The 72,089-nt window shown below is 43.5% G+C and overlaps 1 long non-coding RNA gene across 1 annotated transcript; it reads right to left on the bottom strand.

The window, feature by feature from the left end:
- Nucleotides 1-21,087: 21,087 nt before the first annotated feature.
- Nucleotides 21,088-51,088, bottom strand: LOC119856394. Its single transcript, XR_005293272.2, has 3 exons — nucleotides 50,838-51,088; nucleotides 42,541-42,704; nucleotides 21,088-21,397 (listed from the first exon to the last, which is right to left on the bottom strand). It is a non-coding gene; the product is annotated as an uncharacterized LOC119856394 (long non-coding RNA).
- Between the last annotated feature and the right edge of the window lie 21,001 nt (nucleotides 51,089-72,089).

Here is a 72,089-nt window from a genome sequence, read left to right as displayed (position 1 = left end):
GTGAAGAGAAGAGAGGAGCTATGTCTAGGAGTCAGCAGGACATGTAGATACATGCCTATGGACTGGGGACTCAAAATACTTTTCCACGCCCATGTGCCATGAGCTTGTGTTTGTGACAAAAGATGTACAAGCCACATGGCAAAGGATATAAAAAGGCAGCTGTGTCACCTCCATTTTGTCTTCAGTCATGCTTCTCACCTCTGGAGTAACTTCTCTACAAACTGAATCTTTGAACAAAGGACTGTAAACCCATCCAAGCTTTGGATGTGTTCAAGAGGGACTTTACAAGCCAACAAACTCACCAATGCTACTAAGAACATGATACATAGACTCTGAAGTCATATCTATGTATCTGATTTCTTTGACCATTTAACAACTCTCTTTTTCTTTTCTTTTATGATAAATCTTTAGTTTTAGATACTAAAGGATTGGCAAGGTGGTATTTTGGGTAAGATCCAACTAGTATTGCTCTGGTAAGGTGGCTGGCCCTTTGGGGATCAGAAGAACATTTCATATAGTGAATAGAGTTTTAAGTAATTTCTCACTTTACTGGACCTAGTTGCTGACTGGGAGCCAGAGACTGGAATGCAATAAAGGGGGCTGTGTGATTTCTTTTTTTTTCCAGCTTCTTGATGTAGGGGAGCAGGAGCACAGTTTGTGACTGGTTAGTGAATCTTACTACCATGTTAACCACCAGTTTTGGAAGAATCTACTCTCCTTTTTGAAGCCTGCCCTGACCTTGGCATTTTCAGTATGGGCTACCCTTCAGGTACCTGATGTCACACCCCACACACAGCCTTCATCCCACACAACTACCTGTAATCCCCTCCCTCATCTCACACATGCATAGTTTGGAGGGGCGGGTAACAATCTCATACACAGATGACCTTTAAACATAAAATGTGGGTTTGTCAATTTAGGCAATTTTAAGCTTGCCCATGAACAAAAACATAGTTCTTATTGGAGTTTGTTGTCCACTCAGGACATAGAAAATGTATAGGGAATATTGGACCTAGGTATAGTTAGTCTTGCTTCAGTGTCAGAGAAAGCCTCTCCCTACCCTACATTTTTGTATGATTCTGTGATTTTATGAAACACACAAGAAAAGAGATAGCGGCTGCCACTACAAGCTTATATATTCAAGCTGCATGTGACCCAGTTTGAAACGAGGAGAGGTAGCTACATTTATTCCTCCTCCTCCTACTAGTGAAAAACACAAAATTTAATACACTGAAAAAATGTTCAAATTGTGGAAAGAAAGATAGCTGGGATCCCTGTCTGCATCCTTCTTACTACCTTCTATGTTTGGCCACAACTTACAAAGATATATCCTTAACTTTCCATGCATAAAGCTAAGCATGCACACAAGTCTATGTAGGACTGGGGCCTTAGACACCACAGTAACCAGCACCACAGAAATATCTAAAATAGGGACCAGGAAGAAATGATTTTTTTAGGGCTCTATAATGTATTCTGGGTGAGGATATGAATTTATGTGAACTTGGTGGTGCATAGTCACTTTTTAAGGATTAAAATAACCTAAAATCAACCAGTTACTCTACAGAAAAGCTGAGAAGACAAGTAATGAAAAAAGCCCTTTTTCCATTTTGAATTACAAATAATGGAGACAGATACATTTGGGGCTATATTCTGACTTCTCCTTATACAGGTGGTCCATAGGGGTAAGGAAAGAAAGGACTAAAGTGCCTCCTATGCTTGCATGGTTCACATACGGGCAAGCCAAAACGGCAGCTCCTATCCACAGAGAAGGGAAGGGCTGCTTCTGAGATGTTACCTGAACAGAGTGCAGTGCCTAAAATGATCTGTAGGTGGAACTGTGTAGGCAGAACTGTGGCTCTCCCCCCCTGCCCTGTGACCAGCAGAGTGCATGGCTATGCTGGGAGCAGAGAGGCGACTGCGCGTTCTCTCTCACCCACCCGCCCACCCACAACACTGGGAAACTTAAGGGAGGCATTCTGAGAGAGAGAATGCTTTTGCTGATCCTCTGGGGCAGCATGTCCCTACATGGCCCAGAGTTTAAATTGCACAATCTAGCCTCATGGGATTTGAAAAATTAGTAGGGAAGCAGCTCAAGCTCTCCTCAGGGTAAAATTATTGTAATACACAAAGAGTTTTCAGGCAAAAAGTTGGAATACCTGAACAAAGATTCACTACATTCAAGTAATATCTGTAATATAGCTGCCTTGAACAACTTGGAATTCTTCCATGTGTAGAAACAGGAAAACTAATGTGCTCCCATTAAAAAAAAAAATCCCACATGTGATGAGTGATCACAAAGTCAACAGAATTACTACAACTTGCCAGAGCCTTCATTTTACCTCTCATTTATTTGTATCAGTGAGGTGTGAAAATTGTTTTTGGTTGACTAAAGTACCGGTAAACAGCATTTCTATGCAATTCACTGCAAAAGGGTAAGATTTGATTTGCAATTAATTCCTGGCTTTAAATGAAAGAAGTAATATACAAAATGAGATCGATGACTATTCAAGTATGATTTCCACTGAATGATTCATTAGAGACTTAAAGTGCTGTTAACAATGTTTCCCCTGCCACAAGATCCCTGTGAGAAGGTGGAAAGGAATTCTAAGCCCCAAAATGTAAGAGGCCAAATCAGACTTCTGTATATCACATAGGTGTTCAGTAGTGGGGTGATCAGAGAGGGGAAATAGCTCTGGTGAATGGTGGCTACTTTGGAGGTGGGGAGGAAAAAGAATGTGTTCTATCCCCTCCCAGCTGGCTAAAAAGCTGGAAAAGTTGGTGGCATTTGAAACCCAGTGTTCACAGTGGCTTATATTTTGTTTGTTTCTGACTCAATGAAGGAAAGCCTTCTGGCAAGGGATTTAGACTCTGCCACTGGAAACAGCTTTATGATTCTACGATTAATAGACTATCAGGGTTGGAAGAGTCCTTGGGAGGTCATCTAGTCCAATCCCCTGCTCAAACCAGGACCAATCCCCAACTAAATCATCCCAGCCAGGGCTTTGTCAAGCCTGACCTTAAAAATCTCTAAGGAAGGAGATTCCTTCACCTCCCTAGGTAACCCATTCCAGTACTTCACCACCCTCCAAGGGAAAACATTTTTTCCTAATATCCAACCTAAACCTCCCCCACTGCAACTTGAGATCATTACTCCTTGTTCTGTCATCTGCTACCACTGAAAACAGCCTAACTCTATCCTCTTTGGAATCCATTTTCAGGCAGTTGAAAACAACTATCAAATCCCCCCTCATTCTTCTGCAGACTAAATAATCCCAGTTCCCTCAGCATCTCCTCATAAATCATGTGCTCCAGCCTCCTAATAATTTTTGTTGCCTACCACTGGACTCTTTACAATTTTTCCACATCCTTCTTGTAGCGTGGGGCCCAAAACTGGACACAGTACTCCAGATGAGGCCTCACCAGTGCTGAATAGAGAGGAATGATCACATCCCTCGATCTGCTGGCAATGCTCCTACTTATACAGCCCAAAATGCTGTTAGCCTTCTTGGCAACAAGGGCATACCATTGACTCATATCCAGCTTGTTGTTCACTTTAACCCATAGGTCCTTTTCTGCAGAACTGCTGCCTAGCCACTCAGTCCTTAATCTGTAGCAGTGCATGGGATTCGTCCATCCTAAGTGCAGAACTCTGCATTTGTCCTTTTTGAACTTCATCAGATTTCTTTTGGCCCAATCCTCTAATTTGTTTAGGTCCTTCTGTATCCTATACTTACCCTCCAGTGTATCTACCATTCCTCCCAGTGTATTGTTATCTGCAAACTTGCTGAGGATGTAATCCAGGCCATCCTCCAGATCATTAATGAAGATATTGAACAAAATCAGCCCCAGGACCGACCCTTGGGGCACTCCACTTGATACTGGCTGCCAACTAGACATGGAGCCATTGATCACTATGCTTTGAGCCTGACGAAGTAGCCAGCTTTCTATCCACCTTATAGTCCATTCATCCAGCCCATACTTCTTTAACTTGCTGGCAAGAATACTGTAGGAGACCATATCAAAAGCTTTGCTAAAGTCAAGAAATAACACATCCACTGCTTTCCCCTCATCCACAGAGCCAGTTATCTTATAGAAGGCAATTAGGTTAGTCAGGCATGACTTGCCCTTGGTGACTCCATGGTGACTGTTCCTGATCACTTTCCTCTCCTCTAAGTGCTTCAGAATTGATTCCTTGAGGACTTGCTCCATGATTTTTCCAGGGACTGAGGTGAAGCTGACTGGCCTGTAGTTCCCTGGATCCTCCTTCTTCCCTTTTTTAAAGATGGGCACTACATTAGCCTTTTTCTAGTCATTTGGGACCTCTCCCAGTCGCCATGAGTTTTCAAAGATAATGGCCAATAGCTCTGCAATCACATCCACCAACTCCTTTAGCACCTTCGGATGCAGTGCATCCAGCCCATGGTGCTCGTCCCGTTTTTCTAAATAGTCCTGAACCACTTCTTTCTCCACAGAGGGCTGGTCACCTTCTCCCCATACCGTGCTGCCCAGTGCAGTAGTCTGGGAGCTAGTTTGTGAAGACAGGTCAAAAAAAAAAAAAAAAAAAAAAGCATTGAGTACAGTAGCTTTTTCCACATCCTCTGTCATTAGGACCCCATTCAGTAAGAGGCCCACACTTTCCTTGACTTTCTTCTTGTTGCTAACATACCTGTAGAAATCCTTCTTATTACTCTTAACATCCCTTGCTAGTTGCAACTCCAAGTGCGATTTGGCCTTCCCGATTTCACTCCTGCATGCCTGAGCAATATTTTTATACTCCTCCTTGGTCATTTGTCCAAGCTTCCACTTCTTGTAAGCTTCCTTTTTGTGTTTAAGATCAGCAAGGATTTCACTGTTAAGCCAAGCTGGTCGCCTGCCATATTTACTATTCTTTCCGCACATCAGGATGGTTTATCCCTGCAACCTCAATAAGGATTCTTTAAAATACAGCCAGATCTCCTGAACTCCTTTCCCACTCATGTTATTCTTCTGAGCTGGTGCTTCTGCCCACTGGCCTATCATCCCTTTTGTTTGGAGAGCTTTTTAACTAAGTTCTGGCTAATCTGATTTTGTCCCCACAAGATTTTTGTTTAATTTGTCTTCACTAAAGGCTATTCCCTGGAAGATCCACCCAACCATCTATGACTCTCTGTGCACAAGTGAAACAGCAGGCATCCATCTGAAACCTCATTACCCTGCAAGAAAGATCTCACTGTATGTCTTGCTGTTAAAGAAGTTTCCAGACCCATATTATTCAGACACATGGGTCCAGATTAGTCCTGGCCCCTGGCTGGGTGTGCAGAGAGGAATGGCATACAATTAATCAATGCATCCCCACTGCTCAGGGACCAGACTTAAGAGTCCTTGTGATCAGAGAGAACAAGGACTCTGCTGAGCTGTCAGTATTACCTTTTCCAAAAGGAGCAGAGAAGGATGCAGATAAGAGTAGATGATGCAACACTTCAAGGGTAGAGCCGTAATTCCATGCTCCTTCCCTACTCTGCCCTCCTTGATATTCTTCATTTGTTAGTTCCGCTGGGGAAAAGCGCTTCTGCACCGACTCCATGCAGAACAATGGCTGAATGCCATGAACTCAAGCCCATAATATTCAACCAATATAGAAGTGGATAAAATACAAGAACTCACGCAAAGTTTTAACCAAACAAAAGCTTTCTGGGTCTAAAAAGGGTAAAGATAACATATGTTATATATAAAACTTTGCTTTCATGTATTCTGCCTCTACTAAGTTTTGCCTATCTCCACCTCAATGCATTCGCTTGGAATCTAACTCAGGAGCTTAGTTTCCTATGCATCTCACTAACCACTAAAATTAGAGTAACTTCATAGTTGTTAGTTTGTTTTTAAACCCCTTCTCTCTTAGCCATTCACCTCCAATTCATTTGCTTTGACTCAGCTTTGGTACTGATGTTTGTTAGGATATAGATATTCAGGCCTGTCTGTAAAGGCCTGTACTCGAAGAATTTAGGTGTATTCTTATCACTTGGCTAGATATAGAGGTATAAAAGAAAATCAAAATCACTGTCTGCCGGTGTAAGGTCCTTCTCTTACTGTGACAATCTGAGGCCCTGTTCTTAGGCTAAGGCCTTTGACTAAGCAACAGAGGCAGCCATAAGCTGTGAAGCGACCGGTCACATCCTCACATTCCAAACTAGTCACATTGAAATAAGGGCTATTGGGCTGTTAGGAACACAATCCTGTCCCGATAATGCCTATCGCCTCCAGAGAAAGGGAAGTGCCTAGAAGATGTAAAAGGAAACTTAGTGTGATAGCATCCTGTCTGGCAAGGACTCACTGATCAACAGCTGGGATGTGAAATCCTCACTTCTGTATTGTTTTGTCATTATAGTTCCCACTTAGAGATTATACAGACAAACAATAGCAGTCTGGTTCTGTGATTGTTCCTTTCTGCTGTATAATTAATTTTGCTGGGTGAAAACTAATTAAGGTGGTGATATATAATTGGTTATATAATCATGTTACACTATGTTAGGATTGGTTAGTTAAATTTCAGGAAAATGATTGGTTAAGGTATAGCTAAGCAGAACTCAAGTTTTACTATATAGTCTGCAGTCAATCAGGAAGCGTGTGGGTGTGTCTGGGGGAAATGGGAACAGGGAATGGGGGTAGGGAAATTGGAATCATGTTTGGTTAAGGGCAGGAATGGGAACAGGGACACAGGTGTAAGGCTCTGTGGTGTCAGAGCTGGGAAGGGGGACACTAAGGAAGGAAACTGGAATCATGCTTGCTGGAAGTTCACCCCAATAAACATTGAATTGTTTGCACCTTTGGACTTTGGGTATTGTTGCTCTCTGTTCATGCGAGAAGGACCAGAGAAGTAATAAGGACCAGGTGAAGGAATAAGCCCCCTAACAATGTTTCATTCAGCAAATCTCTAACATCTACTCAGCCCAAGCTCCTTTTAAAATATGGACTCACTTTGTTTCTTTTTCACTTTGTTACTTGCCTCTCAATTTCTATATTTATGCTAAGGGAGGAACTATACACAAGGAGCTTGATTCTCCCCTCATTTACGGTGGCATAACTCCATTGGTTTCAAATGATTTATTATGGATTTATACAGAATAATCAGGCAGAATTTTAAAAGGGAAAAAGTTTACGAGGTTTACATATTGCAACCTGGGGCTATTTAGGATTTAAAATGATGAATAGAAGGAATCAGACAAAGCAAACTGATGAAACTAAATTCCCCAAATAGCTAAAGATCCATTCAGCCTCAGAAGAGACCTTACATATCAAGCTTTAGCTCAGACAGAAAAAAATGTTATGACCAAGTTATAAACCCTTTAACATTAAAGTTTATAATAGAAGTGCTGACATAACCTTTACTAGAACAGTGGGAAAGCATTACTATAATCAAGATAAAGAATGACAAGGAATCAAAGGTGAAAGAACTGGGGCTATTTCAACAGAGAGGTTAAGACAAGTCTAATAAGTTACAGGTTTCAGAGTAGCAGCCGTGTTAGTCTGTATTCACAAAAAGAAAAGGAGTACCGGTGGCACCTTAGAGACTAACAAATTTATTTGAGCATAAGCTTTCGTGAGCTACAGCTCACTTCATCAGATGCATTCAGTGGAAAATACAGTGGGGAGATTTATATACACAGAGAACATGAAACAATGGTAGATATATGCCATCATGTGCCAGCAATGCCCCTCTGCCATGTACATTGGTCAAACTGGACAGTCTTTACATAAAAGAATAAATGGACACAAATCAAACATCAAGAATTACAATATTCAAAAACCAGTTGGAGAACACTTCAATCTCTCTGGTCACTCGATTACAGACCTAAGAGTGGCTATTCTTCAACAAAAAAAAAAAACTTCAAAAACAGACTCCAACAAGAGACTGCTGAATTGGAATTAATTTGCAAACTGGATACACTTAATTAGGCTTGAATAGAGACTGGGAGTGGATGGATCATTAAACAAAGTAAAACTATTTCCCCATGTTATTCCCCCCCTCCACCCACTGTTCCTCAGATGTTCTTGTCAACTGCTGGAAATGGCCCACCTTGATTATCCATACTAAAGGTTATCATCCTCCCCCCTCCCCCGCTGGTAATAGCTCATCTTAACTGATCACTCTCCTTACAGCGTGTATGATAACACCCATTGTTTCATGTTCTCTGTGTATATAAATCACCCCACTGTATTTTCCACTGAATGCATCCAATGAAGTGACCTGTAGCTCACAAAGGCTTATGCTCAAATAAATTTGTTAGTCTCTAAGGTGCCACAAGTACTCCTTTTCTTTTTGAGAAATTATATGGTAGTGGAGAAACCCAGAGGGTACATCCTATAAAAATAAACAGGGCAAACTGAATAGATGAGAAAGGTACTTCAGATTTCATGTCATTGATGTCATTCCTGTAAAACAAAAAGCCTTGTTGTAGCATTAGTGAAATTTCACTAATGTATATAAAAATGCAGAGTCTGAAGTAATTGATATGTATTTCAATCTTTTATGCCAAAGTATACTGCACCAAGAGGGATGTTTAAGCAAAATGGAACATTCTTAGATTGTGGCAGGGGACAGAGTAGCTATTACTTCTATCCGTTTTTTTCAGAATCCATTTGAGCTTAAATTATTGAAACATTTACTGTGTATGTAATTTAAATAACTATCTGCTATAGTAACAAGAAATACAAGAGAGAAATCACAAAAAAGGGAGAGAGAAAAAATGCTCTTAAAAATAAAGAGAAATGCCTGTAAGTCTGTGCTATAGCTTCAAATGATATTTTGATTGCTCAAGGTTATGATGTCTAATATGAATCTGGTAGATAAACTCAGTGACCTAAAAATCACAAAACATTTCAATTCCTGCCAAATGCTTATTATTTCATTTAAGTTTACAACATTTCATAAAGCATTTTAAATACTATTTTGAGCTATTTAATGGCACAAGAAGCCATTTATATAATTGGTCCCTATGGTGCATAGCTGTGCTATTGTGATAAGAGATAAAGCATGTCATCTATTTTTTTAAACATTTTTATTTCAGAGCTGTTTAGTGTGGACTTTTTAATCTGTGAATCCATTTAAATATCTTCAAAAATTGCTACATTGTTTTTCTCATAACATTTAATCCAATTATCCTCTCTTACTCTCGTTAAGTTGTACTTTACTACATAAATAGTGCCACTGAAATCAACTCAGCCCACCCAAATGAAATTACTAGGAAGTAACTCTAGTCAAACTTTGACTATGGAGGGAGTGACCATCCCACTGCCATGACTTCTTTATTAATTGTTCTTGGTAACACCAGTGCAACCTCATGGTTGGTATTATTTTTGTACATTCTTTGGTGACTGATTAAAACAGTTTATATAGTTGAACAAACAATCCATAATGAATTGTTTATTCTAGGAATTTTTTCCCATTTTTTGTCTACAAAATATCAAAGATCATGACATTCTTAGAATTATTCATTCACCGAAATATTTTGCAAATTTCGTTTACTTTCTGACCTGCTACTGAAGAATCAAAGGTGGGATTTGTTGCTTTGGTCACAAGGTACATGGAATTACTTCTCTTTTCTGACTGGATGAGCATAAATCTCCTAGTAAGTTTTGTGTTGTGAATGTTTATGGAAAATTAACTTTTCAATGAGCATTCAAGCATGAAAGCTTAAAGTTTTGCTTTTTGTAGTTATTTTACACTAGTAAAATGTGATCATATGAATGTCCGTGGAAAGTGAATACAATCAGGGCACAAGCCTGGTCAAAACAAATTAGTTTGAAAATACAAATTAGTATTTTAGGGGTTTGTTTTAGTATTGAGATCATAGTATTATTTTAGCATCTTTCAAATAACTCAGCAATAAATAAAGCTCAATAATCAAAAGCATTAGCAGATACTACAGGTCTGAGATATCAACAAAAAAAAGGAGTCAATTTCCACTTTTTAATCTGAAATGCTCTGTGGTCTATGTATAGCAGTGTCTGACTGCCGAGCTTGAGTGTCCAGTATGATTAAACCTTATGGTTAATGGTCATCAAGAATACTAATCAATGTATCACCAGAAGTTTGAGTGAGGCTGTACTTAGAAAACTGCAATGAAACAAATCTCTTCATCTTGTGTTTTAGTCTGCAGAGTTGTGAACAAAGTGGGGAGGGAAAAGTTGGAAACAAAGAAGCAATACTGTTTCAAAAGAATAAGCCTCTATGCCAATAGGTTCTCATACTATTTTATACTTTTACTCCACAGTAAGTGACTAACAACTGCTTCTTTCCATACCCACCACAAAATTTTTGCACTGGGGGTGGTTCCCATGGTGCTTCAAAAGAGGTGCTTCAGCAGTTCAAAGGAGATTTGACAGAAATCAGTACTGTTTTGTAAGACATAGCCAGCATCTACAGAGCATGAGGTGCGAAGGATGGAGATAATTTCCTTCAGTGGAAGACCACAGATCAGACCTCCCAGTGGTCCTGAGTTTTGCATGACTGAACCACTTTGACCTCCAAAACTTCCTATCCCAGTTGAAGGGCAGTTTGCTCTGGGTCCCCTGTTTGATATGCCCCCTCAAACCAAGTGGCATTCTGATTCTGTGCACTAGGTCGCAAAACCAATCAAATTTGGCCCATTTGCCTCTCCATCTCTATCAACAGAGGGGAGGATGGGCCAAACCTAAGTGGAGCTGTGTCTGGCTTTAGACTCTTGAAATGATGGGAGGTATGAGAGAATGGCATCAGGCTTATGACCTCTTAGACAACCATGCCTTTTCCCAGGCTACTTCCCAATCCCAGTACAGCAAGACAACTTCCGCTCCTCATTCAAATCACTCTCAAAATTCATTTCAGAAGAAAATGTCCACAAAGAAGTTGTAGCAGAGGCCTGACATGAGCAATTAACATGTGGAGGGATGCCTCATTTCTTGAAGGACAGAATTAGGGAGGTAAACAGGTCATTAGGTTGAAAACAGAATGTTTGTGCTAAATAAGATAAGCAAATAGCTCAGTAGGCTTAAAAAAAAAAAAGTCTGAGCCAGCTAAAATGAGAAAGGACAGCCATTTACTAACAATGGGCCAGATAAATTAGGATTATAGAGATGAAATAAAGAATAGGTTGAGTGTGAACAATGCATGGACAGATCATCCTGCACAGGGATTGCTTCCCGCAAAGTAACCAAGCTAAACCAAAAAACATGTGATGCAATGTATAGTAAATGCCAGTTAATGTTTAAATGTATATAAGAGGAGGGTTTTTGTGTAACTTTGGATGTGTGGTATGCCTTATACCCACCCCCTATTCTGCAAAGCTTTCCTGTATGTCAAAGGAACCTGAGTGATGAAATCAAGAATTGAACTGAATTTTCTGAATCCCAAAGAACAGGACAAAGTGTTCTTCTGGAAGAACTGGATGAGGTGTTCTGGATAACCCAAGTGAAAAAGACTTGGGGAGGGAGAGGGTGAGGGGGGAATTCCAATATTAGTGGTGCCATGATTTGACCTGGATCCATTCATCTGGAGCAACCAATGTATAGTGTATTATACGTGTAGCTTTACTGTCAAGGATTGCAACCCAGCAATTTAGCAATGGCATTAGAAGGGTATAAATTTGAGGAGGTTCCCAGGGTGCTGGAGGAGAGGAGTTAGATCTAAAGGAGGTCCCTATAGATTCCACAGGGAAATGATAGGGGGAGACTGGAACTGGGCAGAAAAGGAACTCCAGGAAATAGTATTAGATAAAAAATGCAAGAAAATGAAAGAGAAAACCCATGTTATTAAGTCTCTCCTAAAAAGAAATTCAGTAATGTAAGGGGAATAGAGGGAAGGACTTGGTTATTTATGTAAAAGAATGCTTGGCAAATCACAGCAAAGGCCTGTTAAATGCCACTGAAACTCTGGGTGACCATGAGAGAAGAATAATTATAGCTAAAGAATTAGTGCAAAAAAGTACAAAGATAAAGCTTAGAGCCACAGAGAGAAATTAGGGGAGAAATGTATCACTTTGGGAGATAAGTGATTTAAGAAAAGAGTGAGGAGTAAAAGGGAGTGTTCATGCAGATGTTAAAACTTTATAGTGCTAAAGGGATTAAGGAGCATGGTATAATAAAGGTATTGGATGCAACGTTCAGGGCTTATCTACACTGGCAATTTACAGTACTGCAACTTTCTCGCTCAGGGGTGTAGACAGTGCACCAGTGCTGGAAGCTCCCAGTGCTGGTAGCTACGCCTCTCATGGAGGTAGGTTTTTTGTTTTTTGGTTTTTTTTTTAAATATCTCTGAGAGAGCTCTCTCCCAGTGCTCTGCCGTGACTACACAAGCCATGTTAAAGCGCTGCCACTGCAGCATTTTAGCATTGCCAGTGTAGACTAGGCCTCAGTAAGAAAGGGAAAAGAATTTTTGTCTGATCATAAAACCTGGTTAGGACAGTCCAGTCCTGTGCAGTCTCACCCAGGTGGACCCTTGCAGTCATATAACTTACGCAAGGGGAGATCAGGTGGTGACAACTATCACCACTATCCTTTTGTTCTCAGGAATCTTCACAGCCAGCCATTCTGAAGGCAAATGGGCCCTTTCCTCAAAGGAATGGTCTGTAAATAATCAATTGTAAATTACTTGTGCAGCAGAGATAATAGGATTTGAATGACTTGACAATAGACAATTTAGTCAAAAATCACTAAAAGGAAATAAGGGGTTTAACATTTTAACTTGGCTCTCTCTGAATGTGAAAGTAGGGAATGTAATCTAGGTACAGTTGTGTAAAAAAATAATTAAAGTAGTGCAAGGGATGCTGAGCAAAATGTTTAATGTTTAAAATAAATGCAAATACATTTATGTAATTATGCATGGTTTTAAGAACCTAAACAAATATGCTTGGCTTGTAAACAACCTATTTTGTATGTCTAAAATAGACTTTGAAAGATTCCACTAAAAAAATTCTATTTGAATCTTGCATTCAAAGTTGCAAAAACTGACAGATACTTTTTGAGCAGCTGCCAATGTTTCCTGGCAGTCTTTGCTAAATTATTTCCCCACTCCTGACCCCAAGCCAAACCCAAGTAGCTGATGTTATCTGGCTTTGTTACAGCAGTGTTTTTATGACATTCAACATCTTTTTAAAGAAGGCCTTAAAAAGGCATGGTTGTGGCTATGGAAGGGATGGCCAGAACCAAGATAGTAGGAAGAAAGTCTGGATCCTTTTGTAGTAATGAAACAGCAGCTGAAAGAGCTGCAGGATGAGAATAAAAAATAAAAAAAAGACTGTGCACCTCCAGAATAACAGCAAAGGGAGTGGCAGTCACAAGACTAGCATTATTAGGAACACTAAGCCTTAATATGGCTCTGAGTGATCAAACCATCTCTTTGATAAGGGTACATGAAAACTCTTTAAGCACAAAAAACAGTTACACTTCATGTGAAAATTAGTATGACTAACAATTTTAATGGCAGGGGGTAAGGGTTATACAATGGAAGGAAGGTACATTCCTTGGAACACAGTGTACATTATAAAAGGGGTAAAATAAATGTAAAGATCTGCTATTTAATTAAAATCCTAGAGAGCAGTGGTGGGCAACCTGCAGTAATTCACTGGTGGGCTGTGAGAGAGTTTGTTTACATTGACTGTCCGCAGGCACGGCCGCCCGCAGCTCCCAGTGTTCACGGTTCGCTGTTCCCTGCAAATGGGAATTGTGGGAAGCAGCGTGGGAAGTGCCCACCACTGCTATAGAGGGTCCAAAGAGGCCCCACAATAAGCTGTGAATTCTTTTTCAGATGGCTGTATGCTTGGGAAGCAGAAACCAACCCAGTACCAAGAAAGGTCAGTGAATACAAGAAATGGAGCTTAACTATTAACATGTTATCCAAAAGCTCCGTTTAACTGTGCTGTAAAGTAAATTTTATTTAGGAAGCAAAAACCTATATAGTAGTGTTTTGTAAATGGAAAAAAATAAATTGTATTAAAACTAAGCAATTTTGTAAAAAAATTGAAATGCATTTGAAACAACTAGATTTGAAACAAATTCAACTAATGTCTTAAGGTTACATCTATTAAGGAAATATTGTTTGTTTCACAGTGTTTAGTTTATTAATTGTTGGATTTCACCAACCTGCAATCACTGGGGTTGGTCAAAAATGGTTACAAATATTGAAAGGACTTTATGGACAAAAAAGTTGGGGTTTTTTTAAATGCATAAGCCTGCCAAGGAGGGGCAGCAACCTGGTGTACTTGTTACCAGGTGATTTTGTGAAGGCCAAAACTATAACCTGGTTCAAAAAAGAATTAGATACGTTTATGGAGGATAGGTCTATCAATGGCTATTAGCCAAGGTGGGCAGGGATGCAATCCCATGCTGTGGGTGTCCCTAGCTTCTGATTGCCAGAAGCTAGGAGTGGATAATGGGGGATGGATCACTCGCTGATTGCCTGTTCTGTTCATTCCCCCTGAAGCACCTGGCATTGTCCACTGTCAGAAGACAGAATACTGGGCTAGATGGACCATTGGTCTGACCCAATATTACCATTTTTATGAGTCTGATCAACTCAGTGTAGTTTTGCTGTATGCCAAATAAAGAAAGAAACCTGAGTGATGAAATCTGGAATCGACCCGAGTTTTTTGGATCCTAGAGAACTGGATGAAGTGTACGCCCAGTAATGGACAAGGTGTTCTGATAAGATGAGTAGAAAAGCTCTCAGAGGGAATTTCAACAGAAGTGAGTTAATAAACATGTTAGCTGTGTATGTTTTCAAGTTATTCCCTCCCATGGGCTGCCTATTGCGTTCTGTCTTCTGTTCGCCTCTCAAACCCAAAGACTTCCATGAGCATTGGATCAGCCACGAGTCCATTTGCATTGAGTCACATTGACTTGAGAGGTAGTTCCATGTGGGTGGAGGGGTCCATCCACACACAACAAATTTCAGGTCTGTGGCTTTAGCCTGCAAGATTTTTGGGGGAAAGCACAGGCTTACTTTTGTGTTGTGTAATTTTCACCCCACTGTTCATATTTAAAAATAATTCATAAACAAAAACAACAACTGCTAGTGGCCTGCTGCAAGCTGCAAGTCATGACCCACAGGTTGAAAACATTGCTGTCTCCATTGGCTTCAGAGCAAAGCAAAGCTATTTTCTCTGACTCATATCAGAGTTCAGGAAGGCATATGTTGTGTTACAGAATAAAAAGAAATGTAAAAGGGAATGTGTATCATAATCTTATTTTAATTCCATAGAATGGATAGAGTGAGTGTGATAAGATCTCTTAGAATACATCCACTTTACTCTAAGAAGTCACCTCTATAAAACCTCTGCACTAGCAGGTGGATGGAGACATTGCTTCTTATGCAATGCCAGCACAAAAGGTACACAACTCCTCCCCTTCACATTTCATTACTGTTCTGAAACAAAAATCAAACAAGGCTTTCACCTTATGTTCCTATTGAGAAATAAGTGAATGGTTCTATTTAGTCTTTATACTCCTGCATTTTTATGTCAAGGCTAGACCACACTGAACATTTCATAAATAAGTTATCCTATCAACATGTATTTACTTTCTAGAATAGGAAGAGGGCATTCTTTATTAAAGTGTCAATTGTCTAGCTCTTTGCATCAAGAATGCCCAAAGTGAACGGATGATCACAATTAGTCACCTTCCTGATTTATTAACCAAATAAATTGTATAGAGTCTTCGGTTCCACTCATGGCTGAACAAACAGGATTGCATTCAATGTTTAAATGTGCTAAAATACTTAATGCAGGTTATATTTTTAAACTTGAATGCCAAGAATATGAAACATTTCAGTTATTATGGGAAATTTTTTTTCAAATAGAGTACAAACAAAGAATCACTCTATTCCCCGCCAGGGTTACCTCTGAGGTGTGTGTCTTTCAGCCACATTCCCTACTGGCTGGCAATATCCAATGCTCCTCCAGCTACTAGAGTTGCAGAACAGGAGCTTAGGAACTCACTAATTTCAGCTGACATTACTGTAAGCCTACATGGAACTATTTTAATTGAAATATGGTTTTATTTATTTGACTGGATCCAATACAGACCAGCAACTCTCTCTAGAATGGTGTTATTATTTAATTTATATTTTTCAGTGCCTAGAAGCCCCAATAATGAACCAGGATCCCATTGTATAAGGTACTCTGCAAACAGTGCAATCAAGCTTTGATGCACTTCACCCACCCTAATTTCCTCTGAGTTGTAAAATATGGCATTTGGTTAGCATTGTCTCTCTCACTCAAGTGAATGGAAATGGTTCTTGAACAAAATTCACGGAGATTCCAAAGATAAATCCATGAATATGTAAATATCTGCCACATCAACCTTCAATTTTATGTTATCTTTCTTGTCTATAGTAACATGATAGATGTAAGCATTATGGCCAAAAGTTCTAACAGAAGAAAGAGTAGATAAAACTCTGTTGTTTAATTAAAAGGGAAAATTAATGCCATAGACAGATTCATTTGCATAGGTGACCTATCCACCATTTCTCTAGAAACACTTGGGGAGTCATCATACTGTACATGAACTTGGATTCTGGGGGAAATTGGATTCCCAGAGAGGCAAGAACATCTACCAGTGGCAAAGAAGAGTTCATTCCTAAACAGCCAGGACTGTGCTCAAAGGTCCTAAGTGCTTGTGGCTCAACTCCCATAGGGATTCTGTGGTGAGATGCAATGGATACTGAAGACTTCGCTGCAACAGATGAGGCAGACTGAGGATTCTAACTTTTGAGTGTTTCACTCTGCAACATTAAGGTTCTTTGAATGTAGGTGTTTTGTTTTGGGTGATATCTATAATTAGAATTCCAAAGGACAAATTAAAGACATTGCAAATCAAAGGCATCTTTATCCACTAAAGTTATAAATACAAAGAATGTGGCAGAGTATGCATGTCTGCTGTAAAATGTTTTGAAAAAAACGGATGGTTTTCATAGAATATACTGTACCTACTTTTTCCAAATGGAGAAAGGTATGTGATAATGCACAATGGAAACTTGTTGTGATGGGGACTTTTACCCCTTGTTCTCTTTGCACAGATCATTTTGTAAGAATGTCTCATCTTTTAAGGTACTGGAATTTGAAAACAAAATATTATGCTATATTACTAAAATGTCAGAATAATATTAAAATATTATACTATCATTATATACACATAATTGTAGACTCTCACCTTTGCATAGCATTTTCGATCACTCCATCTCCAAAAAGATACAACAGAAAGAACATGTACAGAGTCATGGAAAGATTGCTATATGAGAAGATATTAAATTAGAGCTAACAAGTTTACAGTGAGTGACATGAAAGACTTCCATCGGAGGAAGAATTTTCAAAGATTAAGATTCCTTAGTGTAGAGAAAAGACAAATTAGAAGGGGCACAATATATTTTAAATTAACTGTATAGAAAAGCCAAATGGTTACTCCTATTAACCCCTCTTATACTACAAGAACAAGGGGACATACTATGAAATGGAAAAGCAACCTATTTAAACAGACTATGGGAAATACTTTTATACACGTGGAGTTCATTCACTTACACTAGATATTACTGAGGCAAAAAACTTGGTAGGATTCACAAGGGGAATAGGTATTTACATGCAGAGTGTCATTCACTAAGAAACATTTATAAAGTCAGGAAGTAAGTTGACCTCCAGCTGTTTGGGATTAGAAAGAAATTTCCCCATGGCCCCTCTCATGGTACCTCTTTTGGAGGTTTTCCACATGTAATGACCTCTGTTACTGTGGTTGCCCTTGTACCTTTTAAAATACATTTATCGTCCCATACCTTCTCTGTTATTCTACACATCTTCAGCATGCCCCCTGTACTTGGGACTATGAGGGGGCATGGCATAGTGCTGTGCATTCTCTTACATTACACTAACTGACCACTTCAAATCAGTTTTAAGGCTGTTTTGTGTGCCCAGAGCATGCAAAGAAGTTGTATTAGGGTCAAGAATCTGGCCCTAAATCTTTAATAATGATACAAGCTCAACAGAAGTTTCCCTTCGTACATCATTACCGTGCATCTATAGTAGCATCTAAAGTGCTTTCTTTCATATATAGCTCTACAATATTATACTGTGACTGAGAAATAAGGGCATATTTTTACTCATCCATAATTACATTCAATTACCATGATTTCCCATGGAATTATGGAATTTACAATTGAATATCATTTTGTATTTACAATTAATACAAATGCATCTGGACTATAAAATATAACATTAGAAGAAAAAGCAAACTGCCTCTGGTATATAAACTATAGGAATTGAACAAAGTAAAATAGGGTTGAACAGTATAGTCCCCTGGTCTTTCAGTCAGGCCTGTTTGAGTTTCCCTTGTAATGAATAATTTAATACAGGTATACAGTACATATTATCCTCCTCCCCAAAATCTCTCTCTGTTGTTTTGATGTTAGGAAAATGAAGAAATTCTACTGGGGATGTATGCAAGGACAGTTAACATAGAAAGGGAGATTGACAATTGAAGAGAAAAAAAAAGTATATTGACAAAATTAAACTAAACTGGATGTGCACCTAAAGGAGTGGAGAGAGGTTTTTGTTTTTTTAAGCTCTCCCAAATCCAAATTAAAATCTGCACAAGGATGCTTTGTGATGATAGCTTGTACTGTAGATTTAGTGCATTTTTTCCCCAGATAGTGGGTTGACTTTGTTCTTCAATCTTTTCTAACAAGCTGAGTGGCATAAATTAACCATTTAGGCCCAGGGGAAAGTGTATATTATGAAAGCAAGGAACAAAATGAGACAGTAAGTCAGACAGCATGGAGCAACCTATGGTCTGCAGACCCCTGGGGGTTCACAAACTATGTCTAAGATTTGCAAAGGAATCCTTACCTCCATTTGAAAATTTTAAGGGGTCCATATATGAAAAAAGGTTGAAAACCACTGACCTAGACAATGTAGTATGGGCTCATGCTTCCACAAATTCACAATGTTAGATTGTTCTTGAGATTTTATGGAGAATTTGCTTATTTTAGGTTAGACGTAGCTAAACAGTTTATAGGAGTCTCGTTCTGGCAACTTTAAATTATACTGTAATAGAGAGTTTTTGAACATAATCTATCCCCATATTTCATGGCCTCTAAGATACAAAACAACAGCTGCACTAAATTGAGAACTGATTTTATGTAAAAATTATTAATTATTGCTATGACATTATAAATGTGTGGTGTTCCAGAAGAGTGGTTCTCTACCTTTCTGGACTACTGTACCCCTTTTAGGAGTCAGATTGATCTTGCATATCCCCAAATTTCACCTCACTTAAAAACTATTTGTTTACAAAAATCAGACAAAAATACAGAAGTGTCACAGAACACTACTACTGAAAAATTGCTTACTTTCTCATTTTGTCTGTATCAAATTTTAGTTTGTACTGACTTCATTAGTGCTTTTTATGTAGCCTACTGTAAAACTAGGCAAATATCTAGATGAGTTTATGTACCCCCTGGAAGACCTCTGCATACCCCCAGGGGTACACATACCCCTGGTTGAGAACCACTGCTTTATAGTGCACAGTTACCCCCAAACAGAAAAAATATCCCCCATCCTGAAGAGTTTACAGACTTAACACATGGACCAAGACAGACATTAAAGACAAAACAAGAATGGGAGGTATGGTCATTAGCTTCTGAGTCTTTCATTGAAACAATAAAAGCATTTAGAGCTCAGTCATGCTCCCTCCAAAGTCAATAGTACTTTTGCTATGGAATGCTACTGTATGGGAGCAGGATTAGGATCACATTGAACCAAAAACATCAATGGACTTCCACCCGTGTTGACTTTCCTGCTTCCTTTCAAAGAGACAACATTTGAGAAATAAGAAAATGGTGAAAAACTGCATGGAAACCCCTAACTGTCCAAAGAATTTTAATTCATTTTGGCAGGATGTTTTATTGTTCAGGGTCATTACTGGAAAGCCAGACTGATTTTTTTCCTCTCCATTTTAAAAAGACATGTTTGCAATGGCAGAGATGTTTTGTGAGAAGGAGGACACACAATCACTGATGAATCTTTCTAAAAGAAAGGTTCACATTCAGAAATGCATTTAGGATTATACAGCAACCAGCTGAAGAAGCTTCTTCCAGCCTCCAAGAAAAGATTGTTCCTATGAGGCTGATTATTCCTGACTATCATTGCCTGAGCTGATTCAGCCTTTACCTAATTTTTCTCATTCTCCGAGCTAGCAAAGGTGTTAGGAGGCAGATTTTCAGCAGTTTATTATTAATTATTATTAAATTATATATATTGTGGTAGCAGTTGAAGGACAGTCACTGACCAGGACCCCATTTTGCTAGGTGCTGTACAAAACAGTCTTTTTACATTTGCAATCTGTCTTTGGAAATAACTGCCCATAGAAGTGTAGATGAAAATAAGGGGGAGGCTCGAAAGCCAGGCTGAAAATAAGGCTTTCTATATCAGAAGAAGCTGGCTCCTCCCTCCTAGAGGTAATAATCCTTTTCCTGGTAAGGACTGAGTAAATTAGCATAGGGCTATGAGGAAGCTTACACTGCCACTGCCACTGCCACTGCCTGTGCCTATACCTGTTCTGTGGACAATGCAGACAAAAAACATATTCCATAGCTATCAATCTGGCACCTTTGTTCGTAAGCACTAAATTCAGGTTTAAATAATGTGGAAACAAGGAAATTGGTAATAAATAAATTTCACACATGACAAACTACATATTAGAATTTAGAATTGAGGTTGCTTTCCTAACTTCTGACAAAAATTGGAAACACTGACCAAGTATTCTCATGCCTAGATGCACAAGAGTTTATGTTTACTAGTGATGAGTGCCCAACTGTTTGTTTGAAAAAAATCTTTTTTAGTTGTATTAGTAGGTTTTTCTGGTAATGCTACACATTTCTCTCTCACACTTACCCTCCCCCATGATGCAGCAGCCTTAACTATGTTAGTCTCTCTCTTAAAAGTGATGCAGGTTTCTTTAATGTTCTGTGAGCTACAGCATATTTTATAGAAGTGTCTGGTTAGTTAAAAATCAGTACAAAGAGAGAATGCACTACATTTAAATATACATTTCCATACTGTAGAACAGATATGCTTTGCATTTGGCTTTTATACCGAATTTATCATTCTTAATGTTTTATTATGTTTATCGTGTTGAAAAAAAAAAGACAAATTATATGATCAAATAATTTTAAAACAATATTCTAATGCATTTATGCTTTGTGATAATGTGTGAGAAGAACGTCAGAGTCACAGCCACTGAATGGCATTTACCTCCAGCTTTATTGCGTTGGTCACATTCCATTGCTTTCCAGGAAATGTAATAAATAAGGTGGCAGATTAGGAAATTTCTCTCTCAGTCTTCATGTTTTTCCCCCTTTCACAATTAGCCATCTTCTTGACTATTGTCTGCACCTATTGAACTAATAAATTAGGGTCACAATTAGCAAAGATGACAAAATTAGGACAAGGACACATAGCCAAAGAGAACACCCTCTGACTTGTCAGCGCCACTTGTTAGGATTTCCCCCCCCCCAGTATTAGGAATCAGAACATTTCCTGTAATTAACAACACCACTTGAGATAGGACATGGAAAAGGAATTAAGATTTGCCTAAGGGTAAAATAATCTTTGAGGGTTGTTTAACTTGACTCTTAAATATGGGTTCTAAATCAAGGGTGTTACCGCTTGGTGCTTCCCAGTCCTGCTTTTAGTGTGCACTTTTTCTCCCTAGTAAAGAAAACAGGATTAATGTGTTAGGGAGCTTATGAAAAACTCTTAATCAAGACAGAGTCTTGATTCCTAACACACACAGTCAAGTAATAAATTACAGTTCCAGAATGAGAAATGAGAGCAGAGATTGAAATGGGACAAGAAAAGAAATAAGGTAAAAAGATTAACTGTTGAAGGTGGGAGGGATAGCTCAGTGGTTTGAGCATTGGCCTGCTAAACCAAGGGTTGTGAGCTCAATCCTTGAGGTGGCCATTTGGGATCTGGGGCAAAAATTGGGGATTGGTCCTGCTTGGAGCAGGGGGTTGGATTAGGTGACCTCCTGAGGTCCATTCCAGTCCTGGTATTCTATCATTCTATGACTAATTGCCTACATTAGCAAAGATCAATATAGTATACCAGGAGTTCTCAAACTTCATTGCACTGTGACCCCCTTCTGACAACAAAGTTACTACATGACCCCAGGATGGGAGGGTAGCCTGAGCCCCACCAGCCTGGGTGGGGAAAAAGAGGGGGCCAGAGCCTGAGCCTTTCCATCCCAGCTGTAGCTAGGGCTTCAGCTTCAGCCCTGGGTCCCAACAAGTCTAATATTGGCCCTGGTGACCTCATTAAAAATTGGGTTGTGACCCACTTTGGGGTCCCAACCCACAGTTTGAGAACTGCTGTAGTATACTTATCGCTTTGCCTATTCTGGAGCATTACAGCAGTGTCTATTTTGTAACAAAGAGAGCTTATAGAAAAAAAAATTCAACAAAGTTTTGCTGTCAGAAATGCTGTTTCATCAAAATCGCAACATGTTCCCACAGAAAGTTTGACAATTTTATTTTTTAAAAAAATGAAAAAAGCATTTCAACAATAAGGTATAACATTCTGGAACATTTTTATTTTAAATGCAACTTTGTTTTGATATATATTGCATTTGCTATTATATCTAATATTAAAAAGTCAAAATGGAACATTGGATTTTATCAAAATGGAACATTTCAATTAACCCCAAAATGATTTTATTCAATAATGTTATTTCACTTGCAATTTTGATTTATTTCTTAATTCCGATTCAGACCAAAAACGATTTTGAAATGTCAGAATTTATTGCAGAACAGGATTTTTGAGTTTTGACCAGCTCTAAAGTTAAGGTAATAATTGGAATCCTAAAATAGCTAATAGCATGCTAATCTACAAGGTATGACTCCATGGTTGGAATGGGTTGTTTCAAAATATAGAATAAGGAATCCTGGACCTATGGTTGAGTCAGGCTAATTACATGTCTTCATAAAAAAAAAAAAGTTAGTTCTGGAAACAACTCAGATACAAGTGTATCTCAGTTAGCCAGCCTAAAGGAGGTCATGGATAATAAAATAATAAGGTAATAAGAAATAGTCAACATGGATTTGTCAGGAATTAATCATATCAAACCAATGCAATATCTTTCTTTGGTAGGTAACAAGTTTTGTGGATAGAGTGGAAGCTGTAGGTCTGATGTATCTTGACTTTAAAGTCAGGGATTTGATATTGTGTCACATGACCTTCTCATAAGCAAACTAGGGAAAGATAGCATAGATGAACTATTATAAAGTGGGTGTACTCAGAGTAGTTATCAGTGCTTTACAATCAAATTGGAAGAGCATGTGGAGTGGGGTCCTGCAGGAATATGTCCTGGGTCTGTTTCTATTCAATATCTTCATACATGATGTGGATAGAAAGTATTTCTATATAAAGTCTGTACACAACACCAAGCTGGGGAGGGTTGCAAACATGTTAGAGGACTGGATTAAAGTTCAAAATGTTCTTGATAAACTGGAGAAATGGTCTGAAATAAATAGGATGAAATTCAATAAGGATAAATGCAAAGTACTATCCTTAGGAAGGAATAATCAATTGCAAAAATACAAAAGTGAGAAATGACTGCCTAGGAAGGAATACTGAAGAAAAGGAGATGGAGATATAGTGCAGTACAAACTAAATGTGAGTCAACAATGTAATACTGTTGAAAAATAAGTGAACATCATTCTGGGATATATTAGGAGAAATGTTGTAAACAAGACATGAAAATTCTTTCACTCTGCTCAGCACTGATAGTACTCCAGTTGAGGCTGTATGTCCAGTTCTGGGCACCACACTTTGGGAAAGATGAAGAAAAATTGGAGAAAGTCCAGAGGAAAGCAATACTGGCCGTTATCTTTGAAAATTTTTTGCGATTGGGGAGGTCCCGGATTACTGGAAAAAGGCAAATATAGTGCCCATATTTTAAAAAGTGAAGAAAGAGAACCCAGGGAACTACAGACCAGTCAGCCTCACTTCAGTCTCCAGCAAAATCATGGAGCAGGTCCTCAAGGAATCAATTTTGAAGCACTTGGAGTAGAAGAAGGTGATTAGGAACAGTCAACATGGATTCACTAAGGGCAAGTCATGCCTAACCAACCTGATTGCCTTCTATGATGAGATAACTGGCTCTGTGGATATGGGGAAAGTGGTGGATGTGATACATCTTGAATTATTCTTGCCAGTAAGTTAAAGTATGGATTGGATGAATGGACTATAAAAGGTGGATAGAAAGCTAACTAGATTGTCGGGCTCAATGGGTAGTGATCAACAGCTTGATGTCTAGTTGGCAGCTGGTATCAAGCGAAGTGCCCCAGGAGTCAGTCCTGGGGCTGGTTTTGTTCAACATCTTTATCAATGATCTGGATGATGGGATTAATTGCACCCTCAACAAGTTTGCAGATGACACTAAGCTGCAGGGAGAGGTAGATATGCTGGAGGGTAGGGATAGGGTCCAGAGTGACCTAGACAAATTGGAGGATGGGCCAAAAGAAATCTGATGAGGTTCAACAAGGACAAGTGCAGAATCCTGCACTTAGGAAGGAAGAATCCCATGCACTGGGGGACTGAGTGGCTAGGCAGCAGTTCTGCAGAAAAGGACCTATGGGTTACAGTGAATGAGAGCTGGATATGAATCAACAGAAGGCCAAAAAGGCCAACATCATATTGGGCTGTGTTAGTAGCAGCATTGCCAGCAGATCGAGGGAAGTGATTATTCCCCTCTGTTCAGTACTGGTGAGGCCACATCTGGAGTATTGCGTCCAGTTTTGGGCCCCCCACCACAGAAGGGATGTGGACTAATTGGAGAGAGTCCAGTGGAGGGCAACAAAAATTATTAGGGAGTTGGGGCACATGACTTACAAAGAGAGGCTGAGGGAACTGGGCTTATTTAGTCTGCAGAAGAGTGAGGGGGGATTTGATAGCAGCCTTCAACTACCTGATGGGGGGGGGTGTTCCAAAGAGGATGGAGCTCGACTCTTCCCAGTGATGGCAGAACAAGATGCAATGGTCTCAAGTTGCAGTGCGGGAGGTCTAGGTTGGATATTAGGAAACACTATTTCACTAGGAGGGTGGTGAAGCACTGGAATGAGTTACCTAGGGAGGTGGTGGAATCTCCATCCTTAGAGGTTTTTAAGGCACAGCTTGACAAAGCCTTGGCTAGGATGATTTAGTTGGTGTTGGTCCTGCTTTGAACAGGGGATTGGACTAGATGACCTCTTGAGATCTCTTCCAACCCTGATATTCTATGAACAAAAATGATTAAAGGTCTAGAAAACATGACCTATGAGGAAACATTGAAAAAAATGTTTGTTTAGCCTGGAGAATAGAAGATTGGGGTGGCGGGGGGGGGGGGGGAAGATAACAATTTTCAACTATGTAAAAAGTTGTTACAAGAAGAAGGGTGAAAATTGTTTGTGTTAACCTCGGAGGATAGGACAAGAAGCAATGGGCTTAAATTGCAGCAAGGATGATTTAGGTTAAACATGAGGAAAAAAAAAAAAATCTTTCTGTCAGGCTAGTCAAGCACTGGAACAATTAACTAGGGAGGTTGTGAAATCTCCGACCCTGGGAGTTTTTTTTAAAACAGGCTAGACAAACACTTGTTGAGGATGATCTAGATAATACTTAGTCCTGCCTCAGTACAGGGGACTGGACTAGATGACCTCTTGAGATACCTGGTAGTCCTACATTTCCACGATTCTATGGCTTTTGGGAATCCATGAGTCAACAGGTTTTTAAGGCCCTGCTTGATAAAGCCCTGGCTGGGTTGATTTAATTGGGTTTGTTCCCGCTTTGAGCAGGGGGTTGGACTACATGACCTCCTGAGGACTCTTCCAACCCTAATCTTCTATGAAATTACTTTGAATGGAGGCATGAAGGTGCTGGACCAAACCCAGGATAGAGTTCGTCAGCTGAAACAAAAGATCCTAGCAGCTAAAACCAAAAACTAAAATTAGATCCTGGAATGTGAATACAATGTGGGACAACAGAAACCAGTCTAGTCAGAGAACTGACTTGAAGTGAGCAAAATGAGATGGATTGATGTGGAAGACTCATTGTAGTCTGTTCAGGAAAGCAAGATAATTCTCATGTAGGAGGAGTTGAAATACTACTTGACTAAAAGGCAGCAGAAGCTTTACAGGAATGGGAACCAGTTGATCCACAAATTACAAGAGCAGGTTTTGTTAACAAATTGTGTTAAAATAAATTCTCTTTCAGTGTTACACTCCTACAAGTAATCATGAGAAACAAGAAAAAGATGCATTCTACAATAAGTTAGAAGTAGTAGTAAACCAGGTTTATGCTAATATTCTGGTTATGGGTAACATGAATTCCCAAGTTGGTAACAGTTTTGGATAGGAGTATAGAGGTTCTGATGGACAATGATAAAAGATTCATTGAGCTGTGCAACATGTATAACCTGTGTGTTGGGGGTGGGAAAAGCTAATATGGAAGTCAAATGATTAATCCAATTGTTTCTCAGTAATTCACATTGCCATAAGCAGATGGTAGAGAAGATCATTGATGTAAAATATTGTGTATCCAAGTGCTGACGTAGGAAGTGACCACTATCTTGTCATCAGAACCGTTAGAATAAAGCTAAAAAGACAGGTTTCACAAGAAAAAAATATGGTATTTGAGGAAGCCCATATTTTTGCAAGATCTTCCATAGTTTGACCCAGGAATCAGGAGAGCCTTTAAAGGCAGCTCTCAGATGGATTTCAAAAGCAGTGGCTAATAATGTATGATGACAGAGAAATAATGGGTTTGCTTTAGAGATGTGTGCCAGAAGGTTGCCACAACTTCACTTGGATTAAGAGGATCAAGGAAAGAATGGATACAGCCACACATATGGTCATTGTTTGAGGAAAAAAGACCAAGAGGCAAGTACAGGTGGCACAAGATGATGAATAACATTCTCTATATACATACTCTGCAATGTGAGTAAGACAAAGAAATAAATAAGTTATGTTGGAAAGAGAAGCAATAATGAGAACAAAAAAGCAAGAGAAGCTAAAGAAGCATTAAAGTGAGAGTGGCTCAAACTACTTCAGGTATGTAAGGAATTGCCATCTTTTCCAGATTCATAGTGGTATCATAAAAGCAAAAGATGGAAGACGTAACAACAGAAGCAGAACAAAAAGAATGAGGGCAAGAACATTTTAATGAAGTACTCAACCAACCAGAGCCAAAAATTCAAAATGATAAGTGTGACGAATTAAACATTAACTGCTAAAAATTTCAGAAGTAGAAATAAAGATAGCAATTAATCAGCTAATTGCTAAAAATTGGCAAAGCGCCTGGTGAAGGTATGATCACCACTGAAAGGCTTAAAGCTGGTGAGAATGTAGTAGTACATGAAATACATAAACTTTATAATACATTTTGTGAGAAAGAACTTAAGCCCAGAGGACTGGAAGAAATGTGTAATCTCTAAATTACCAAAGATATTGGACACCCAGCTTGCCTAACTGGCAAGGCAGAACATTGCTTTCCATACCTGGAGAAGTGTTTTGCAGTATTCTATTGAACAGAATCAGACTAGCCATAGATGAAAAACTATGCAGTGAACAAGCAGACTTTAGACTGAAAAGATTGTGTGTAGATCACATCTTTACACCGAGACAACTGATTGAGAAAGGGCTTAAATACCAATAAAAATTAGTCTTGAACCATAGATTTCACCAAAACTTTTGACTGTTGTGACAAAGTTCCTGCACTACCTTGGTGGGTCTTGCGCTTATTGGTGGATTTGCTCACCTTGGAGCTTCACAGCAGCCCTCAGCTTGGCCGTTTTTCTGAACCCACAATCCAGGTCGACTCCTCCTGTGTCTGACCAGGAGTTGGGAGGATTTGGGGGAAACACAGGTCCACCCTCTACTCTGGGTTCCAGCCCAGGGTCCTGTGGAATACAGCTGTCTAGAGTACCTCCTGGAACAGCTATGCAACAGCTACAACTCCCTGGGCTACTTCCCCATGGCCTCCTCCTAACGTCTTCTTTATCCTCACCATAGCACCTTGCTCCTGGTGTCTGATAATGCTTGTACACCTCAGTCCTCCAACAGTCCCCATTCTCACTCTCAGCTCCTAGTACCTCTTGCTCCCAGCTCCTCACACGCACACCACAAATTGAAGTGAGCTCCTTTTTAAAAGCCAAGTGCCCCGATTAGCCTTCCTTAATGGATTTTAGCAGCTTCTTGATTGGCTGCAGGCGTTCTAATCAGCCTGTCTTAATTGTCTCTAGAAGGCTCCTGATTGTTCTGGAGCCTTCCCTGTTACCTTACCCAGGGAAAAGAGACATGCTTAACTTGGGACCAAGATCTCTCCCTTCTATTTCACTCCTGCATCCCTCTGGCCTGGAGGAAGAGCACTACTGCTGCTGGGCTCTGCCTGCTCCTGCTCCTACTGCTGCTGTTGCTGCTCCCCTGGCTGGGCCAGACACCACCCCTTCCTCTGTTCTCTGCTACCTTGTTGCTGGACCTCCCACTCTTGGGTACTGCTACTGCTCCAACTGCAGACCCTTAGGGAGGGGCCTACTGGCCTACTCCCCAGAGGTGGGGGAGTGAGGACCCCCAGCCCCAGCTGTTGATGCTGTGGACACCATCAACACCACCACCACCTGAGAGGGATCCTTCCTTCCTGCCTGCCTGGACCACCACCTGGAGTTCCTGGAGCTGCTGCTGCGGAGTCTGCTGTCCAGAGCTGCTGAAGCCCTGAGGAGAAGAAGAGGACCATCTACCAGTGGGGGAGCACCTAGAGACTTTGCAGACCACTGTGGAGGGGGCCATAAGACTGAGTAACTTTCAAACTGTGCTCTTATGGTGGGGGTCTTGACCGTGTTTCTAGGGACAAAGGGGTTGTAGCGTGGAGCTGCCCCCCAATCCGTGTGTCCCCCCCAACTCCCACCACTACCACCACCGCTGCTCCCTCCACAACCCCCACTGGATGTTTACCATCTGCATCAGCTCCTGCCTCTAGACTCAGCTACTTGCTTGGCTTGCCACGCCCTGATTCCACCCTTTGGGTCAGAAGCAGCAGCCAGCCCAAATTGACTTGTGCGGGCGCACATGCATGCACGTGTCCCCACCCCCGGACTGCCTACCTCACAGCTTTCCCCTTGCAACCTGCCCCATTTTCCACTTGCAGCTTTTGCCCCCCGTTTTGCCCGAGCCCCCCTTACTAGCTTCAGTTTGTTCGCCTGCCCCACCCATTTCCTTCTACAGCCTTTGTTTGTTTGCCCCGCCCCAGCCTCTGAAGCTAGCCCCTTGGTTTCTCTGCCCTAACTCAGGACTGCTTAGCCTCTTGCTCCGTGTGCCCATGCCCCCTCCCATGAGCTTGTGCTACTCCCCATTTTAGTTTCAACCCTCTTCACTGCACCCCCAATGTTGTTGTATCCCCCCTCCCCTAGTGCAGCTAGAGGAGCTGGAATTCCACCCTGTGTCAGTGACTGACCCCTAACCCGATTGCCCCCACATACAGCCCACTCTTTCGGCGACCTCCTCCCCTACCTGCAGCCTAGCAGGGAGGAGCGGTCGACCTGCTTCCCCTTTCCCTTCCTTCTTCTGGTATCTCCCCTTCCCTCCCTGTTCATGATGGTGGGGGGATGAGACGGGTGGAGCCCCTCCAGCAGTCCCAGCTACCGCTCCCCTGCCTGCGCTTCCATCACCCCCCCAAGTCTCTACCTCTGCTGCCGCTGCCAAATCATCTGCCATCACCCCCGCTGGGGCACCTGCAGTGACGGGCACCGGGATGACCTCCGCTGCTGCCACGTCCTTCCCCCCCATAGATTCTGGGGGAGCCCCCCCAGCCAGCGGGAAGGGTCAGGGGAAGAAGGGGAAGGGCCCCGCTAAAAAGACCAGGCCCTCCACAGCAGGGGCTGCTCCCAGTGCCCCAGCCCCACTACCAGCTGGGGCGTCCCTTCCTGCTGTTCCCTCAACCAGCTCTGCGGGTGTCCCTCCCCGGCCCCCAGGGCATACGCCCAGGTGGCGGCAGCCCCCCCGCCTGACGCTATGTCATCTCTCCTGTCCACCGCCTCCGCTATCATCTATAGTAGCCTTTCCCACCATGACCAGGAAGCACAGCGTCTGTTGCCTCCTGGTGCCCGCCTCACCCCACGTGGAGACCTATGTGCGGGCGTTGGTGAGGGTGGTGGGGTCCACGGCCATTATGGCGGCCTGCAAAATGTACGGCAAGGTCGTCTTCTTCTTAGCATTGGATGCTGCCGCCCAAGAGGCGGTGGAGAAGGGCCTGGCCGTAGGGGGTGTGTTCGTCCACTTGGAGCCGCTAGAGGACCTGGGCGTCCGCCTGGTCCTGACCTCCGTCCCTCCCTTTCTTCCCAATGCCACCCTGTTACCCGCCCTCTCTACCCTGGGGAAACCCATCTCTGTCATCAGCCCTCTCCGGTTGAGCTGCAAAGACCCCGCTCCCCATCACATCCTCTCGTTCCACTGGCAAGTGCGGCTTCAACTGCCGCCGCCGGCGCATGACGGAGAGGCGCTGGAGGGGTCCTTCCTAGTCCCCTACCAGGGGACCCATTACCGGGTGCATTACTCCACGGGGGAGGCCTGGTGTTACCTCTGCCGGGCGATGGGGTACGTCCGGAGGGACTGCCCCTTGGATGGGCAAGGAGGGGCATCCGTGACCACTGAGCCGCGGCAGGGCACCGGTGCAGTCATCGTCATCAGCAGCTGCTTGCAATCTGGCGGGGCCTGTGGAGGAGGGTGCGGCAGGGACACCGCCGAGCATGGGAGAGGGCCTGCCCCAAGGGGAATCTTCCCTCCCTTGTGCTGCCCCACTGTTATCTCCTCGAGTCCCTGAGCCATCGCCTCTGCCCTCTGACACAACCTCTGCTAGCCAGCCCATGGATGATGCCATGGAGGGCTGGGCCCGAGTCCAGGGGAAGCGGAGCAAGCAGAAGGCTTGAGCTCTGCTACTCCCATCGGATGTGGAGGCTCCTCGGATTACCAGGAAGGGGGGCACCAATGCCGAGCCTTCCTCTTTACCCACGGGTGTGTTCCATCCACCGGTGCTGGCTGGGGAAGACATGGCAGCACTGGAAGGCAGTATCTCCCCTCCACGGGAGTCCCTCCCCCCCCCGAGGGCCCCCGAGGGAGGCCCCCCTGCCCTGGCGCCATCTGAAACCTCAGTGTGCCGCGAGGCGACCATCGCATCAGGTGCTGGCAGGGAGAATCCTGGGATGGCGGAAAATGGTTTCCTGTCCATATATGAGGAGATCGAGGCCTAGGGTCTGACCCCGGTCACCCAGGGGGAGGACGATCCTATGCTAGTGGGCCTTGATCTGGGCGACTTCACTCCAGCCCCCCTTTCCCCATGCTTCCTCCCCCTAACCAATGCTTCTGCTCCCACCGCCGAGGAGCCCCTGGACTCCTCCATCAACCCAGCTGCAGATGGCACCCTGCTGAGGGCCACTGAGCCTGTTGAGGCGATGGCAAGTGCCACACGGCCGGGACCTGAACCACCAGGGGCACCCCTCATTGGTGAGGAGCATTCGACCTCCTTCCCGGGAGAGGGCCCTACAGAAGAGAGTCCACCTCCTGATGCCGTGGCTGCCAAATCCACCATAGAGCCTGCGCCTGGCATCACTGAGAGCCCTTTCCCCGCCCAGAATCTCGCCTCTAACCCTGCCCCCTGCCCCGTCCCTATCCTGTCCACCTCCCGAGATGTTTTGCCACCCCTGGGGCTGTCTCCTTTCCCTTTCCAATCGATGACCCCAGGGAGCGTCCTTTGTGTTTACCCGTCCTGACCCACCAGGGGCTGCTATCCTCCCTCCGCTGCCCCCTATTGCCCCTTCTAGGCGGACCTAGTGGCGCCAACCCATCAGGAGACCTGGCGGGTGTCCGCACCCTGTTTGCCCGTCTCGGTGGGCCACGAAGCTGTACCAAGGGCCCCGTCGGGGAATAACCAGGAGACCGTAACCCCAGCCCCCCATGCGCTGTGAGAGGAGTTGCGGGAGTTTTTAGAAGACATCCGTGGCTCCCGCAACAAAGTACAGCTTGCTCTCCAGCGATGGGGGGACTTTCATCAAATCCTCCCCCGCAAGGGCCCTCATGGGGGAAGGTAAAAGTACCGGGAGGCAGGGCGCCGTGGCCTACCAGTGGGTCCACCTCTTCCGTGACTCCTTACTCACCTACAGGGTATGTCACGGACTGCTGCGCGGCCTGTCAGGAGCCACAAGCGTTCCTGCCAGTGAGGATCCCCCCCAGCCCTCCTCATGGCACCTCTTACCATCGCAACATTGAACACCCGCGACTGTAGGATGGGTGTCCGCAGGTCCCAGGTGCACTCCTTCCTTCGGGAAGGGGGGGTACTCTTGTTTTCCTGCAGGAGACCCATATGGATCTGACCGCCGAAGACAGCTGGCAGCTGGATTACTTTAGCCATCTCAAAGTTCGTACAGCTGGAGTGGTGACCCTGTTCTCCCCCGATCTACGGCCCGAGGTGCTGGGGGTCACTGAGGCTGTGCCGGGCCGCCGGCTGCACCTCTAGGTCCGCACGGAGGGGCTTGTAGTCAACCTCGTCAACATCTATGCCCCAGCAGCGAGCCCAGAGCGGCTGCAATTCTATCAGCAGGCATCCGCCTTCCTCGGCACCTTGGATCCTCAGGAGTGCCTAGTCCTGGGAGGGGACTTTAACATCACCCTTGAGGAGCGGGACCGCTCGGGGATAGTCGAACACCACTCCCTAGAGGACATCTGGTGCGACCACCACCCGGATGACACTTCCACGTTCACCTTTGTCCAGATGGAGGCCCATCGGTCGAGCCACTCCCGGTTGGACCACATTTATTTATCACGCTTCCATCTTTCATGAGCCCAGTCCTCCAGTATCCAGCCAGTCCCATTTTCTGACCATCATATAGCCATCGTGACGGCCTCCCTCTGCATGGAGAAGCCGGGGCCGGCCTATTGGCATTTTAACAACAGCTTGCTGGAGGATGCGGGCTTCATGGCGTCCTTCCGGGAGTTCTGGCTGGCCTGGCGAGGGCAGCAGCATGCCTTTCCCTCGGCGCGGAAGTGGTGGGACCTAGGGAAGGTATACGCCTGGTTCTTCTGCCGTGACTACACCCAGGGCGCCAGCCGACGGAGGGATGCGACGATAGAGCAGTTGGAACGGGAGGTCTTAGAGCTGGAGAGGCATCTGGCCACCAGCCCCGAAGAACCGCCCCTCTGCAGAGTGTGCCGGGAGAAGCGGGAGGAGCTTTGGCCCTCGAGCACTATCGGGTCTGGGGTGCCTTTGTTCGATCCCGCATCTTTCTCCTTCGGGAGATGGATCGTGTCTCCCGCTTCTTCTACGCCCTGGAGAAAAAGAGGGGGGCCAAGAAACATGTCACCTGCCTTCTGGCAGAAGATGGCACCCCCCTCACGGATCCGATGGAGATGTGCGGGAGGGCGAGAGCCTTCTACGCAAGCCTTTTCTCCCTGGATCTGACCGATTCTAACTCTTGCAGAGTGCTCTGGAAGGAGCTCCCTACAGTCAGCGTGGGCGACCGAGACTGGCTAGAGCTGCCTCTCACTGTGGCCGAGTTCTCAGAAGCCCTCCGTTGCATGCCCACCAATAAATCTCCGGGCATGGACGGGCTGACCATGGAGTTCTACCACGTGTTCTGGGATGTCCTCGGCCGAGACCCTGTCACCGTCTGGGCCGAGTCTTTGCAAAGTGGGGTCGTCTCTCTTTTGTGTAGGCAAGCCATGCTCGCCTTATTGCCGAACTAGGGGGACCTCCGCGATTTACGAAATTGGCGTCCCGTCTCGCACCTCAGCACAGACTACAAAATCGTGGCAAAAGCAATCTCGCTGCGGCTAGGGTCCATGCTGGTGGACCTACACTGTCCCGGGCCGCAGCATCTTCGACAACCTATATCTGGTCCGGGACCTTTTGGAACTCAAGTGTAGGGATGGTCTGTCGTTCGCCCTCCTATCCTTACATCAGGAGAAGGCGTTCGACAGGGTGGATCACGGGTATCTCCTGAGCATTCTGCAAGCATTTGGCTTTGGACCCCAGTTTGTGGGTTTTCTCCAGGCGCTGTATGCCTCCGCAGAGTGTTTGGTCAGGCTCAACTGGACCCTGACCAAACCAGTCAGCTTTGGGCGAGGAGTACAGCAGCAGTGCCCCCTCTCGGGCCAGCTGTATGCTCTGGCGATTGAGCCCTTCCTCTGTCTCCTCCGAAGGAGGTTGACAGGGTTGGTGCTGCAGGAGCTGGAGCTGCGGCTGGTCCTGTCGGCGTACGCTGATGACGTACTCCTCGCAGTCCAGGACCTGGGTGACTTTGTGCGGGTGGAGGCTTGCCAGGCCATCTATTCAGCAGCCTCCTCCACGTGGGTCAACTGGGTCAAGAGCTCTGGCTTGGTGGTAGGGGACTGGTAGCAGGCGAGCTCCCTCCCACCTGTGCTTCAGGCCATCAGGTGGAGCACGGGTGCGCTGCTCTATCTGGGCATTTACCTTTCTGCCACGCATCCCTCTCCACCAGAGAACTGGCAGAATTTAGAGGGCAGGGTGACAGAGCGGCTCCGGAAATGGACAGAACTACTCCGGTGCCTCTCCCTTCAAGGGAGAGCACTGGTGCTTAATCAACTAGTCCTGTCCATGCGCCGGTACCATCTCAACACCCTGGTCCTGGCCCCGGGTTTCCTGGCCAACCTCCGGACATCGATTCTGGAGTTCTTTTGGTCAGGACTGCACTGGGTCCCTGTAGGGGTTCTCCATCTACCCCTGGAGGAGGGAGAGCAGGGTCTGAAATGTCCACTTACTCAGATCCATGTCTTCTGCCTCCAGGCCCTGCAGATGCTCCTTTATGGTGCAGGTAGCCCGGCGTGGAGCATACTGGTGCACGCCTCCCTGTGCCGCTTCTGAGGGCTCCGATACGACCGGCAGCTCCTTTATCTCCATCCGAGAGGTCTTCCGCGAGACCTTTCTGGGCTGCCAGTCTTCTATTAGGACCTCCTCCGGACCTGGAAACTCTTTAATGACCAGGTCCGTGGTGGCCACCGAGGGAACAGATCTCCTCACGAAGCCCCTGCTACACAACCCCCAGCTCCGTGTGCAGGTGGCTGAGTCCCGCTCGGTGCACCAGAGGTTGATCCTGGCAGAAGTCACAACAGTCAGAGACCTCTTGGACTATGACCGGGGAGACTGGATGGATCCCCTGATGCTCAGGGCTCTCCAGACCTTGTACTCCCCGGCACATACTTCAGGAGGTGAAGGCCGCTTTGCTGCCCGCTGCTCAGGTTTATCTCAACCGGGTCCTGCAGGAGGGCACGCTCCATCCACCATCTACCCCAGGCCCACCGGACCTTTTAATTGGACCCCGGCCCCGTGGACCCAACTGACTTCCTCACCCCTTCACTGTAAGCTGTCTGCACGAGATGCAGCCGGTCTGCTTTCAAACCGCACCAAGAAAACATCTATACACGCTCGTGCTCCACACCCTTCATGCCCTCACCCTCGTGTCCCGCCCCGATACAAAATGGTGGGACCTCCTGCCACCTTTGGAGGGTGAGGAGCCCCGGTGGGCCAGCCTATATTCCACCTTAGTCCCGAGGCCTGCCGGGGATGTCAGTTGGCGGCTCCTTCACGGAGCCGTGAGTATAGGCGTGTTCTTGGCACGGTTCACCTCAATCCCAGACCCCTGACCTTTTGCGGTATGAGGGAAACCCTGGCACACATACCTGGAGTGTGCCAGGCTGCAGCCCCTATTCTGGCTCCTCACCAATATCTTATTACGTTTTTGGTTGCACTTTTCCCCTCATCTTCTTATCTATGCACTCCCTATCCATGGCCCCACAAAGTCACGGGATCTCCTGGTCATCCGCCTCCTGGTCCTAGCTAAAATGGCCATCTATAAAACCAGAGTGAGGGGGTTGGCCGATGGAGTCTCCTGTGACTGTGGGGCCTATTTCCGATCCTCAGTTCTTTCACGTATCTGGGCAGAGTTCCTCTGGGTGGCATCCTCTGACTTCCTTGACACCTTTGAGGAGCAGTGGGCACTGTCTGGGGTTCTATGCTCGGTGTCCCCGTCCAGTTCTTCTTTTGACCCTTTGACCACACTCCTGTCCCTGTCATTTCATTAGTTGTCCCCCAGAATTTTTTGGCATCTAGGTCCTGTGGATCCCCTTTTAGGCTGGGAGGGATCCTTTAGCAGTAGATGGGCTTCACCCGCCCACTTCCCGGATCCCAATAGGATTACTCTCCTATAGCCATCTGGCCCGACCCTGTCACACTCTATTCACAGACAGTAACTATGGAAGGTCTTGCAAAAATATAAGCTTCCTAGAAAGTGTGTGTCAGCAGTCAAGTTGTTGTCTGAAGATTCAAAATGCTGTGTAAGGACAAAGTGGAGAGGTTGATTGGTTTGATATCATCAGTGGACTGCATCTTATCTCTTGTCTGTGTTGTGGTAGATTACATGATGTGAAGAGCAACAAAGGAAAATAGAAAAGAAAACAGTTATCTGGAGTAGAGGAAAACCTCAAGATCTCAATTCTGCAGGTGATATTGTTCTGTTGGACACAGATGACCATACCATAGATAAGACCAATATCAATATAAAACATGAGGTCCAAGTAGCATTAAGAATCAGCCGAAAGAAAAAACTCTGAAGTCGTGATCACTGGAAGGAGTCAGCAATGGTGATACATAGATGACTGACAGTGAGGAATTAAAAAGGAAAAGGAGTACTTGTGGAACCTTAGAGACTAACAAATTTATTTGAGCATAAGCTTTCGTGAGCTACAGCTCACTTCATCGGATGCATTCAGTGGAAAAATACTTTTCTTTTTGCGAATACAGACTAACACGGCTGCTACTCTGAAACCAGTGAAGAATATGGCCTGGTTAACAAGTCTGTACATCTTGAAAAAAACACAATCAGTGCTGATGGCCATCTCCACAAGAAGATAGAGTTAAGAACTGGGAAGGAAAGGAGAGCTTTTTCGAGACTGGTTAATATTTGGAGAAATAAGGAGATTCACACAAAAGCTAATATAAATGTATACAATCTAATTGTGATACCTACATTGCTATATGTTTCTGAAACTTGGCAAATGCTAGAAGTGTACAACAGGAAACAATGCATTCCATCAGAGATGCAGAGAATACTTGGTGTCCACTGGCAGAATGAACCGACTAATGCTGATGTTTTACAAAGTCCTGGCCCACCGACTGTAGAGAGACAAAGATTCAAGAAAACAGGCTGAAATTGTTAGGGCAGGTTGTACAGATGTCAAAAAGCAATATCCTACACATGTCCTAGACTGAATACCACCTGGTGAAAGACAGAAAAGGAGGAGGGTAATAAATGACCTAAGAAAGCCATTGAGAAGACGTTGCTGTTATAGAATCACACTACAATGGAGCAAGAAACACAGCACTAGACAGATGGAGGTGAAAACATTGGCTTGCCTCATGTACCACAAAGCACAAGTTTATAAAGAAGGTGGTGATATAAAGCAGAAGAAAACATTAATACAGTTAAATAAAGTATTCTGGTTAGAGTAATGTGAGAGGCTAAACTATCCCAAAGGAGATGTCAAAACTATTTTTTTCATCCTTATTAACTGTTTTTTTGTATTTGTGTGCCATTGCGTGTTATACTGTTTCATACCATTCACACTTTAGTTCAATACGTGATTAATGTACTACAAGATATGCACCACCAAAGAAAAAGCCTGAAATAGTGAAAAATGTCATCCCTCAAAGGATTTTTCCATTTTTCTGAAAGAGGTCACTTAAAGCTCAGCTTTGAAGCTGAATTTCCCATGCATGAAAACTATCATCTGGATCTGAGAGCCACGTTCACTCAGTAAAGACACACACAGCCCTGATCTAAAAATACCTAAGCAGGTACCAAAGATATTGTGTGCTTTGATTGCTTAATGTCTAATTCCTTGTATCCACAGCAGCAATTACATGATTTTTAATTGGAAATTTGATTTAAATAAATCAAATATAGCAAGGATGAGAAGCAATAGGAAAACTGATCTTAAGTGGAATTTAAGATGGCACATACCCTCTTTTTGATCCTCTGCACAGGGGTGAATTTTATCCCATGTATCTGTTTTCTAGACATTCATTTTTGGCTTTTTAGGACGCTGCAGTTTTGAGCTACTTTAAAAATATTTGATAGTGGAAATATTGACTTGTTGTTCTAGATATTTTGTTCCTGAAGATTTCTTCAGGTCCCTAATGTCTTCAGTTTCAATTTAAAAGAAAAAGTTAATTAAATGGCTATCATTTTGCTCATTAAATGTTTTTCTGTGTTATACAATGTAGTCTGTTTTATAGTAGGTTAATATGCACAAATGCATGTGTTAGTTTTGTGGGAAAGGAAGGTGTCCATGGATGAAGAGGTCTGTGTCCTAAAGACCTTTTCCAGCTTCATTATGTATTTCTTGTTTCTGTGAGTGAGTGGATGGCAAATGCCTTGTTTCTATTTATTTGAAGCAGTGATTAAAATGTAATTATATAAAAGTATTCCATTATGTTAGTGAGATTAATAATATGTGCAAACTATTAGCACACGTATTTGAAGTTTTTAGGCTCAATTTCATATAGAATTTCAGAATTTGGTTTCATAGTACCAAAAAACCCCTGGATTATTTGGAACACAGAATGTGTGTGTTAAATAGATGGCATGATTTATGGCTTAGTTCATAAGGCCTCATGCTATTTTGTAAAAGCACAATGATTTGTGAGGTCAAGCAATACTACCTAGCTGAGATTTTCAAAGCTGCCATGGGGATTTATTCACACAACCCAACTCCCATGGAAGCTGACGGAACTCTTACATCTAAACCCAGTAGGTGGATTTGAAAATCCTAATCCCCATTGGCATGGTATTTTGAGAGGATTTAAACAGAATTCACTTCTACCATAAATATCTTAATCAACAAAGTCATAAAAAAATTTAAAAAGTAGATGATTTTTAAAAAATCGGTTTAGAAGACATTACGTTTATATTTTTTTTAAAAACTATGATAAGTGAGAAAACATAGTCCAGGAAAGAGAGAATGTGCATCAATGACAAGAGAAAACACATGGTATAGATGCAAAGAATGAGCAGCTAATAATATGGAAAAGCATCTCAGGAAAAAGATGCAGATTGAGACAAAGGTTTTGAAGATTCCCTAGTAACTTTGTAATTGAGCTAAGGTTGGACTCAAAGTTTAGCAGAGATACAGATTTTACAGGTTTCAGAGTAGCAGCCGTGTTACTCTGTATTCGCAAAAGAAAAGGAGTACTTGTGGCACCTTAGAGACTAACAAATTTATTAGAGCATAAGATTTCGTGAGCTATAGCTCACTTGAAGTGAGCTATAGCTCACGAAAGCTTATGCTCAAATAAATTTGTTAGTCTCTAAGGTGCCACAAGTACTCCTTTTCTTTTTATAGATTTTACAGGATTTCAGATTCAGGATTTGCAGAGTGGATGTTAATGCCATCCTTGTATAACTAATGACAATGAAGCACTAGGTGGCCAAGCTGTTGTTTATTTGTAGTATGGAATTACCCAAGGGTCCCAACAGAGACTAGGCCCCACATTATTCTAGGCACTGAACAACCAAGGAGTAAAATACTGTTCCTGAAGAGCTTACTATCTAAACCAGTGGTTTTCAAAACTTTTTTTCTGGTGATGCAATTGTAGAAAATTGTTGATGCTCACGACCCAACGGAGCTGGGGATGAGCGGTTTGAGGTGTGGGAGGGGGTCAGAACGGCTTGGGGTATAGGAATGGGCTGCAGGTTTGGGGGTGGGGGGGAGTCAGTGGTGGGGCAGGGGATTGGGGCATGGGTTTACCTCCGGCAGCTCCTGGTCAGCAATGCAGCCGGGGTACAGAGGCAGGCTTCCTGCCTGTCCTGGCACTGTGGACCACACTGCAGCCCAGAAGCAGCCAGCAGCAGGTCCAGCTCCCAGGTGGAGGCATGCAAGGGGCTCCACATGGCTCTCGCCTGCAGCACTGCCCCACACAAGCTCCCATTGACCAGGTCCCGACTAATGGGAGTGTGGAACTGGTGCTTGGGGCAGGGGCAGTGTGTGGAGCACTGCCTAGAAGCTGGCCACTTCCGGGGCACAGTGTGGTGTTGGAACCGGTAGGGACTAGCCTGCCTTAACCAGGCAGCACCGCTGATGGGCCTTTTAACAGCCCGGTCAGCAGTGCTGACCAGAGCCGCTGCAACTCAGTGCTTTCCATTCCATGACCCAGTACTGGGTCGTGACCCACAGTTTGAAAATCACTGATCTAAACAGGCAAGACAAAAGGAGGGAGAATGAGATATAACAGACAAGAAGAGTGAACAATGTGATGATTTACAAGCGTCATGTTAGTGCCACAGTTCCCCTTCTGTTTGGTTTAATTTTGTCAGTGTTCCCTCCCGACTCTGAACTCTAGGGTACAGATGTGGGGACCTGCATGAAAGCCCCCCTAAGTAACACTGCCACAACCAAGTGATTTAGATGAACTCAGGGAAAGGAACACTTGGAGTTCCTACTCCCCTCTAAAATCCCCCCAAGCTCTCACATCCCCTTTCCTGGGGAGGCTTGAGACTAAATAAGATGAGCACAGACCAACCTTCGGGTTTTTTAGCGCACACACACACACACACACACACACACACACACACAGAGTAAAAGAAACAGAACTTTATTAGAAAGAAAAAAGGTAAAAGAAAGAAGCACCTCTGTAAAATTAGAAAGGAAGATAATCTTACAGGGCAATCAGATTAAAAAAATCAGAGGATTTCCCTTTGGGCCAAACTTTAAAGTTACAAAAAGAAAAACCATGAATATACCTTTCTCTCAGCACACAGAAAATCACAAGCCAAAACAAAAATAAGCTAATGCATTCCCTTGCTGGTACTTACTAATTCTAATGGAGTTAGATAGCTTGCTTCCTTGATCTGTGTCCGACAAGCACACAGAACAGACAGACCAAGCCTTTCTTCCCCCACCCCAGATTTGAAAGCATCTTGTCCCCTTATTGGTCCTTTTGGTCAGATGCCAGCCAGGTTACCTGAGGCTTCTTAATCCTTTACAGGTAAAAGGATTTTGTGCCTCTGGCCAGGAGGGATTTTATTGTACTGTATACAGGAAGGTTGTTACTCTTCCCTTTATATTTATGACAAATTTAATTTGTGTAGAGTGGGGTTTTGTTAGATGGTGATTAGATGAATGGAAGGGAGAGGGATATTGAATGAATGGAGGGAAGTGGGGTGCAGGGAGGTAGAGAAAAAGAGGAGGAAGGAAAGAGAGCATGGAAGGCAGTAGGTGAAGTGAAGAGACTGAGGAGGGGAGGGTTGGAACTAGAGCTGGACAAAGAAAGGAAATTCCATTTCATGGAGGATTTCAATATTTTATTTCATTGTGTTTAGGAAAGAAAACTCAATATTTTAACATTTGCAGAGAAAGGGAATAGCGTCCCAGCTCCAGGACAAGTTGCCCATTGGACTGCTTCAGAGACATAGACTCTGCAAATCCTGGAAGCCCCAATTTTGAAGGAGTCTGTGTGGCAGGCTGCCCTACAGCCACAGACCCTGAAAGCTCTTGGGTTCCTGACTCAGAAGCAACCCTCATAGCAGGCTGTCCTTGAGCCACAGTCCCTGAAGCCAAGGCTGCTAAGGAGCCAAGCGGACTGCTGAGGAGCCAAGCAACTAAGCCTTTGGAACATCGGCAAACCTAGACTGTCTCCAAAAACATTTTTTTCTGACTGGCTCTACATGGAACAAACAGATAATCAGAAGACAGGTTTCAGAGCAGCAGCCGTGTTAGTCTGTATTCGCAAAAAGAAAAGGAGGACTTGTGGCACCTTAGAGACTAACAAATTTATTTGAGCATAAGCTTTCGTGAGCTACAGCATCCAATGAAGTGAGCTGTAGCTCACAAAAGCTTATGCTCAAATAAATTTGTTAGTCTCTAAGTTGCCACAAGTCCTCCTTTTCTTTTGATCAGAAGACAGGAAAGGATACTCAGAGTACAAACTTCACAAAACTTAAAAACTATCTGTCAGTGTTCATGGATTTAAAATAGTCAGAACCGATTTCACATGATGCAGAAGACAGCCTCCAGTAGGAATAAGCAAAAAAAGGTACCTTCCTTCTTGTCTCTTTGTAACCACTGAAAAGAGTGGAGGCTGTGAATTGACTTCATCGGGAATACTCACATGCTTAGTTATTCATGTGGTTACATACCTTGCTGAATTGAGTCTTTGACTAGAACTAGTATAGCTAGCCATGCTGAACAAGGACATTCCTTATAGAAATTCGAGTGCCAAGGACTGAGGTTGTGGCCAGCTTTTGTGTAGAGGCCAGAAAAAAAAAAAAGGAGGCTTCATGCTCTCTGACTAGCCATAGCAAGGAAACAATTCTTTTTTCATAAATAAGAATGGGAGGTTTTGAAATATGTTATGAAAATGAGGCTTTCAGAAAATGCTCATGCAAAAACCACACACGCACACACACACACACACACACACCATGGAAAAATCTGGTGGTTAAGGCACTCACCTGTGATGTAGGAGACCCAGATCCAAGTTCTTGCTTTGAATCAGACAGCTGGGCTTTAGCTATTCTGTAATTCTCTATTGTTTTAACCAGAAATTCCATTCTGGACACAAGAAACCTTCTTGATGCAAAGTTCATCAAAACTGACGTTTCTTGTTTCATCAGTTCTGAAAAAAAAAAAAATCAGCATTTTTTCAGCTGAAAAATTTGACAACTTTTTCCCCCCCACCAGCTCCATTCCTCACTCTTCATGCACCTTTGAAGGAAGCGGAACACAAAATGGCCCTTACATTGTAAATTTCTCTAGGCAGTGACCCAGAGTTCCTTTCAGCACTGAACACAGTGACAGTTCTTAAGTATGTTAATACATATTCAAATACTGAAAAAACAGATTTTTAAATCACATACTATAACTCAAATGGTTTGTATGAATAATTTCAAACTTTGAAAAGAAAATATCTTGGCAGGGAATACACATGATAATTTTATTAAGAAAGGAGCTTTCCTTACCCTCCCCCCCGAAAAGTTAGGATTTGGGGAGGACTCCAAATTTGAGCTTATAGCAAAAATATTTTTCAATTTTCAATGACAGACTCAACAGTAATGACAGGGAATATGGTAGGATGGGGAAAAAACATCTCAGTGGAAATACTGTAAAAATTAGTAAAGAGCAACTAGAGGTGACATGAATTATTACAAATTAGATCACTTAATCCAAAACATTGAAATGATGAAAAAAACGCAATGAGAAATTGATGATAGTGAAAATAAATCTATACTAAGAGATAGGGAAGAGGTGACCTATTATCATCCTCATAAGTAATGTGAAATGGATAATGACTAAAAATGCTTTCCCTTTCTCTGTGCCTAGTGCATTGATGCTATACGAAATACTAATGTTACTATGGTCAACATTACAGTGATGGGTTTTCTCATCAATCTACTTACTGAGAGGCTAGAAATACATAAATGTTATCTAAAAATGTGAATGAAATCGTGTGTGAAGATTTATGGGAAATTTGTCTCACATTTGGAAGTGAGAAAGAAAAATCTCTCTGTGGTGTTCCTATCTTTCCTTAATGGAAGTAATTTTACTGTCTTTTGGCCTCAGGCAATTGCTGACACTTATAGATGACTTTGTGTTGCATTTAATTTGCTGGCAAGAGGGGAAAAAAGCAGCAGCCTAAGGGTTAAATCATCTCTTATGAGATTTTGTTTTAAGTGTTTCCAGAAGCTTGGTACTCTCTCTTGTGTCTTTACATTCTATATTTTCTGTTAGAGATTCCTTAAATCTGCATTTTCTACAACAAATATTAAACTAAAGACTAAAGTTTTATTTAAACAGGTGTTGGGCTCAATCTTGAAAGATGCTAAGCACTTTGGCCCCAGTCTCACAAAGCATTGAAACATATGCTTAATTTTAAGCATGTAATTAGTCTTATTGAAGTCAGGGGGACTACTCACATACTTAAAGTTAAGCATGTGCTCAAGTGCTTTGTAGGATCAGAAAGTTCAGCACCTTGTAAGATTCAGTCCCTAGTGGGGGAAAAACAAAAACCTACAGCTGCAATAAGAACAGAAATGATCGAGAAATTAATTGGATTTCAGGGCAAATAGGCTTAAACCATCATTAGTCAGTCTTTTTTCATTTCATGTTACTTTGTTCTTCATTATTCATCTCAAAGTGTAACAGTAAGATAGACAAAAAAGAAAAGGCATACTTGTGGCACCTTAGAGACTAACAAATTTATTTGAGCATAAGCTTTCGTGACCTACAGCTCACTTCATCAGTATGCAGCAGATGAAGTGAGCTGTAGCTCACGAAAGCTTATGCTCAAATAAATTTGTTAGTCTCTAAGGTGCCACAAGTACGCCTTTTCTTTTTTGCAAATACAGACTAACATGGCTGCTACTCTGAAACCTATTATTAGGTAAGATAGGCAGACAGAAAAAAAACCCTTAATTTAGTGCTTCCTAATGTAAAAGATCATTTTAACTTTACCTAAAACATTGAGGACTTTTTTAACCAAATTGAATAGGACAATATTTTGAGGCTGAGTTTTCAGTAAAATTGGTTATTAGATTATGGACCCAGTTCATGGTCTATAAGAAGCAAAATATATTTAATGCTTATTGGAATTGGAGGTCTTATGAAAATGGATCTCGATTTACCCTTATAATATCAATTTCTCCGACAGTCAAGGAAGTCTGTGGAATAGGAACAGGTGCTGGATGGCTGCTCTTGCACCATTAGACTTATGAAATGATGAAGTGTTGTGGAATATTTTCTTTTTGCTGCTTCATATTCAGGTTCACTTCTCTGTCCATTTAACTTGTCAAATGTCTGTTGCCGTGTGTGTTCTCCCACTTCAGTTTGCAGTAAGTGAAAGCCTGATAAATGAATGCCACTCTCCTGTATGCTGCAATTATAGATTATCAAGGAACGTGAAGCAGAAATTCTTTGCATTTTGCTTATGCTGTTTTAGTTGTTTGCAATAATATTTTTTAAAAATAAATTCAATTTTGCCCCCTATTGGTCACTAGTTTTAAGATACATATCATACAGTATAATAATTACTTCCCTTCAGAGAGGGGGGAAAAAAAAAAGCATCCTCAGACCATGCTGTTTGGTCTGCAAAGAAGATAGAATGGCAGTGAAACCACATTAAAAAAACAACAAATGATTTTTCTTTCCTTGAGACATTCATAAATTGATCATTAAAAGGACCTTTTCCTGTGGACCTTTACTCATGTGAGTAATGCTTACTCACACAACTAATCCTTTTGACTTCAACAGAAACACTGGCCTGAGGAAAGATTACTCACATAGAATGATAGAAATAGGTAATGTGGTCTAGTCCCCTTCACTAAGTCAGGACTAAGTATTATCTAGAGACCATCCCTGACAGGTGTTAGTCTAACATTTCTTAAAAATCTCCAGTGACAGAGATGCCACAACCTCACTAGGTAATTTGTTCCAGTAGTTAACTACCCTTTTAGGAAGCTTTTCCTAATGTCGAACCTAAATCTCCCTTGCTGGAATTTAAACCCATACTTCTTGTCCTGTCCTCAGTGGTTAAGGAGGACAATTTATCATTCTTCTTTATAACAGCCTTTTACGTACTTGAAGACTATTATGTCCCCACTCAGTCTTCTCTTCTCCAGATTAAACAACCCCATTTTTTTTTTTCAATCTTTCCTGTAGGTAATGTTTTCTAACCCTTGAATCATTTTTATTGCTCTCTTCTGGACTTTCTCCAATTTCTCCACATCTTTCCAGATGTGCGATGCCCAGAACTGGACACAATACTTGAATTGAGGAAAGATTTGCAGCACGGGATGATGTAGAAAAAAAAATGGGTCAGATTCTCTGATGGCATTACTCTATCGAAGTCAACTGAGTTATACTCACAGAAAACGTGGATTGACAATATTGATTTTATTGTACTGAAATTAATGGCTATTTTACCATTCAGTTCAATGGGGCCAGTATCAGGTGCATCCATTAAATTAGCATTATTTTGTTTCAGATGATTATGTACATATTACATTTTGTTGAAAACATATTTTATCTTTTCTTGTGAAGCATTAAATTGTCACATTAAATAAAATTGAGTTATTTTTAATTCAGTTTTTATGACAATCTAAATAGAGCCTGAAAAGAAATTAAAACAAAGTACCTCAAACAATATTGTTTTGCAACTGAGAAGCACATGCTAGGAAATAATATACTGTGGAAAGAGAGGTTAGAGAACAATTTAAAGCTTCACAGTACAACATCTCCTGGAGAAAGCAGTGTTACCGCTTCCAATGTTTTGGAACCTATAAAGACACGTTCATTACATTTAAAACAGATACACAGTACTGCTTTTCATCATAAGAACATTTCACTGGCATTTGGTAAAATCCTGTCATCTACTGTGTTGGTGGGGGAGGAGGACACAGATTATTTCTCACTCAACCCAACAGCAGAGTAGCAAAGGAGTGGATCAGCTCTTGCCCAGATGGCACATTTTAGTTGCAAAGGAGTGCTGTCTGCCAGTTAGGGTTAGGCCCCCCCATATCCCATAGGCAACCATCTATGTACCCTATGGAACAGTCTTATAAAATGTAGGAGAAAATGGCTCAGTGCTTTGCTGAATCAGGCCCTACATGACTATAAATGGTGCAAGGCAGTAGAGAAATAAGCCCCTTGTGCTTATTTACTATGGGCTCAATCATGTCTTAGAGGCACTGGTTCATGTTGAGAAATAACTGAGTCGCATCAGCTCATGGAGAGATTCTCCTTCTGGGAAGAAATTCCCGTCACATGCACCTGCTACTACATAACAGAAAAGACAACCCTCTTCCCTCCCCCACCTTTTATATCCCAGCCCTACATCCTCCCGACTCTTTTCACCCCTCTTCTGTTGTTCCATTGCCTATAGGGACTGCATTTATGTCCTGAGTAGCTAAGAAACTGAAAGACCTGAAGAGGAACTCTCTTTTGACTGCCTGACTGTCCTATTCATTTTTCTGTACATTCAAACTTACAGAGCACTGAATTATAAATACTGCCTATAGAATTTCTCTCCATGTTTCAACATTGCTTCATGCTCCTTCTGCAGCTTTGTTATTTGCTGTGAACAGTCCAAGCTGTGGGTGGGAGATGGCTGAATTTTTCAAAGGTCAGATCAGTTTGAAGGTTCACTGTGCAAAGTCATTTTTACTTACCCTCAGCCAGAATATACCAGAACACTGCAGTTTTTTTTAATTTTAGCTCTTTGTTCTTTGTTTTTGTGTGAATGTTCTATTGTATCCTATTTACTCCTCATGCACACTTTCTACAATTCCATAAGGATAGGTAGGAGCTTTTGCTTTGTCTAGCTAATGCAGCTAATATTTGGGAAAATATATCCAGAAAAAACAGTTGAAACATTGAAGTCTATTGTCTCTAGTGGCAGAGACAGATGTGGAGAAACTAATATTGGTATAAGAAGATTTAAAAAGTCACTCTGGCATTCACTAAATCAATGTATGTTGATGGCACAAAATAAAAAAAATCCCATATATCTAAGGTAAACATTTAAATGTTACCCTCTGATAAATAATTAACTCTATTTTGACAGAGTGAAAGTATCTCTAAAACAACATAAGAATAGAGCTGTTTGTAGAAAAGTTCATGGAGGATTTTGACATTTCATACTATTTGGACCAAACCCGCCACTCCCACCCCCACATTTCAGAATGTTAAGTGAAAGGGAATCGAGCCCTCATAGATTTCCCCAGATCTGCAGACTCTGGAAGTCCAGGTTGCTGAGGGGCTATGAGCCTGGAAGCTTAGGAGCTGGCATTCCCAGGGCTTCCAGCTTCCTCTGAACCTGCCTGGTGGAGGAATGAACCTGGATGCCTTGGAAGCCCCCTTCTGCAGCAGCTCACCAGGAGCACTACAGGGGAGCTGACAGAATGGGAGCTTAGGGTTGCCAGGCTCTCAGCTCCCCAACAGCCTGCCAGGTGGGCTGTCAAAGAGCAGGGAGCCTAGGAGCCCAGGCTACCAAGCATTCAGGCAGGTACGCTGGCTGGAAACCAGGCAGCTTTTGGATGGAAACATATGGAACCTGTTTGGGTTCTATCACAATTTCATAAAAAAGTCTCCACAAAAGGTTTTAATTTTGATAAATCAGCTTTCTCTAACAGAAAAGTGTTCCATCAGAGGATTTACAGAGAGCTCTACATCTGGGTTCATTTTTTATATACAAAAAATATTTTAAATGTCACCGAATTATTTATTCTGGCCTTTTACTGGAGGAGAAATGATGGATCAGGCCTCTATATACTCCCTTAAATAAGCTAACAATATAATTTCCAGACTACTAAAATGAGCTCTTTAAAAATGCACTTGGATACTACAGCAATTTGTGCCATTATAAACCCCTGGAAAAAAAAAAAAAGAGAATTACTAGACTTTTGCATTCCTCCATTAAAACTATTTCTCTGAGGCTATTTAAATCAGTGTTGTCCAACCAGTGCCCTTGAGGGTGACTATAGTAAGAAGAAAATAGCACTTGTTTACCAACTGGAAAAATGTATTATCAGATTGGTGCTAGGCAATTTTTAAACTGGAGGGTTTGAACCAGCCCTGTCATTATGGAAAGAACTTTAGGGGGTTCCCTACCACGCTTTGGGAGTCCTAAGGAGATCAAGATAGGCTGAGCCCAGAGGCGCACCTAGCAAAGGACAGGTTTCAGAGTAGCAGCCATGTTAGTCTGTATCCGCCAAAAAAAAAAAAAAGGAGGACTTGGGGCACCTTAGAGACTAACATTTATTTGAGCATAAGCTTTCGTGAGCTACAGCTCCTTTTCTTCTAGCAAAGGATAGTTACCTTTACCTATGCAGTCACTCAGGCAGCCAAGGACACAGAATAAGGAAGAAGCCAAGTAGAGCTGATCAAGAAATGGAAGTTCTGTCCCATGGGAATCTCTGATATTTCAACATTTGTTGTCATCCCAAATCACCACAAAAAATGTCAAAATATCAAAACTTTCCATGAAATAAAAAGTTCAGAAAAAAAATTCAATTTGGAAACATGGAAATGTTTTGACATTTTCAATCAAAAGGAAAATTTTGACATTCCTGAATCAAAACATTTTATTTTGGCTTTTTGTTCTGTGTATCAGACTAGCCTATGGGAGAATGAGGGACCTGAAACTACAAGTGCCATGTTGCACTACAGTGGCTCAGGCAAATGCAAGGATTAATGTCATTTTATTACAGGAAAATGTTTCACTGAAATTTTTTGACCAGCCCGAGACCCAATGAGTTATACCTCCCTGAATTTCTGCACTATCCCAGATTAGAGCAGCCTTCAGTCTGCTCATACTTCCCCAGGAAGCATGTGCCATTTGGTAATAAATGGAGCACAACACACTCCAAACACTTGCTCTCCCCACATCTGACATATACCCTGCACCAGCTCAGCCCCTCTGATGTCTCCTTGATTCAGGGGGAATTCTCTGAAGGGGGTTTTAAAAGATAGTTTCTGTTCCCTTTGCACAAGAAGAGTGGAACCAAGGCAGAGAATTTGCCTCAAAGTACTGATTGTGACCCCTTGATGTTTGGCCCTCAAACTGAAAATCTGGACACCACTCATTTACATTCTTAACTGTTTGAGAATTGAGGATTGAGAAGAATACTATGCTAGGATTTCTTTCCTCTCCTCCTCCTCTTTTCCACCTTTGCTATTACCCACTGAATCTTCTCTAAGCAGCTTTATTCACATTCTAGTTACTCCCGCTTTCATCTTCATCAATTCCCGCAGCCCAGCTTCCTCCTCCTAATTTTCTTTAGGACTGAAAGCTATCCTACTCTTCTTTCCCATAATCCTCCATGTGGCTGTCATTTATTGTACCTCCGGCTTCCTCCAATTCCTTCATTTGTTCTTTTCATTCCTACCTTCCACCCTTATTCTGACAATTTCTATTACCATACCCAAACAGAGGGAGGTAAGCAGCTGCAGTCCAGTCTTGCAGTTTCCCTCCATGACCACTACTCCAACCTATGGAAACAGAGGCCACTAGTACTCCACTCCCATTTATGCCAGGCTTTCTGCCCTCCACGTCACCATTAGCATCATCCAGTATCCTGTTCCCAATGCACTCTGGCATATTCAGTAGTGGTGCAGGGACTACCTCATCAGCATTCAAATATTCCTTGTAGATGATCCTCTCATTTCCAAAATACTTCCACAAGCTCTGGTACAGTACTGCAGGGTTCCCAGCCATCATCACCTACCAGGTTAATGCCCCCTTTAGCCATTCTGGTTGTACAGTGACCTCTTGTTTTCTCTGGCCTAGCCATCTAACTAAGGTATCTCTCAGTTCATGACCCTTTTGGGGTTAACACAGAAATCTTAAAAACAAACAAAAAAACCTTCCAGTGTCCTTTTAAATCCAGCCTTCTACCCCTATCTGGGGCTTGAAGTTCTCAGCCTCTTCCATTTCTGGTGCTTGTACCTTCCCTCTTGATGTTGGGGAGGGCAGGGGAATCCAGACCCACCCTGACTTCTGGGTTCCAGCCCAGGGACCCTGTTTTGGGCACCTAAGGACTGTTTCTTCTATTCCCCCACCACTCACCTAAGCTGCTCCTACCTTTACCCTGTTTGCCAACATCTTCACCAAGTTTCTGGACTCTGCTATTCCTGCCTGGATCTTTGGTTCCTCACAGCTTCCCCTTAGGCAGTAATGAAGGGGTGCTTTCCTCTCAGACCACTCCCACCCCTTCTTCACAACAGCTAGGCTGTATAAGCCGTATCTGTCTCTCACCTTTAAAGCAGTCAGTATCTGCTTCATCTAAACAGAAGCTTGCCTCTACCCTCTCTCTGGGGCTGGGAGTTGTACTCCAAACAATCCCACATAATATCTTCCTCCTTCAGCTAGCAGTTCCCCCACAGACCTCTTCCTGGAGCTGGGGTTTGTCTCTCAGGCCTTGTAATAGTCAGCTGCAAGGCTTTTGCCAGTTCCCACAGCTGAACACCTTTTCCAATTAACCTGTTAATCTAGAGGGTTCAGCAACCTTTTCCCATCAGTATTTTCCTTCCCTGTGATGGAAGAAACAGCTGCCTTTATGCTGGCCCCTTTTTCCCAGTTTATCCCCTGTTTGGTTGGGGGAAAGCGGAGCCTTGAACTACTCATTCTGCCGTATCCCAAACCTTTAAAAAACTAATGCCTATCTTTCTCCTAACCGCTACTTATTCCTGGGACAATTTCTTCTCTATACCTAGCCCTCCTTAGGTTCTTGTATATCTTTATTGAGCTTTTCAAAATCCTTAAAGGGACATGCCAGCTGGTGAGGAGGGCTGTCCACTAGACACTATTGCTTTAAGGGCAGGCCACCCCATCCCATTTCCCTTATGCCCCCACCCTGCCTATGATCCCCTCTGCTCACAGGTACCACAGAAAGGAGGTCTGGCACAGATCTTGTACTTATGGGTGAATTTCACCATCTGCGCACATTTAAAGCAGCCAGCAGAATAATTCACTGTGCATGAACATAAGGCTATTTCAATTCATTCATAACCTTTTCATTTCATAACCAATAATTTTAAACATTAGTGTGTCCACAGTTCTGTGCACACTTGCTCAGATTTAAAGTGGAACCATTTCAAGGTGAAAAAATTATTAAAGAGAGGGAGGTGTGTTTTGGGGGGTGGGAAATGGGGGAAAGGATTGTTTTATCCAAGCCTGAAATTATTTTCTTTCTGCTGCTTACTCACCAGTATAACCAAACATAATTATAGCACTTTGTATGTATTTTTATAAATCTATGGGTTGAAAACAATCATGAGAGATTTCAACCCAAAGGATTTTTTTTTTAAATTAAAGTTGTAAAGGACTGAGAACAAGGACATGTAATGAAAATGGTCCCTCAACCATAACTATATCATTGATACTGTGATGCTGCTACTATAGAGAGCTTGGAGGGAAAATCCCTGGAGGTTAAATCAGGTTTAGAAACCAACGTTTAAGAAAATGTTTGCTTCATTTCCACCTAGAATCATTTTTCCCCATAATGAAACAGTTGAGCAGCTACTTTAGCATAAAAAGTGTCTTATGTATGTCACTGTAGAGTTGATTTATTCATTTTTCAATAGGGTTTGAAACTAAAAGCAGTTTTCAAAGGTGACTCATTCATGCAAATAGGTTCTATGTCTTTTTTTTTTTACTTGTCAGTACCAGTAAAGTAAGGGGGGAACAGATAGCAGTTGACTTCTTCACTTTGAAATGAGGAGCATCCAAGAGATGTTAAAAGAATAATCCTCACAAGCATAAACCACTTCTGAGCTCAAGGATTATTTATGTAGGCGCTTTATAGCAGTGGTTCTCAACCTATTTATGTGGCCCAAAATTACGGCAACCAGATATTTCGATTTTATAGGGACAGTCCCGATATTTGGGGCTTTCTCTTATATAGGCTCCTATTACCCCCCACCCCCGTCCCGATTTTTCATACTTGTTGTCTGGTCACCCTACCCACAATGTGTTACGTGGGCCGCAGGTTGAGAACCAGAGCACCCCCCCCTAAAAAAACCCCCACAGTCCTCTACACCCAGTGCTCCCCGCCCAGAGACCCCTCCACAGAGTGGCGCCAGGAGTGGAGCCCTGAGGATGGGTCTGGCAGCCAGATCCCAGATCCTGCAACATGGCGCCTGGCAGCTGGACCTGGGACCCTGCAGTGTGGGGTTGGACCCCAGACTCCGCAGCGTGGGCTCAGATCCCAGATCCTGCAGTGTGGTGCTGGACCCCCAACCCCGATACTCTGCTGCGCGGATACCGGCAGCCGGACCCAGGACCCATTGCATGGGGTCAGGCAGCCAGCAGCTGGGACCCGCATCCCGCTGTTCCAGGTGGGCAGCCAGGACCTGAGGCAGGGGGCTGAAAGCAGAGCCCCACCTAAAACCTGGCGGTGCTGCAGCACCCCAGCAAACCTCTAGTTCCCAATGCCCCCCACACCCTCATGGCCAAGAGCCCCCCCAAACCTGCCCACAGACCCAATCTGCCACACCCTGTCCCCCTGCAGCACTCATTAGCCCCCTATTGGCAGGAGCGCTCCAGGAGGCTGCTAGACTCTGTCTCCCTGTCAGCCAGCCCCTCTCCTGTCCCCAGCCAACCCAGAGTGGCAAATTTTGAATTTTTTTAGCACACAGCTGGTCTGCAGTTGTGTACTAATTGGGCCACATGCAGCCTGCGGGTTGAGAACCGCTGGTTTATAGTCTTCCAGACATATCTCACCTCCAGTATAGTTATGTCAGAATTTTCATGATCAATTAGCTGGTTTTGAATCATTTGAACAATCATTTTCAGTAGAAGAAAGAAGAATCATTCCTACCAGATTGAAGAAAAGTTTGAGAAGGTGTCAGTGGCTGGAGTAGGTTCTGCAGCATATGGGACTCTGCCTGGATGCAGAGGTCCTGACACTGATGCACAAACAAATTTCTTAATTTACCCATGTGAATAATAACATTAAACACAAGAGATCTACTGACATGCATAAAAAGTCAATCACAGATGTTAGAAGAAAAAGGAGCAGGTCCAGAGGAGGATATAAGTAGACGCTTCTTTATTGCGATACTTATTCCCCTGGACCCAATTGTCCGGTAAGCACTGGATTAGTTACAGCACACACTTTTTGTCTAAGTTAGTATGTACATGCCTGCATCTGTTACTTAATAAGGGGGCTTGGGGTGTTGTAATAAAAACACCCATTCTGTTAGTAAACCCACCCTATCTATTATGCAATGCATTACACATATCACAAAGGCATTTTTACCTTGAAAATATATTTCTTTGCAACAATCTGTTGCCACAAATCTCCCTGGTCAGCAATTCTCAGGGGAGGGAGGAAGGGGACATAAGACAAGGCTTTTTTATGTAGCTGGTAAAGGAAGGGAGGGGGAGATAACATTTATTTTACCTTCTTTCACACAAAGGACATTATTCAATAGTTATATTTTTCATGCAGCTGCATTCTTATTAATTCTTATTAAAACAAGCAACAAGGAAGGGAAAAATATGGCAACTTATTTATTAAACAAAGAACTACAGCCTTCTGATGCCTTTGTCCTCTAATACCATGTCAGCACACTAATAGCTTCCCATGTCTGTTAGTTAACCTTAACATATCCGAACAACAGAGCTGGGTGAATAATAGGATTTTTGGTTTACTGGCAATTTAAAAAAAAAACTGGGAAAAAAAATTTCAGGTCGAACTGAAAATGAATTTTTCAGGGAATCAAAATGTTTAAAAATAAATTGTATCAGGATAAATTAAAATGTTTCATTTGTCCTGAAGTTTAGTGTCAGTTTCAAATATTTCACATTTTCAATTAAAAAAATATAATTAAAAGGAAGTTTCTAAACAAAAGGTTGTTTTGAATTGAAAAAATCAAAATGAAATCATTTTTTTCAAATACTTTGATGAAATTAACACAGATGTTCTAAACATTTTGGTGCAGCTGAATCTGCGTTTTTCACTGAACAAAGTTTCACCAAAATCATTTTGCCCCCAACAAGTCACTCCCACATGTAAATGTTTGCAGCATCATGGCTCAAGTCTGCAAAAGCAAATGCCCACTATAGAAATGTGGTCAACGAGAAGAAAATAATTGAAAAAAATAGAACTTTTATTGCCTGAATTAGATTATAAACTGAATTATCTGAGAAAAGATGGACAAGGTGAATGAAATGCTTAAAACATCTCATATATAGCTTCTGTAACTACATATATACACAAGTACTTCCTGTGTGCCCAAACCTATGCTGCCTTGAGTGAGCTGTAGCTCATGAAAGCTTATGCTCTAATAAATTTGTTAGTCTCTAAGGTGCCACAAGTACTCTTTTTCTTTTTGCAAATACAGACTAACACGGCTGCTACTCTGAAATGCTGGACAGCAGTCTCACATATGACACGGTTTACTGTCAATGTGAGGAAAGGCACGTTTAGTCACATGTCTCCCTTAATAGATCTCTGTAGTGCCAAAGCTGAAGCAGTGCCTCTTTGAGGGCCTTCCATGAACGCCCATGTGACCACAGGTCTCCCCAGAGGGAAAGAACTGTCTGTCTCTGTGGTCCACTGAGGTGGGCTCCAGCTCACTGGCTAATTGTTGTTTCAATCCTATCTGCTTCTGCGGGTGTTGGAGGAGGAGGGGTTGGAGAGGCTTATCCCCAAAGTGTTCTAAAACATAAAGGAAACCCAACTCAATACTCGATCGCCCATCCTGCCATGGGGCATCCCTGCCCTTTCCTTTGGGCTTGGTACCTAAACAGTCCCTGCCTTGTGCATCATGCACGCCTGGGGGTCTAACTGTTCCTATCTGGGGTTGCTTTGACTAGCCAGCCCCTCTCTCCACAACTATTCAGGCACCACTGCCTTCAGGCAGAGACCCATCCTTTTTCCTGTCCAGTCAGCCCTAAACTGAGCCAGACTCTCCTGTTATTCCCCCATCAGGTTTAGTATGAGTTGCATCTGTAGCGGGGCAGGACTAGTTGGGCTGATAGCCTCTTCTTAACCCCTTCTCTGCTGGTATGGGGAATCTCTGCCATATCACAATCTCAGTGCAAGACTAGAACCAATTGGCTCAAACCTGTAAACCCATACTCGAATGGAGTAGTTTAAGATGTATATGTCACCACCTTTTATATATAGTCTCAACTCTTCAAAAATTATATTTGGAGAGATTTTGCAGCTTCCTTTCTTTGAGGAAGAATGCATTTTGCATTGCAATATAATGCAAGGGGTTTTATACTTTTTCATAGTGTGAACCACATCTTGTGGATCACCTCCTTAACACCCTATTACAAGAACATAGATTTACTTACACCTGTTTAAAACTTATGGAAGAGTTCACTTTCCTTATACTGATTCTTTGCCACTAATACCATCACATATATTGTGTGCGATCAAACATACCTTTATTCAGTATGCAACTGGATTATGAGCAAGTACTTTGTATATTAGCAGCACATGACAAAAATATTAATGTCATTGTTATCATTTAGGTCAAAATGTTCAAAGGTGACTAATTCAGGTGCCTCAAATACAGTTTGAGATGCTGTAGAGCTGCCTGGTTTTCAGATAATAGGTTTTCAACATTTTCTGAATATCAGGGCCTATTATGGGCTGTCAGGTTCAGCACTAAATAACTAATGCACCCCAACCTAGATTACAAGATACATTTGAAAATTTTGGCTCTCTATAAAAAACCTATTTTTGGACATTTTCTTAGCTAAAATTTAATTGGTAACTGGTAATCCCAGCTGATTTTCATTACTCCAAATTGAATGCTTCATATCGGATATGAACATGTCTCAGAAGGAATTAACATAATGTGTAAATCCTTCCCTCTAGTACATATGTAAGGGTATGTGAAGGGTTGGAATGTAACCACAACAGATGTTCTTTGTTTAAAAAAGTTTCCAGTTCAGGAATTTTTGTGTATTCATAATTAGTGATTTCAAGATTCTAGCTCAATATATACATAAAAATTCATTGTATCCATCAGTCACTGAGTGACTTGCTACAAATGTGCATACATACACCCAAACCCCTAAAAATAAACTGTTCTGGAACTGCAATAAAAGACGACCTGGAGTCACTGATTGGGCTTAGCTTGAATATTTGAATTGGCAAACCCTATCTCTTGCAAAATCAGCAGGGGCTCATTCAGTTAACCATTGAATCATCCATTAGCAGAAGCACCTCTATGTCAGGTTTCAGAAGAGCACAAAAATCTATTATGATGAAGAGTCTTTCAACCAAATGTCACCAAGACATTGACAAGTGGATAGAAAATATGTGCCCAAAGAACAGAAGCCATGGTGTCTAAAACTTATATTAACTGTCATGGGGGCAGGGGGAGTCTTCCAAAGCATATAACTATTCCAAAAAGAAATTTCAGGACATTTTGATACATATAGTAAGTAGGGGGTATACTTTAAACACTGTGATTTCTTTTTGGAAATACAGCACAGTGTGTCACATGTCACATGACACGACATAACAAGCCTTACCATAACATGGCATGTATAATTGCTACAGCCCTGGCTGAGTTTACCTTGTGTATTGGATTCAACGATTGGAGGCCACTGGATCTGGTAGTATGTGGCCTCTCAGGTACACTCCCAGGGTGCATACTCCTAGGCCCTAAGATTTGTGCTGAATCCCTCCCGCCTGCCATGCCATGCCATGCCATGGCCCCAAACACACCTCCCTTCTCCTAGAAAGTGACAGCAGATGACTTTTTTGCAGCCCCCAGTTGCTCTCAACTCCTGGGCTTTATACTGTTCCCCTCCTGTTCCCATCCAATTGGTTCTCATCTAATTAATCCGTGCTCCCTGGCTCCTCCTCCAGATGCAGTCTGGGGAGTTAATTGGCCCAGCTAGCCTCTTTAACCCCTTCAGGCATTACATGGGTGGACACCCCATCACAGGGTCCCAAATGGCTAAGAACTTACAGTAGCAAGCTCGCAATAAGATAGTGGATTATTCCATCAGGAAGTTTTAATTTACAAAATAAGACCACAAAAGGTGAAATTAGTATCCTATACTAAGTAAACTAATAGGTGTAATAGGGAAAAGGGATGGAAACCATCTTTGTTTATTTAAGTGATCTTAAATAATTGGGGCCCTGTGAGAAGTTTATAGTTCATGGAACATTATCAGGTTAAAAATGAGCCCAAATTTAGATTTTGGAAAAATAAACTTTTACAACAACTGAAGACCAATAAAAATCTTTCATTAATTAAAAATAATCCTGTGAAAACAGTTTTTTTAATTAATATTCTCCTGCAGTATCTTGCAACCCAAAGATTGCAGCTGTGTCATACCGCATAAGAGCCAGATAATGAAACAGGTTAGAAATGGACTGCCACGTAAACAAGTAAAACTGTAAAACTGACTAGTCTAATTTGAAAGCCTAATTTTAAATCCTTGGCTAGACGTGGGTAAGCAGATGTGGCATACACATTGGGGATGTGTACCTCACAACCTATATATGTGCAAATCTAGTCATGCAATTTTTTCATGCATACCTAAGTGTATGTCCAAACTAGGCACACCATTGTGCACGGGCAAACTTGCACCTACCTGGGAATTGAAAATCAGGTCCGATTGACCAAACCAAGAGAAACGCAAAACAAAAAACTTTTCAAATATACTGGTAGTGAAATGTGTATAATTTTAAAGAGATAATGTCAGATTAAACAGTTAAAAGAGTCAAGTTCATATTTAAGGTGAATTTAGTTAAGGTTATAAAAATTGTGTGTGTGCTTTCTCTTTCTTTCTGCAGCAGAATAAAATGGATCTATGCTAGTTAAAAGATAAATAAAGGTGCCATCATCTAGTTCTCACAAAGATTCTTTTCTCACACACTGGACACACAGATAACAATTAAAAAGGCACTTTTAAAAATCGGACACTTAGAAACATAAAATTGTTGGAACCTGGAGGCAATTATCCAATCACGCCTATTTCACATTTGCCCAGCTCTGGCATTTGGAATGACAAATGTGCTGTTGATTTAATTGCTTCTTTAGCAGCACAGGAAGAAAAGTCAATGATTGTCACTCAAAAAAAATGTAAAGAAAAATTGATGAATTTTCAAAGGGTATCATATAAAAAACAAAGAATAAAAAACCCTCTGTATGGAAACCCTACAAATATGAATGGTTTAAATAATGGGTTACATTAGGAAGCTGACTAAATGGCTTAATTTTTGCCTGCAATTATTTGCATCTACAAAATTGCTACTGCGTTTGACTGTCAGCAAATCTAAAACTGGAGACTTCTGGTTCAAAACCTCAAATATATAAAAGCCAAAAGCAAAGTTTTACTTTTCATATTTCTGTTCTTGATGCCATTCTGGATGACATGGAAAGAACACACAACACAGCAATCACTGGGCCATAGTCACAATTTCTGCTGAAATGCAATAACTCAAATTGCAGTGCTATGTGGAAGCTAATAGTCTACAAAAGAATGTTATCTAAAAGCCTGGGAACCCACCATTTCCCCTGGCCCTCAAAAAGAAGGGATCTCCATGCTACAGCATATAAACCATTCCATTGTGATGAACAGCCTGTTTTCTCAGGCCTACATCTGATTTTTAGATTGTAAGCTCTCTGGGGCATAGGCTGCCTTTTTTTTCTGTGTGCAGTGCCCAGTACAATGTGTCCGCAATCCTATTTGGGGCCTTTAAACACTACAATAAATAATAATAAGCTGTGTATGATAGTTCTTCCCATACCCTATATCCTCCAATCACCACCTTTAGCACACCTGTTCTAAGATTTGTGTGAAATTTAAAGGAAAGGAAACCTCAGCAACTGATTCCTATCACAGAAACAACAGCATATCACTGACCACTCTTCAAAACCCTGCTGGGTAATCCAAATCTGTTTAAACAACAGGCAATAACTTTGCTATCTCCTGATTGTCTGTCCTCTGGTCTCTCTATTCTTCCAAATGAACCAGAATTTGTTGAGTGAACAAGTCAGGTAATGCTAGGAGAATACATAAGGAACAGCTCTTCAGCAGCCAAAGCTCCCTCTTAACTTGAATCACCAAATTAAGCCATACATTCTTTCCTACTCTAGATGACTAAATAAACCTGCCACAGACTAAGCCTTTCATCCCTGGTAAAAAGACTTCAGTGTTTGCTAGACCTACAGCGTACTCTACGTACTGTGTCAGCATAACTATCAAAACCCGACTATGATCCTCTGTCTGACTGTGGACTACATGGCCATAGCATCACCACAAGTCCCAGCATTCAGAAGGGAACAAGGAATATGAACTTATAAATAAAGAAAACATTTAACTAGTTCCTCAACAAATTCCTGAGATTAGTGCCCCTTCTTCATCTTCCTGACTCAGAGAAACCAATGTGCCTGAGCTTGCTGATTGCTAGAAGCTTTAGGGGTCTATGCTGAGATCCACTGCTAAGATGGTAGTATCATTTCTAAATGGTTATATGCTATAGTTGTTATATGTTGTATGCTATAGTCAGGCTAATTAAAGTCAGCCCTTCATAAAATAGCACATTCAGTTGGTACTGGGCAACTGGTTTAGCATTCCCATGTGAGACTAGTACCCTGTTCTGTCATGCATGTCAAAATGCCAACAGAGAGCAAATTGCTCATTCTTCACCCTTTCAGGCCTCTGATCCCATGCCAAACTGAGCACTGTTTGCAGACAATTGCAGAAGGCAGCTGAACAAGGGCTCCAGTACTAAATTCTATTGTATTAATTTAGATGGAATAAATGGGGTCAAAGGTGTTGATTTGACCCTGTAACTGTCCAACATTAAACAATCAGTTCCACCTTGTATTTAGCTGTGACGCTCTAAGTATGTTTCCCAGACGTGAAGAAGAGTCCTGTGTAAGCCTGAAAGCTTGTCTCTCTTATCAATGCCAGTTGGCTCCAATAAAAGGATTACCTCATCCACCTGGTCTCTCTAATACCCTGGGATCGACACCACTACAACATTGCATGCAACATTAAGGTTAACGTTAAACAAGGTTCAGGGTTTTGTACAGAGATCTCAGTCTCCTTCGTACCATGCCAAACACACCATTACAAACCCTTTTAACCTTTTATTAAAGATACAGAAAAAAGAAGAATAGAAGAGTTAAAGCATTTGAAATGTAAAGTAAGGCTTTCTGATTTTAATAGCATACTTGTTTCCTTTTCCTGTAGCTGTAGAGAGTCTGTAGAAGGAAAAAATCCTTGTTTGAGTCTTTTAGATGGCATTAAAGATGAAGATAACTTTTCTCTTTTCAGAAAAAAGAAAAGAGTTAGTTGAGTTGGGCTGGATCTGTTGTTAAAGTCTGGTCCTGTTTCCTGGAAAATAATACAAAACTCACAAAGAAGGGAAAGAAAAGAACAGCAAAGATAGAAAATGCAGCTTTTGTCTTTGGTGTCGACTTTTATTTGACCTCATTGCTCGAAAAACATGCACAGAACAGAGTCTTATCAACCACTCCAAGACCTCGTACCCCACCTGTATGAGTTTGCCAGAAGATGATGGAGATGGCAACCATGATTTTAAAGCTCACTCCTTTCCCTTCTTTCAAATCAGCCAACATTATGATAGCCAGTTTCTTCTCCCTACCCCAAAGTCTCTTTCTGAGGACAGAAAGAAGCAAGTAGCCCCTGAAGATTTCTTGGCTACGTTCAATGGTTCATAGCGAAGCTGATCACCATGGACTCAGATTTTTGTTCCTTAACAGCAACAATAATTTTAATACAATCTTTCAAATAAAAGTAACTAAAAATATCCCCAGTAAAAGATGCCTACTCTAGTACCTTTAGGGGAAACACATTTCCTGTATGGCTGATGTCATTGATTTGAACTGATGATCTATTAAAACATTTTTTCAAGATACAGCACTAATCCCTTCACTACTGAAGCATGGTACACATTGGGCCAGATTCTCCTGGGGAGCAGTTCATGTGTAACAGAGCTAATCGGTGTTAGCATGAAACAGATATGCAACAGAAAATACAGCCAAAATATGTCAATGTGAGATTGTGAGGGAACATAAGGTGTTATGTAGCAGAACAGTGTAGGCAGCTGTGCAACAGGAAAAGGTAGGTACTGAAGCCATAGTAAGGTTAGGAAAAACTGGAGATGTGGCAGTCCTGTGGTATTACCAGGGTGTAAAACATATGTGATCTAGAGACATAACTTAAAGTCGCCCCCCTTACCCATTCTAAGCAGAAATGTTTCCTGTAATGGTAGGCACTCAACCATGGAGCATCACAGTGCAGAACCATGGCTGCAGCTTTGCCTCAGTTTCCCGTAGAGTGCTTTCAGTACATTCAATGAGGCTTATATATATATTGATCTGTGTCCCTTCAGAGGTCTATTTTATTTATTCCAAAGCAGAACAGGTTACACAAATAAACCTCCACACCAGCATCACAGCTGTTGTGGAAAGAGGACCAAGTCAACCTTAAGTTTGTCAATCCCCACTTAAGTCCATCTATCTCTTCTGTTCAGGCTCCTTAAGAGCATGGCCCTCCTGACCAAGGCCACTCTTCTGGAGCCAGGGCCTTTTCTCATCAGCTTGGGAAGTGTTCTTGTGTGGATTCAAGGTCCCTGAAGACTTTTAACCAGGGCAATTCTTCTCTGGAGAAGCATATAATTCTTTTGTGATCTGAAGTTCCTGCAGAAGATCATATCTGGTGAGGTCCTCCTGTTGGGACCAGGTTTTGTTAAGGCTTGGCATTCACAGCTCCTCTCCTTTTGAACCTCTTTCTGCTAAGAGCACTCTTCCTGTTGAAGACCTTCACCAAATCCCCAGATAAATCCTCTTCTTAGGAACGTTCTCTCTGTGTGTTTTTCTCCCTCTGTGAACTCTCATAAGGCTCAGGTACTCCTTACCTAATTAACTGTGGCCCAGCTATTTAGGCAATTGACTATTCCCAGGTGGATCTGGGTTGGCTCATTCTCCTTAGCAGAATCTGTCACAGGAAGGCTGGATGACACAAGAGGGCAAGACAAAAGGATCAGTTCTCATTCATATGGACACCTTTTAAAACGTGGTTTCTTTACAAACAGTACTAGCAAGAAGGATTTCTGAACTGATATGTTTACTCCACCACAGTATATGATGTTAAACACACAGTATCAGTCCTGATGCCACCAGTCTACGTTTGGTATATTCAAAACATGTTTTCTTATCTCTTATGTTCTCTGGAGAATGTGATCTAATATGTTCATTCTTCTCTCTTTGTGAGTGGTTATGGTTATAAAAATTAAATGTAAAATCCTATTTTCAAAATACTTTGACAGCTCTTTGCAACACGGTCAAGGAGCATGAACAGGGTTTTCAGATACTTGACCCTGGGCAAGCCCTCGCTGGAAAAAAGTCAAGGTTGTTTCATGTTCAGTGGTGGTGCTGATGTTCTGAATGTTACCATCTGGCTGCAGCAGCATTATTGCTGGCTTCTTGAGTTGGAGCAATTGCAATTTTTTAGTGAGACAGTCTCTGTCTCTCTTAATCACAGCCCTAACAAGCAAGCAAAGTGAGTTAGTAGGGGCTTGTTTGTCAGAGTATAAATCTCTCTTGGGCTGCTCACTATAGCTCTATTAGAGATCAGCTTCTTTTTCTTACACTGTGTTAAGATCCACAGATGGTAGAAGTTTGGAAGAGTTCCCAGAAATGGCTCTGAGGAAGCAGATAGAATAATAAAGTGTAGATAAGTAGAACAAAACTATGACCCTTTCTCAATTTTTAGTAAATATGGAGTTGATGAGCCAAGCCAGACAGCCCAGAGTTTTTATTAAATCCTACCTCTCACTCACCTCCTATTGGTAACAAATTTTCAATCCATGCTGTCAATCGTCACATTTAGCTCTTCCAGAGGCAGACAGAACTTCATTTTGGTTATAGATAGAAGGTGAGTCAAACGGTAGTGGAGGGAACCAGAAATATTTTCACAGTTTAGCAAGAAACCTGGCTGTGCCATACCATACTTTAACTATAGTTTTTGCTCCATTCTCTCTATAGTACCTGTCTTTCAGCAATGAGACAACACTGGTCAACTCTGGAAAGGTTGGTGAAGGCAGCTAGGCATCCAGATGTTCAAATATGCACACCTAATATGCATCTGCAAAACTGATATAGATGCAGCCACTGGGTACGCAAAATCTATTTTAGCTCAAGTGCCACTAGTAGCAGGTAATAATGTAAGAATAATTTAAAAGATGTCAGTAACGTGAGTATTTAAGAACAGGTTTCTCAGAAAAAATGATAAGAGCCAAGAGTTGTACAGTCCTATTTTATTTGGAGCCTTAAATTAAGACTTATGACTACTTCCTTACTCCACCATAGCTCCAGTAAATGCTTTGGGAACACAAAAATGCCATAAAGACAATTGAACAGGCTCCTTGAGGATTGCCTCAGCCCTTGGATAACACAGAAGCAGAGTAATATAATATATTTAGTCCTTTATAGGAACATAGGATTTGTTCTATACAGTCAGACTATCAGCTTATCCAGTCCACTATCCTATCTCGGACAGTGGCCAATATCTGATACTTCAAGAGGAATGATGACACACAGATGCACAAAAATAAACCAACACATAACACATTAATTGATTTGTTCAGTCCTGCACATAGCAGAAAATTTTCTGGACTCCTTCGGATGCAGTAATCTCAAAATTTGATATTCGGATTGCCCTAGTTTTACCCTACATAATGTTAATGTTATAATTCATCATAAAATATCCGGCCCTTTGTTTATGTCAGGCTACAAACGACACTAGTATTGGTTCTCCAATTGTAGACCATGAACCACCATAGGAACAAGGAACCTTTGTTAATAGTATGCAAATTAAAATATTTTGAGAACCAGATAATAGGGGATAAGTGTGTTGCAAAGGGGGAATTGGTCAATGAGAGGGTTTTTTTCCTCTTACAGAGGGATCAAGAGGATGAAAAAGCTGAGGAAACAGTGCACTAATAGATATCTCTTTATTCTGTATTACACTTTTCAAAAAAATGTCTTTACATCATCCGATGACTATAACAGGGTTCAAAAAAGAACTAGATAACTTCATGGAGGACAGGTCCATCAATGGCTATTAGCCAGGATGGGGAGGGATGGTGTCCCTAGCCTCTGTTTGCCAGAAGATGGGAATGGGCTACAGGATGGATCACTTGATGATTACCTGTTCTGTTCATTCCGTCTGGGGCACCTGGAATTGGCCACTGTCGGAAGACAGGATACTGGACTAGATGGACCTTTGGTCTATCCAGTATGGCCGTTCTTATGTTTTTATGATTAGTTTTTCTAACCTAAGAAACAGGTGATTCAATTTATCTTGAGCAACTCTAGAAACATAGGGATTTTTGGCAAAATAGATAAAGTATAAGGATAGAGATTCTTCCCTTCTCCTGCTAAGCCTGAGAACGCAGTTTGAACTTAAAAAAGAACAGCCAGCTTGGAGAGATGCATTCCCTAAGGAATAAGAACAAACAGCTTAGAGACAAAGTGTCCCTAACTAAAGCAATTTGAACCTTAGATATGGGGGAAGGGACCTTCTCCAATCTTCATGAAATTCTAAGTTACTCTGATGTGTATGATCAGAAAACAAGGGCATAGATTTTCAGCTGGTGTAAATCAGCATCATTTCTTTGGCTTCAGTTAAGTTAAACTGAGCTACACCAGCTGAGAATCATGCCTAGAGTCACTATCATATATAATATATATGGAGGAGAGTAAAAAAACACCCAGATATGTCTCTGAATTTGTGGTAGAGAGAAAGTACAACTGCTGTATAGGTAAATCTGTTCTTTTGTAGAATTTGATATATTCCTTCTGTAGTGGGCTGCCCCACTCCTATACTAGAGGGGGCTCCAGCAGGCCAGAGAGGCTGTGTGGGTGGGCGGCCAATCAGAGAAGGCCTGCTAGGGAGCCAATCAGAGGCTGAGTAAAAGTTAGCCAATCAGGGCCAGGCTCAGCCCTATATAAAGGCTGCCCAGGAAGGGAGCAGTCAGTTGCTCCCAGGCCTTCAGAGGGTGAAGGTATGTCTCCTGTGCGAGGAGGGCGAGGGCGAGGGCGAGGGCGAGGGCGAGCAGAAGGAACTCCACCCAGGCTGCAGGCCCCGAGGGAAGGGCCAGTGCAAAGGGGACGAAGGGGAAGCGACCCAGGGAGAGAGGCAGACAAGGGGATAGAAGGAGGGCAGGATGGCTGCCGCCAAAGGGTCCCTGGGTCAGGACCAAGAGAAGAGGGCGGGTCTGGGTCCCCCCCTTCCCCCTTGCACATACACCCAGCCGTTGGACATGGTGATAGTGGATGCACTGAACCCTTGGGAAAAGGGGTTAGACTTTGGGGTGTGGTTGGCCGCTGTGGCTGGGCGAAGTGAAAGACTGCTGATAACCCCCACCCCCGGAAGGGGGTGAAGGAGGCCTAGGGGGCACTGCCGGAGGGCAGTGTCTTGAAGAGGACTCCACAAGAAGGGAGCAACACGGATCCAGGCACCAAGAGATGGCGAGAGATGGACGGGATACCACCAGTGGAGGGCGCTCCACACTGGACTGAGCTAATTCCCTGACGAGTCAGCAGGAGGCGCTGCGGTGATGAGTCCCAACCCCGTCACAAGTGGTGGAGAATGCAGGCAATGACCAGGGCTTGCTAGAAGGACCCACGTGTACAAGATGGAGATGGATAAGCTCCTAAAATGGCTGCTGGAAAACCAGCAGCAACAGGCTGTACAACAGCAGCAACAGCAGACGCAACTGTTACAGCAACTGGAAGCGCAGCAGCAACTGCAGGCAGCAAAGCAACAAGAATCCCAGCAACAGTTAGTTCGGGAGTTAGCCGCCCAGCAGCAAGCGAGTCAAGATTGACTCTTTCAACAGGTGGCGACCTTGTTGAAAATGGCAGCCAGTCCTCCCCCGCAACCCAGCGGGGGACTACTGGTGCGGCTGAGGAAGATGGGGCCGGGGACGACCTGAAGCCTTCTTAGTAACTTTTGAATGGGTAGCTATGGCCACTCAGTGGCCCCTCGAGCATTGGGCCACTATTCTTGCCCCGTATTTAATGGGACCCACGCAGGCCCCTTACCGCAATATGGACTCACAGGAGGCACTACAATATGAGAAGGTTAAGACCGCCATCCTAGACCAGACGGGCATCACTCCGGAGACGTACCAACAGAGGTTGCATCGAGAGAAATATCCGCTCGGGGCCAGACCACAGGCTGCAGCCCAGAAGATCTGTGACCTCTGTTGGAGGTGGCTAGAGCCTGACTGCCATACTAGTTGGCAGGTGGCTGAGGCTGTGGCGCTGGAGCAGTTCCTCTGAATCCTCCCCACCGGGGGAAGGAGTGGGTGCAGCAACACCAGCCGAAGACCCTCACAGAGGCTACGTCCCTCGTCGAAGGCTTCATGGTGGCGGAGCCAGAAGAGCGAGCAGGTCTTAAGACAAGGACTTCAGGAGGGGGAGTCCAACCCCTGGAGGGAGCGCTGCATAAGACTGGTGAGGGAGGTCCCCGTTTGCCCGCCTGGCAGTCGGGGTCTCCGACAAACCCCAAGAATCGGGGCCACTCGGCAGCGCGCCTGCCCCGAGACCAAGAGGACCCGTCTGGGGAGTCAAGCCTACCGCAAGGCACCCTATGCTTGGGGGGGAATCACAATAGATGCTATCAGTGAGGACAAAGGGGGCATTTCAGGAGAGAATGCCCCTACGTGGACTGTAATTATGGACAGGTCCTAACGGTGGACTGACTAGCTCGGAAGGACGGGCCGGCGAAGATGGTGATCCTGGTGCGAGTGGAGGGAACCCCAACCTTAGTTGGTTGACTCAGGGTGCAGCCAGACTGTCATTCACATGGGACTGGTAGAGGACTCCCTTCCCGCCTGGGCCCCAATATAGTTACAATGTATACATGGGGACGTGAAGCTTACCCCACCATCTGGGTACAACTGCAGGTCACCCAACGAGAGGCGTGTTGCTTAGTGGGGGTGGCCCCTAGATTAGTGTACCCCGTGGTCTTGGGTGGTGACTGGCTGGGTTTTGCCGGTCTTATGCGAGGGTGGAGCAGACAGCCCATGAAGGGGAAGAAAGCCCGCTATGGGAGGCATGGTTTGTTGGGACAACCCAGGCCACAAGACCCCTTGGAGGGGACACCGAGAGGGCCCAAAGTAACCGAAGGGAGCCGAACCCCGACCGATGGCCCAACAGGGGAAGAGACAAGGTGGCTGGAGGTTGATGGAGATTTCCTGGAAGAACAGAGAGGGGACTCTAGCCTTAGTCGAGCCTGGGAGCAAGCGGTCAGCTGGGACGGAGAGACCCATCCTCAGCAATATCGGCTCCAAGGCCCCCATTTTGAAATCTACAACAACTTACTTTATTGCGTGGCCCAGGAGCCAGAGACACGAGATGACGTGCGCCAATTGTTGGTCCTCTGAAGGTTCCAAAGAGCACTGCTCTGCCTGGCCCAAGCAGTCCCCTTGATGGGGCATTTGGGGTGAAAAAAGACTTTCCTATGAGTAGCCCAACGGTTTTTCTGGCCAGGCATACACCAAGAGGTCCGGGATTACTGCGTCTCTTGCCCAGACTGCCAGAAGGCCGGCCCAAAGGGGGTACCCAGGGCCCCCCTGGTGCCTCTACCAGTGATTGGCACCCCTTTCGAACAGATTGGCCTCGACCTGGTGGGGCCCCTTGAGAAAAGTAGCTCGGGACATAGATACATCCTGGTCGTAGTAGACTATGCGATTAGGTATCCAGAGGCAGTACCCTTATGAACAACTACAGCCCCCGTCATTGCCAATGAGCCGTTACAGATATTTTCCCGGGTGGGGTTGCCACGAGAGATACTGACAGACCAGGGGACTAATGTAACCTTCAAGCTCTGTGCTCTGCAGACTACTGAACATCCGGACCCTTAAGACCTCTGTCTACCATCCCCAGACAGACAAAAATGTAGAACACTTTAATGGGACCCTGAAGGCGATGCTGCGGATATTCATGGGGATGACCCCCGTGAGTGGGACCCCCTGACAGCACTCCTCTTCACCATACACGAGGTGCCACAAGCTTCCACCGGGTTCTCCCCATTTGAGCTCCTCTATGGGAGATGACCCCAGGGGATTTTGGACCTCTTGAAAGAAACCTGGGAGGAAAAAGAGACCCGGGTCAAAAGTTCAGTCCAGTATATCCTCCATTTGAGGGAATGGCTTCAGGAACTAGGCACCCAAGCCAGGGAGAACCTGTTACAAGCACAACACAGCCTGCAGATCCAATACAATCGAGGGACAAAGATGAGGAACTTCGAACCGGGGGACTGAGTTCTGCTGTTGCTGCCCTCCTCTGAGTCTAAATTATTAGCCAAGTGGCAGGGACCATTCGAGGTGGTTCGGCGGATGGGGCCCATTGATTACGAGATCCGGATGTCTGGACAATGAAGGGACACCCAAAATTACCACATGAACCTGTTGGAGGCGTGGAAGGACCGAGAGGGTTTTATGATTGCCCCATGTCCCCCAGAGCCCGAGCCTGGCCCTTAGCCGGTGAGTACGAGGAGCTGGGCAGGGTAGACATTGGCTGGGAGCTCAACCCTACACAACGAGAACAGAAACGGCAGCAGGTAGCCGCATTCCCCACAGTACTGTCCGCTCAACCAGGGAAGATGACGGTGATCAGCTACCATATCACCACTATCCCCGGCCAAAAGGTGAGAGAGAACCACCGCCCGCTCCCTAAGAAAATGTGGGAGACTGTGCGCAGGGAGCTGGAATCAATGTTAACCCTGGGGGTGGTGGAAGAATTGAGGAGTGACTGGAGAAGTCCCCTAGTGCTGGTCCCCAAGCCAGACAGCTCAGTGAGATTTTTGCATAGACTTTCACAAAGTGAACGCCATCTCCCACTTTGACGCCTACCCCATGCCATGGGGTGGACGAGTTACTGGAGAGACTAGGACAGGCAGAATTTATCTCCACCCTGGATTTAACCAAGGGGTATTGGCAGATCCCTCGACCCCTACCTCACGAGCAAAGACAGCCTTTCCTATGCCATTCGGCCTTTTTCAGTTACAGCGATGCTCTTCGGGTTGCATGGTGCCGTGGCTACATTCCAGTGGCTCGTAAACCAGGTACTGAGCCCCCACAGTTTGTATGCTGCAGCATACCTTGATGATATTGTTATTTATAGCTCCAACTGGAGAGACCATATTCAGCACCTAACCAAGGTACTACAAGCCCTGGATGACGCAGGCCTCATGTCGAATCTGGCCACATGCCATTTAGGACAGCAGAAAGTGACTTATTTAGGCTATACAGTAGGGCGAGGGAAATTACGCCCCATGGTAGATAAGGCACGGGCTTTGAGGGACTACCCCACCTCTAAATCGAAAAAACAGGTAAGACAATTCTTAGGGTTGGCGGGGTATTATCGGCAGTTTGTCCCTAATTTCTCGACACTGGCTGCCCCCTTGACGGACCTAACAAAGAAAACCCAGCCCCAGAAGATCCAATGGACGGAAGAATGCGAGAACGCCTTCCACGCGCTCCGAGAATAACTGACCAGGGAGCCTGTGTTAACTCAACCCGACTTTTTGAAGCCTTTCATTCTCCAGACGGATGCGTCTGGAGTAGGTATAGGATCCCTGCTGGCAGAAGAAGCCACGCCCCTGAGGCTCTGCTGGGCATGCTCCAACAGAGAGTTAAGTACAAAAGCCTGCCGAGCTGCTCAGTCAGGGCGGGTGGCTGAGAAAGGAGGACACCCAGCGGAGGCTCCAGCCCAAGAACAGGAGTGACTCATACATGAGGGAGCCGATGGGCCAGGAAGTGGGACTAGAGACTGGCAGCTATGGGAGCCCCAGGGGCTGAGGAACCTGAAGGCCCTGATGCCACAGGGACTGCTCTGTCAGGAGAACTGGTAGGAAGTGACCCAGGAAAGAGAAGGGAGTGGTATCTTCCACCATTCTGAGGGCAGTGTGTTGCAGTAGGATTCCCCACTGACCCGGGGCTAATCACGCCCTCAATGACAGGGCCCTGGGTTGGAGCCCGGTGAAGGAGGATGGGTACGGGCTCTCCTACCAGCGGTCTCAAACTCCCCCCCCCTTTGTTTGTGATGACATAGTTCACTGACCCCTCTCTTACCTCAAAAGAGATAGATGAACTCCAGCCGCTGGGCCGCACTGTCCTATAGGGGGAAGAAGATTTAGAGGGAGTGCCCCAATAAGGCTCACAGGGCCTGGGTTAGTCCTGAGGGAAGGGCTAGGCCGAAAACAAGCAGTCTTATGGCTGGGGCAGCAGGAAGGCACTGGGAGTGCTTGACCTGCCACACCAACGGCCATATAAGGAGACACGGCCCCCTGAGGCAGAAAGAGGGAGTGCCAGATAAACAGGCTCAGTCAGGGACTAGCCGCTAGAAAGGAGTAGTGGAGGCCGAGGCCCCCAGAGAGAAGGGGGCTGGGGCAACTGAGAAGGAAAGCCGCATAGGACTGGAGCATAGGGATCTAGACCATGGAAGAGGGAAGCAGGTTGCTCCAGTTGGAGGAGAGCCTGCAGTAGGAAAGAGATTTCTTCCCCCCGCCGAGCATTCTTAAGGGGGAGGATGTGTAGTGGGGTGGCTGCCCCACTCCTATACTAGAGGGGGCTCCAGCAGGCCAGAGAGGCTGTGTGGGTGGGTGGCCAATCAGAGAAGGCCTGCTTGGGAGCCAATCAGAGGCTGAGTAAGAGATAGCAAATCAGGGCCAGGCTCAGCCCTGTATAAAGACTGCCCAGGAAGGGAGTAGTCAGTTGCTCCCAGGCCATCAGAGGGTGCAGGTCTGTCTCCTGTGCAAGGAGACTAGCACCAGAGACAGCGCAGTGTGGGGCAGGTGAGGGGAGCAGAAGGAACTCCAGCCTGGTATCTGCCAGGCTGCAGGCCCTGAAGGAAGGGCTGGGCCGGTGCACAGGGGATGAAGGGGAAGTGACTCAGGGAGAGAGGCAGACAAGGGGAGAAAAGGAGGGCAGGATGGCTGCTGCCAAAGGGTCCCTGGGTTAGGACTTAGAGTAGAGGGTGGGTTGGGGTCCCCCCCTTGCACATACACCCAACTGTTGGACATGGCGATAGTGGACTGCACCAGACCCCCTGGCAAAGGGGTTAGACTTTGGGTGTGGTTGGCCACTGTGGCTGGGTGACGTGAAAGACTGCTGATAACCCCCACCCCCGGAAGGGGGTGAATGAGGACTAGGGGGCACTGCTGGAGGGCAGTGTCTTGAAGAGTACTCTGCAAGATGAGAGCAACACGGGTCCAGGTGCCAAGAGAGGGTGAGAGATGGACGGGACACCACCAGTGGAGGGCACTCCACACTGAATTGAGCTAATTCCCTGATGAGTCAGCAGGAGGTGCTGTGGTGGTGAATCCCAACCCCATCACACCTTCCTATACTAAAGATCCCTTTCATAATTAATCTTAGTTTCACTCTCCCATTTGTATTAAGCATATTAAGAACCCCACTTATATTGACCACAACAATTTACATCAATCAGGGCAACTATTTCCTTATCACTAGTAAAG

The sequence above is a fragment of the Dermochelys coriacea genome, chromosome 5, assembly GCF_009764565.3.
Source record: "Dermochelys coriacea isolate rDerCor1 chromosome 5, rDerCor1.pri.v4, whole genome shotgun sequence".
Classification (NCBI taxonomy): domain Eukaryota; kingdom Metazoa; phylum Chordata; order Testudines; family Dermochelyidae; genus Dermochelys; species Dermochelys coriacea.
This window is presented reverse-complemented; position numbering and strand designations above follow the sequence as displayed.